At 49.2% G+C, this 72089-nt stretch overlaps 1 pseudogene; it reads right to left on the reverse strand.

The window, feature by feature from the left end:
• Window positions 1-34759: 34759 nt before the first annotated feature.
• Window positions 34760-35531, reverse strand: LOC144153277 (uncharacterized; annotated as a pseudogene).
• Between the last annotated feature and the right edge of the window lie 36558 nt (window positions 35532-72089).

Here is a 72089-nt window from a genome sequence, read left to right on the forward strand (position 1 = left end):
GGCCAAGATGCAGCACTGGGTCGAGCATTTTCAGTGCTGTTTTTGTAGCCGACCAATACACGACACTGCCGTAGTCGAGCAGAGACCCCACCAAGGCTGTGTATAGGCGCAGCAGGAGTTGTTTGTCGGCCCCATAAGATTGATGGGAGAGGACCTTAAGAATAGTCATTGTTTTTAAGCATTTGCATTTGAGCTGTCTGATATGTGGGATGAATGTAAGTTTTTCGTCGAATAAAATAGCTAAAAACTTAGGCTCCTTGTTCACAGGAATTGGCACATTCGCAAGAGTGTTGTCTGGGTCCGGGTGGACGCCACGCCTCCTGGAAAACAGAACACAAGAGCTCTTTGCGGGATTAAGATTAAAGTCATTCTTGTCAGCCCAGCCGGCAAGTTTCTTGACGCTAAGCTGGACTTGGTGTTCGCAGATGGACAGGTTACACGATTTAAAGGATATCTGCACGTCATCTACATATATGGAATAAGAGATTGTAGGTGGCAGTGCCTTTCCAAGAGAGTTCATTTTTACTATGAAGATAGTGCAGCTCAACACTCCACCTTGCGGCACGCCAGTTTCTTGCACGTGAACATTTGACAGTGCGCAACCAACTCTGACGCGAAAGGTTCTCTCTGACATATAACTACAAAGAATGTTCAACATGTTGCCCGCAACACCGTTTTCCTTTAGGTCACTGAGGATACCGTACCGCCAAGCGGTGTCATAGGCTTTCTCTATGTCGAAAAACACCGTAAGACAAAATTGTTTATGCACAAAGGCATCCTTTATATATGTTTCAAGAGCTACGAGTTGATTGTTCGTTGATCGCCAAGCCCTGAAGCCTGCCTGGCAGCTCTCGAGAAGACCGTTGTACTCAAGGAAGTAGACGAGCCTCCGATTTATCTTCTCGAGAAGCTTGCACAGGCAGCTGGTCAGGGCAATGGGACGATAGCTAGCAGGAGAGGAAGGGTACTTCCCTTCTATCAAGAATGCAACAACTATGGCCTCCCACCAAGACTTTGGAATGTGCCCCGAAAGAAATATCTTATTGTAAGCGCGAAGGAGTGTTACAAGAATGTCTGTGTGTAAGTGCTGTATCATTGTATATGTAATGTTGTCTGGGCCTGGAGCTGAGGGTTTACACGTGCTTAGAGCAGCCCTCAGCTCAAGTAGTGAAAACAGGGAGTTGCAAGAAGTCTGTGATTTGTTGTTGTCGCGTAGGGACTTCTTTTCACAGGAGGCTTTATGTTTCAGGAAAGTCTTTGTGTAGTGTGCAGAGCTTGACCCGGGTTGAAAGTGTTGTGCAAGTGTGTTAGCCTGATCTTCTAGTGTGTCCCCAGTCGGGCTGACCAAGGGCAGGCTATGTGTATGTCGTCCTTTAAGTTTAGGTATTCGTGTCCATACCTTGCGTGTGTCTGTGTATGAATTTACGGATGTTATGAAGGAGCGCCAACTATCCCGTTTTGACTCACGGCGCACGCGCTTTCCCAAGGCCTTTGCTCTTTTAAAAGAAATTAAGTTAGGCGACGTGGGGTACCTGCGAAGGACACCCCACGCCTTGTTCTGGGCCTCTCGCGCCCTCCTGCAGTCCTCGTTCCACCAGGGCCTCCTTGGGGTGCGGGACCCACTGGAGGCCTGGGGAATGGACTTTTCGGCGGCGTCGAGGATGTGCGCAGTGACGAGTTGGGCGGCTTCCTCCACGTGTAGGTGTTGTATGGATGTGTGGTGTAGTTTAGATGTTTCTGTGAATGTAATCCAGTTTGCTTTTGATTCATTAAACCTTTTATGGGAAGATGGACTGCTCGGGCCTATACCTATATACGTTAATGAAGTGGGGAAATCGTCACTACCATATGGGTCTGTGTCCAAACCCCACTCAAGACATGGAAAAAGAACTGCGGAACCAATAGCCAAGTCAAGATGCGAGTATGTATTGTGTCCTAAGTTATGGTATGTAGGCTGTTTTTTTGTTGAAAAGGCATGCTCCCGAAGATGTAAGGAATTTCTCTATCAGGCGACCTCGGGCATCCATTCTAGAGGAGCCGCAAAGAGAGTTGTGCGCATTAAGGTCGCCTGTTAGGATGTATGGTTCGGGCAGCTGGTCGACCAGCGCCTCGAAGTCAGAGCTCGAAAGTGCATGTTCAGGAGGAATGTAAATGAAGCATACCGTTATCAACCTATTAAATATTATCGTACGGATTGCCACAGCCTCAAGGACAGTGTTCAGCGTGACAGGGTGGCAGGCTAAGGATTTCTGGGCGACAATTGCCACACCTCCTGAAGAGTGTGTGCAGCCAACCCTGTCCTTTCTGAATACCGTGTACCTATTTAAGAAACTTGTTTGTTTAGAATTGAGGTGGGTTTCCTGGAGACAGATGATGCTTGGCTGATTGGAATGCAGCATCTCATACACATCGTCAAGATTTTTAAGGAGGCCTCTGCAGTTCCATTGGATGATGTTTTCTGTTCCCATTATTTAAATTTAAGAATGACTAGAGTGTGTGTGTTCGTGTGTGTTCATGTGTCGTCTTTCGGGGCTGTTACTCTTGGATTAGGCTTTTTAGGCCTTTCTACTGGCTTGGCCATCGGAGGCCGCTCCTTGCGCTGCTGTCAGGCAGGAACGGCGCGACGTCCATTTCGTCATCAGATGTCCTGGGGGTTCCCGTCGAACCGGGCCCCCCGGACTTGGTCCCCCTTCGGGAGCCCTTCGTTTGAGCCGCCACCGCCGCGGGCGTCGGGGACGCCAGAAGTGGCACGGGCGGTGCGGTGACGGTGGGAGCCGATGCGGGGCCCCCGATGTCCATCCCCTCGACACCCTCCAACGCACTGGAGGACGGGGAGACAGCGGCGGGAGAGGCACCGGTCCCAACGAAAGAGGTTGGCACCACAACCGCTGCTGTCTCAGCAGGCGGCGTGGTGGCGGGTTGGGCTGCCTGAGGCAACCCCGGGGGGGTGCGGGGGAGGGACCAGGTCAGACTCACTGAACTGGGTTCCTGTGGACACCAGACGCCGCTCCGCCCCCCGGCGAGCTGCGTCGGCGTACTTCCCCAGGGAGAAAGAGGCGAACCTCTTTCGCGCCTCTGGGAAGGTAAGGTTCTCAGTGACTTTAACCATGTGATCTCCTTCTCCTGTTTGAATTTCTCGCATGTTCTAGACTAGGCCCCGTAGGGTCCCTGGCAGTTAGCACAGATGAGGGTTTGCGATGGGCAGTTGTCAGATGGATGATCGTGTTTTGCACACGTGGTGCATGTTAGTCGACCAAGGCAGGCGGTAGTGCCGTGCCCAAATCGCTGGCATTTAAAACACCGGCGGGGGTTGGGGATGTATGGCCTGACGGGGCAATGAATGAAACCTGCATTTACTGATTCAGGAACTGTGGAATGGTCGAAAGTCAATATTACATGTTTGGTTAGGATTTCCTTGTAATCTCGACGAATCATGATCGCCTCACTGCTGTCAGACCTTGGTCCTTAAGGCCTTCCAACAGATTGGTGTCAGTTTCATTCATCAGATCTGACTCAGAGATCACACCCTGGGAGCTATTAAGGCTGCGGTGGGGTGTGACCCTGATGTCTAGATCTGCGATGCGAGTTTGAGTCAAGAGATTTGTAGCTTGTTGCTTGTCATTCACTTCTACAAGAACTTCTCCTGTTCTGAGTTTTTTGGCTTTGTAGGACTGACCAACAATGCCCTCAAGAAATTTGGAGATCAGGAAGACAGACTTTGTGGCAAGGGGGTCGACGCATCAACAGATTCAATAACCAAAAATTAGCATAGTTGTCTGGCTTTGGGAAACTTGTCGTTGGCAATGGAGGAAAGGATACTTCAGTGCAGCCCCTTTTAGGGGGCCAATGTTTGGAATTAGAAAATTTGGAAACCATACGGCATAGTATAAAAGCAGAGAGACGGGGGTACTTTCTCCTTTACCTTACCCTTGTAGTCAAGGAAGTCCCGGAGCTCCCTGCCTGGTAGACAGGCAGGCAGCCAAGCGGCCGGAGCTTGACCAAGGCTCTGACGGCCATCGTTTACGGCTTCTACCCTTCACCTTTAAACACCTCGCTACGGTTGGACATGGCTTATGTATGGGAGCTCGGGGTCCGCGGTGTCGCTGCTCACCGTCACCATGAATGCTCAAGGTGCCCCGTGCGGGGCATATACAGGAGCAACTAAACCTACTTAACACACTGACAGCCGAAGCTGGCATACCATGGGCAAAACCTTGCCTACTTTGAAAAGCATTGACGGGAATGATACTAGCGTAAACACCTCCACAAATACCAAAAAAATTATCAATTTAGCATAATACATTTCTATTCCTCGTGCTAGCAGATTCTTTTTTTCAGTATCAAAGGATGAGAAAAAAGCTCGAGGAGTCGGACTGGGGGGACAAGATGGCCAACCTGGTTCAGCAGGTTCTCAGCACACAGGTGGCAAAGTGTGGTTTACTGAACTGTCACTGCACCGGGGGAGTGCAGTAACCTTACGGCGTTCCTGCACGGGGCACCTTGAGCAACCTTGGTGACGGTGTTGCCGACACCGAGGACCCCGAGCCCCCACACTCACGCTGTCACCGACCCTGGTAACGAGTTTTAAAGTGAAGGGCACGAACCTCAAACGGTGGCCGTCGGAGCCCAGGTCAAGCTCCGGAGGATGGGCTCCCTGTCTGTTTACCAGGCAGGGAGCTCCGGGACCTCCCAGGCTATAGGGTAAGGTTTGAGAAGAAAGTACCCCCGCCCCTGCTTCTTCTACATGCCATATGGTAAATCGTAACCCCCCCCCAAACATGATCGGCCCCTGAAAAGGGGACGCACCGAAGGTTCATTTCCACCACTCCCAACCCTCAGTCTTCCAAAGCCCGATAACTACCCCCGTTTTGTGGTGTTGGAATCCAGTGAACAAGAAAAGCCTCTTGCATCACAATCCGTGTTCCTAATATCGAAATTTCTCGAGGGCATAATTGGTAACAAATATAAGGCCAAAAAACAAAGAACAGAATAAATCCTGGTTGAAGTACACAACCAAAAGCATGCCGAGATCCTCCTTGAACAAACTCACATAGCCAATCTTGAAATCAGGGTGACACCCCACCGGAGCCTGAACAGTACTCAAGGTGTCATCTCCGAACTAGACCTGATATATGAGACAGATGCTGACCTGCTGGAGGGCCTGAGAAATCAGGGCGTGACAGCTGTGAGGCGCATAACTATGAGGAGGGATGACAAAGTAGTTTCGACCAAGCACATTATCCTTACTTTTGACCGGTCCACACTCTCAGAGTACGTCAATGCAGGTTTTGTACATTGTAATGTCCGGCCCTACATTCCAAACCCGCGCCGCTGCTTTAAGTGCCAGCGGTTCGGGCACGGAACCAACTCCTGCCGTGGTCGTCTGACCTGCGCATAGTGCGCTCAGCATGATCACCCATCTGATAATTGTCCATCATCAACCCTCACCTGCGCCAACTGCCATGGACCCCATGCCGCCTACTCTCGAAAGTGCGGAAGTTTAAGCAGGAGATGGCGATCATTAATGTGAAGGTCACTGAGAACATCACCTTCCCAGAGGCGCGAAAGAGGTTCGCCTCTTTCCCCCTGGGGAGGTACGCCGACGCGGCTCGCCGGGGGGCGGAGCGGCGTCTGGTGTCCACAGGGACGCAGTTCAGCGAGTCTGACCTGGTCCCTTCCCCGCCCCTCCCCCTGGGGTGCCTCATCAACCCAATCCGTCGCCACGCCGCTTGCTGAGCAGCAGCGGTTGTGGTGACAACCTCTTCTGTAGGGACTGGTCCAAGCCGACAGAAAGGCCTAAAAATCCGAGAATAACAGCCCCGAAAGACGACACATGAACAAAAACACACACACACACACTCCAGTTATTCTTAAATTTAAATAATGCGAACTGCAAACATCATCCAATGGAACTGCAGAGGCCTCCTTAAAAATCTTGACGATGTGTATCAGATGCTGCATGCCAATCAGCCAAGTATCATGTGTCTCCAGGATACCCACTTCAATTCTAAACAAACAAATTTCTTAAATAGGTACACGGTATTCAGAAAGGACAGGGTTGGCTGCACACACTCTTCAGGAAATGTGGCAATTGTCGCCCAGAAATCCTTAGCCTGCCACCCTGTAACTCTGAACACTGTCCTTGAGGCTGTAGCAATCCGTACGATAATGTTTAATAGGTTGATAACGGTATGCTCCATTTACATTCCTCCTGATCATGCACTTTCGAGCTCTGACTTCGAGGCGCTGGTCGACCAGCTGCCCGAACCATACATCCTAACAGGCGACCTTACCTTAATGCGCACAACTCTCTTTTGGGCTCCTCTAGAATGAATGCCCGAGGACGCCTGATAGAGAAATTCCTTACATCTTCAGGAGCATGCCTTTTGAACAAAAAACAGCCTACATACCATAACGTAGGACACAATACATACGCGCATCTTGGCTTGGCTATTGGTTCTGCAATTCTCTTTCCATGTCTTGAGTGGGGCGTGGGCACGGACCCATATGGTAGTGACCACTTCCCCGCTTCCCTAACGTACATAGATAAAGGCCCATGCAGTCCATCTTCCCAGAACAGGTTTAATGAATCAAAAGCAAACTGCAGTACATTCACACAAACATCTAAACTACACCACACAACAATAAAACACCTACAAGTGGAGGAAGCAGCCCAACTCATCACGGCACACATACTCGACGCCGGCGAAAAGTCCATGCCCCAGGCCTCCAGTGCGTCCCGCAACCCAAGGAGGCCCTGGTAGAACGAGGACTGTAGGCGGGCGTGAGAGGCCCAGAACAAGGCGTGGGGTGTCCTTCGCCGGTACCCCACGCCAGATAATCTCATTTCCTTTAAACGAGCAAAGGCTGTTGGGAAGCGTGTGCGTCGTGAGGCGAAAAGGGAGAGTTCGCTCGCCTTCCTCACTTCCATCAACTCATACACCTACACTCACAAAGTCTGGACACGAATACGCAAGCTGAAAGGACAACAGACACACAGCCTGCCCCTGGTTAGCACAACAGGGGACACACTCGAATACCTGGCCAACACGCTTGCACAACACTTCGAACACGTGTCCAGCTCAACACACTACACCAACACTTTCATTAAACACAAAGCATCATGTGAGAAGAAGTCCTTGCGAGACAGTAATAAGTCGAACTCATCTTATAACACCCCCTTTTCACTTCATGAGCTGAAGGTCGCACTCGGTTCTTGTCAACCTTCAGCTCCAGGTGCAAACGCATGGAGCGTTTTTTCACGCGATTTGCGCGCGTCGGCGTTGCGCGTGCGTTTTTTCGACGCCCGCGTCGACGATTCCGCGCCCGCGCCAGCATCTGCCTTGGCTAGATTTTGATGCGCGTCGCGCGCAGCAGTGGGAGGAGCCTGTGGACTTGCCCCAATGGGGAGGCGCGCGCCTCATGGTGGCGGTTTTAAAGCACTCGAGACAGCCGGCTGGCTCCACCGGGGATCTTTAGGCTTACCACCCCGGCAGATATTGCTTGGGCGCGTTCAGTAGCGGCGCGGATGATGTCTTATAGTACCGTTTTTACCCACATTATAAGCTCCTTTACCGCTCAAGCAACTTTGTGCGTGTCTTGAGCGGCATTTTAGAGAGCGCTCAGAAGCGGTCGCTCGGGCGCCCGACGCCACTTCGCGGCCGAAGCCGCCGCCTTGTTTCCGCCCCTGCCGCGCCGCGCGCAGCGTGCGGGTGGCTCCGCGGCAGCGGCAGCGCGCCTGTGGCGTGCGCGGCACGTTTTCACGAGCAGAAAACGCTCCATGCGGTTCACGCTTTACATGCAGGCACGCTTGAAACACTTCTTCACCTCTACAATAAAATATTTCTTTCGGGGCACTTTCCACTCTCTTGGAGGGAGGCCATAGTAGTGGCTTTCCTAAACAAAGGGAAGGACCCTTCCTCTCCTGCCAGTTATCGCCCCGTTGCCCTGACAAGCTGCCTGCGTAAGCTCTTCGAGAAGATGATAAACAGGAGACTTGTGTACTTCATAGAGTACAATGGTCTTCTCGAGAGCTGCCAGGCAGGCTTCCGGTCGGGGCGATCTACCAACGATCAACTCGTTGCATTGGAGTCTTATATCAAATATGCTTTCCACCACAAGCATTACTGTATGGCAGTCTTCTTTGATCTTGAAAAGGCGTACGATACTGCTTGGCGGTACGGGATCCTTAGCGAATTGAAGACCTTTGGCATGTCTGGTAACATGATGAACACGCTTGCCAGTTACCTGTCTGAAAGAACGTTTCGCGTGCGAGTTGGAACTGCACTTTCTAGGGTTCATGTGCAGGAAAACGGCGTGCCGCAAGGTGGAGTTTTGAGTGTCACTTTGTTTATTGTAAAAATGCATTCTCTTCGGAAGGCGCTACCACCATCGATTTCCTGCTGAATCTATGTAGACGACGTACAATTATCCTTTAAGTCTTGTAACCTGTCTGTCTGCGAGCGCCAAGTCCAGCTTGGTGTTAACAAGCTAGCTGGTTGGGCAGACAGCAATGGTTTTAAATTTAATCCAGGGAAGTGCACTTGTGTCTTGTTTTTCAAGAGGCGTGGCATCCGCCCAGATCCAGACATTCATCTCAATGGTGTCTCGATTCCTGTCAAAAAGGAACACAAGTTTTTAGGTATAATCTTTGACGAAAAGCTCACTTTTATCCCACACATAAAACAACTAAAACATAGCTGCCTAAAAACAATGACTATCCTGAAGGTTCTATCGCACATTTCGTTTGGTGCTGACAAACAACTTCTTTTACGTGTTTTTACCAGGTTGATAGGTTCACGACTGGACTATGGTAGCGTTGTCTATGGATCAGCCCCTAAAACATCCCTCAGAATGCTGGACTCTCTGCTTCATCTAGGGCTCCGCTTGTCGTGTGGTGCCTTTCGGACTAGTCCAGTCGAAAGACTGTATGTAGAGTGCAACAAATGGAGCCTAGAACGTCAGCGAGCTTCCACAGACCTGCTTTATGCTTTTAAAATCTCATCAATGCCTCACCATCCTTTTACATCAGTTTTTTATGATACATCCATATCTCAACTTCTTACTAATCGTCCATCAGTCTCTGCTCCCTTCGCTTTCAGAGTAAGAGAAACAGCGTCGCAACTTGATGTCATTTTGTCAGACACCATCAAAACCTCCGCTACTGAACTTCTAGTACCGTGGCAGCTTCGCACGATATCATGTGATGTATCTGTCACAAGTGTCGAGAAAAACAGAGTGCCTAGAAGCGCGATCGTGCAACATTTCTTGTCCCTGCAGCACAAATATAAGTGTGCTGAATTTTACACGGATGCTTCAAAAACTGCCACAACTGTTTCCTGTGCTGCGCATGGTGGCACCTTTAATGTCTGTAGAACTATGAATAGAAATACAAGTATCTTTACGGCAGAGGCCTATGGCATACTTCTTGGAGTTAAACATATTGTTCTAAGTCGAATTCCGAAATCTGTAATTTATACTGATTCTTTAAGTGTTGTGCGTACATTATCCTCACAGAAGTCTAAAAATCATTTGGTCAATGCACTCATTAGTACTATTACGTCTGTGCATGCGTTAAACCTTGAGGTGACCGTTTGCTGGGTGCCAGGGCACTCTGGAATTCCCGGTAATGAGACCGCAGACCGAATGGCGGCCGCTGCTGCCCTTACAACTACAGTTGACATAACGACAATACCTACACCGACCTCAAATCACACATCAGACAACACCTTCGCACAACATGGCAAGCACACTGGAATCAACAGACTGACAACAAACTACACAATATAAAGCCACTCTTGGGAGCATACACCACTGACACACACAACAGACACAACGAAGTTACCCTGGCTCGATTACGGATAGGCCGCACGCATGCAACACATTCCAACCTGCTCACGGGATCTCCAAGACCCCTGTGTAGCAGGTGTGGGGAGGGCCTATCCGTAGTCCACATACTCATACAATGCAAGGCACTTGACACAACACGACACAAACACTTCAGAGAACTCTACAGACAACATATTCCCCTACACCCATCGTTGTTTCTGAGTGACGATGCCATGGTTTCTGTGAAACGCGTGTTTAAGTATTTGTCAGATTTTAAGTTTTTAAACCTTATCTCCTATCATGCCTAATCAAATCTGGCCCTATACACCAGCCATCACCGTTATCTTCATTGATCTTACTATGTCCAGTTTACACGTTTTATACCTACCTTTTGTGGTAATCACTTCTTTTCAATAAATAACTTCTCTGGCGCTCTTTGCCCTCGTCGGCCTTGCGCCATTAAACATAAACCATCATCATCATCAACCTTACGGCGTGCAAGCAGAAACTCCGTGCTGTCACAGTTATACACGCAACAGCAAACTAACGTATACACACATATGTGGAACGTACACAGAACCGGTAAGAATGATTTAAAAAAGAACGTTTCGACTATGATCTAGTATATTCTACGCTGCGGCCGCGTAGTCGCCACGTATATCGGCGGCTGCCAACAATGTATTTGCGTTTTACTGTATATATGGCGCTGCAATGAAACATTCACGATGTTCGGGTGTACAGCGGTTTATTTTCGGATGAAGGGGACAGGATTTACTCGTCGCCTGAAACGCTCCCTGGTGACGAAGTTTCATAGCATCCGGGTAGATCATTTGGAGCATTGCTACAGGGCAAAATCTCACGCTTGGATGCTTACTTCATTTGGTCTAGCAGTACTTGGACCATGGACGCGTTGTTGATGGTAGCACCAAGAACAGTGTAGATAGCCTCCTCAGAATCAAACCCCGATACCGTCTTGAACGCAGTCTGAAAGAAAAGATTGTTGAGTCATTTTACTTTGCAGAAGTGCATAACCACCGAAGGTTGGCACCGCAAGGCAAATGTTACACGGAGTTTAAAGAAAAGTAATGATCAAATTCTTTTCTCTTGAGCGCAGACGGCAGTCATCCCTAAGAACGACACAGGGCTTGCTCGATTATGAGTCCGGGATCGTTTGCGGACTGCCCGAGTCGCGACCCGGCGCTAGATTTTTCTATATATTCTTGTGGGACTTCCAGTCCAAACGCAGTCCTCTGATTGCCCGCGGACCGTCCAGCACTGGTAAATCAAGGATGCCCACAGTTACAAACGTTTTAAGCAGAGTGTCCACGATGGATATGGCTTTCCCGTGTGGCGTTTTTTCACACGTAGAACAAAAATGCACGGAACTCTATTCTTTGTCTATCTCGAACTCAGACCACTTCGTCCTGGGGCATAAGTAGCATCAATGAAAGAAATGCTTACTCGACACGTACAGGGCATGTGCCGCTCTTGGGCCAAAGTCCCCAGATCGTTACGTAAGAAGGGTGAACATTTCGGTGGGTTGAATAAGAATGCAGTCACCACGAACATTATAGGACGCACAAACCCAGTTTTAATTTGTTTTATTGCATGACTGCGGTTTTATCGTGTTTTATTTTCGGCCATATCTTTACTGCGTGCTTTCATGGAGATTTTAGAGTCTACTTTGTTTACCTTCTTTTTCTCCCTCTTCTTCCCTTTTTTTCGTTTCTTTACCCTCGCACGCTACCTCTGCTGTGTACGGGTGGCTGGAGAATTGTCAAGCTGCGAAAGTGATTGATTCATTGATTGATTGATTGATTGATTGATTGATTGATTGATTGATTGATTGATTGATTGATTGATTGATTGATTGATTGATTGATTGATTGATTGATTGATTGATTGATTGATTGATTGATTGACTGACTGACTTACTGACTGACTGACTGACTGACTGACTGACTGACTGACTGACTGACTGACTGACTGACTGACTGACTGACTGACTGACTGACTGACGGACTGACTGACTGATTGGGAAGGGCACACACCGTCACGTTCATTTTACACCTCGCGTTCTAAAGGCACGGGGGGCCTCGAGAGTTTTCGTTCGGAAACATCTGTCCTTCACCGCTGCACACACGGTACTAATACCGGCGCCCCCTAAACTTCACTGCGGCAACAGGCGCACTCAGTTTCTTTTGTACTATGCGGTTAGGCGAACGTGCGCAAAAAAAGGAATTCGTGTCCAATTGCAAAACGTGTTGTCTCATTCTAATGCATTTGTCTCCTGTTGCCGAACGTGTGCTGTTATTACCATCGCCATTATTTCCACTTCGCAAATTAAGTACTTCAGGTGCCCGGCTTCTCGTCGTAGCTCGTCGGCGGCCACTGTATCTAACCACCATATTCAAGCGGCGTCACGCACTTAAACAGAGGTTTCGAAAAGATACCCGCCTACGCTGATTGGAATCGACCCTGGGTCCCTCCCTCACATTGTGCAGCCGATGCCTATTCTATCCCGTTCCGCCTAAGAGACACGCGTTACTCGTATGCAATATGTTAAGATGACCTTTGCGCTGCGTCGTGGCCATGGATGCTACCGTTGCTAGGCCACAAATGAGTTCGCGATAATATAAAATAAAAAAAATTACGAAATGCTTGTTTACCCCCAAAATATGAAAACTCAATCCAGTGTCTCCTTATAGGCCTTCTCAGGGGCTGCGGCGCGCTCACTTGACTTGCGGTATCAACTCCAGGCTGATACTGCAACTAGTCATGAGAGGGCCCCACAGCCCCCTTGGGGAATCCCTTCTCCACCCTTGACTGCTTTCATGTTAAGTTTAACTGCTTGAATTTTTTGTGTTTTGTTAGTTTGGCTCCGTACATAACCGCGTTCGCATCCCCAATCAAACAGAGATTACGCGGGAAGGTGCTTAGCTACTCACCTAAGCGGTGCTCCCGTTTGAGTATGGCCAAATCACTCATGTACACCCCTGCACATGTCCCTAACAGGCGCTCGTATGTCGAAGGTTACGTGCCCTTCCGCAAGTCCACCTCCAGTCACTCCACACATTCCAGAGAAGCATACCGATATGTTTCACTGGCCCCGTCTACCTAGGATTCCCAGTTCCCCAGACTCATCCTCACAGAAAAGATTGCGCCTCCTAAACATCGCCGTCATTGAAATATTTCATTCCAAGCACTGTACGTCTTACCTTGAGAGCATACAGAGCCACATCCAAGCCTTCCTTTGTCACACTTTCCCCGTGAATGTTGATCACTGCCGTATGTCGGACGCCATACTGGTAAAAAGCGTTTATCTGGTTTTCTAGTTGGCCATCCACGATTTTGGCTAGGAGCACATTAGTCCTTGGGGAGAAAAATATGCCAACGGCTCTTTTGTTTAATAAAAAAGTAATTGCACAGCATGAAGAGTGTGCGAACACTATTTGAAGGGTCCGCGTAGGCAACATGCAGCATCGTTCCAGCCTCGTAATCACACATGCTGCTTTTAACAATACCTGTTGGATTTAGGCTTACTTAGAATGAATGAATAACGCAAACAAGGTGATAACTTTGCAGGCACTTTCTGCAGCTGCAGCAGAGGTTTGTTTTTTTTCGCCGCATCTTGATTTTCCCGTACGCCTGACGAATGGAGACGGAAATAGACAGGTAAGGAGGTAGAAAATAGGAGCTGTAAGCTCCTTCGAAGGTTCCTGCAAAAACACCATACTACGTGGTTTTTTAATACGCGTCCTACTATAGCACCACAGCTTTCTTTTTTATGCCTGTTTCATTTCCTATCCGCTTTCTCCTCTCCTTGAATTGTAACGTTGCGAAAACAATTTGCTGTGCTGGCTAATGCCGACGCAACCAACCACGATCTAAAAGAGTACTAGGAGATTACAGTGCAATCTCGTTGCTGTTTAAAATTAAAATACGAATTTTCTCATTGCATTATTGTGGTTACGTATAAGCAACAGGGCCAAAGCGCGCCGGAATGGCTAGCTAGGCGAACACTACATTCTCCCAGGAAGCTCGTCACCCCAAGGCTCACTCTCGCATTCCCGAGACTGATTTTAAAATCCCCAGACATACGCACACATCACCCCGCCCCATTTTCTTTGTGAAAAACGGCGTGCAGGTGAAGTTGGGTTAAAGGGTTCCTACAGGACGGTAAAAAAAATATCCTAACCATCCCACTATGCCTTCTTTGGCGTTGTAGACTGCCGGCATTTCTTTCTGTATTTCCTAACGAGCCCCTCATTTCCAAACCCTATTATCGTGCGAAAGCTTAGCGCGGGCCTCGGTTCTGGCAGCCTTGATGCCAAGGTAGCATAAGAGGGTTTCCCGCCAATTACCCACTTATGACAGGCTGTAGACGTTCGCGTCACGCCCCCGGGGGTTGAAAAGAAGGTCCCCTTTTCCCCGTGTAGTCCAAGTGGCGCTGGCTACCACCCTCAAGCGTCAGATACAGTTGTAGTAAATATAAATAGCCCAGAAAGTGAAGGAGGACACAGTCGCCCAGATAGCCGAACTGGTAAGGCATTCGAGTCTAATCGAAAGGCGTGGGTTCGGTCCCCACTCTGGGCGCGTGTTATTCTTTCTTTCTAACGTAATTAATAATAATAATAAAAAATGTAACGTCACTAACGGTAAAAAAAATATTCTAACCATCCCCTATGCCTTCTTTGGCGTTTAACAAGCCCCTCATTTCCAAACCCTATATATATATATATATATATATATATATATATATATATATATATATATATATATATATATATATATATATATATATATATATATATATATATATATAGTAAGGAAATAAGGGGCTCGTTGAGGAAATACAGAAACATAGGTCGGCAGTCTACAACGCCAAAGGAGGCATAGGGGTGTGGTTAGGCTCTATTTTTTACTACGGTTAATGAAGTTAAGATTTTTTTTTAAATATAAGGAAGAAAGAAAGAAAGAAAAACACGCGCCCAGAGTGGGGATCGAAAGGCGTGGGTTCGGTCCCCACTCTGGGCGCGTGTTTTTCTTTCTTTTTTTCTTCCTTATATTTAAAAAAAAATCTTAACTTCATTAACCGTAGTAAAAAATAGAGCGTAACCGCACCCCTATGCCTCTTTTGGCGTTGTAGACTGCCGACCGATGTTTCTGTATATATATATATATATATATATATATATATATATATATATATATATATATATATATATATATATAGAGTTGGCAGTCACGAAAACCTCAGAAAGCAAAGGGGAGGATGTGGTAGGTCATTCAAACAGATAAAGAATTTGGAAAGAAAGAAAGGAAGTGGAGAAAAAATTCCCGCCAGATGGGATGTTCCGAACCCATGACCTCCAGAATACCGGTCTGGTGCGATAACCACTACGCTACCGGCGGGGCGATTTTCCCCTCCACTTTCTCGGGTACTTATGCGAAGGTATTTTTGTTTCCTGTTCTTGGGGGTGGTAGCCAGCGCCACTCTGACTACTCGGGGTGAAGGGGACCTTCTTTTTAACCCCGGGCCGTGACTCGAGTGTCTACGACATGTCAAGAGTGGTCTACCACCGTTGAACCCTCTTAAGATTCCTATGGCACCATGACTGCCAGAACAGAGTCCCTCGCTATGCATGTGGCGAATCAGAATAGGAAATGAGGGGCTCATTGAAAATAAGACAGAAATAAGAGTTGGAGTAAAAAAAACCTCGGAAAGCCAAGGGGAGGATGTGGTAGGTAATTCAAACAGATAAGGAATTTGGAAAGAAAGTGGAGAAAAAATGCCCGCCAGTTGGGATCCGAACCCACGACCTCCAGAATACCGGTGTGGTGCGATAACTACTACGCCACCCGCGGGGAGATTTTACCCTCCACTTTCTGGGGTATTTATGTTAAGGTATTTTTGTTTCCTGTGCTTGGGGGTGGTAGCCAGCGCCACTCTGACTACTCGGGGTGAAGGGGACCTTCTTTTTAACCCCCGGGCCGTGACTCGAGTGTCTACGACATGTCAAAAGTGGTCGACCAGCGTTGAACCCTCTTAAGCTTCCTATGGCACCAAGATATATATATATATATATATATATATATATATATATATATATATATATATAGGTAAAAACTTGAGTGCAGACACTTGGAAAACACTGAACAAGGGTTTTATTGTTCCCAACAGTTTCGAAAGGAGAACCTTTCTTCTTCAGGGGTTATTTTAGAATAGACAGAAAAACGCTTATACACACTTTGCCTCCGAGGGCTTCTCTTTCTCCTCACCCTCGCCAATGAGAGCTCTCGGGGAGAGTAAAAGAGGGGGAAAAGAAGAATAACATGTCGTAACTATACTACAGAAGGTGGGAAAAAGCAAGAAAAGAGGAAGGGAAAGAGGAAAGTTGTACATGGGAAGGAGGCACAGTTGCGGCATTGATAGACAGAAAACAGACGCATAAAGTTCAACCAATGTGTGTCTACAAAGAAAACGGCGTGCTGCGTCTGCGTGCGGAAAGAGAGAGAGAGAGAGATACATAAAATCTGGAGAGTCGAAGCTCGAAAGCCTGAACGAAAAGTCTGTGGATGGTAGAGGAGCATGCCAACCTCTGCCTACTGGTGATCAATGGTAAAAAAGAACAAAAAAGAGGCATTTGTTAATGGCGGTTTGAGACCGTCATTAGACAGACAAGAACCACATGGCCGCAGGTGCCCGAAGGAAGCTGATCAGGAAACGAAACATTCGTGTACAGCCTTGAAAAAAAAGATCAGTGAGTCCCCAATGCGCTGAGGCTTGTACGGGTCCGTCTGAGTGAAATGGTCCGGAAAGTTTGCGTAGAAAACGATTTACGCATTGGAAAGAACCACAGGCGGAGAAGGATTTATCACCTCACCGCCGCAGGAGGGGCAGGCGCCACGCCGACCATCCCGTAGTGCCGTCTGTACACAGCACGGGGGGCCGCTGAAAAACAGCCGACTAGCGCTCACTCTGCCTTATGATATTAAAATTTTGTCTCAGGATGTTGTTTACTTGGGAAGTTTTGGACGAGTACGTAAGGACTAAGTTAGTCTCATGGTGGGTTTCTTTTAGGGTTTCAGTCAGAACGTCTTCTCTTTGTCAATTCGTGCTCGGCTAATCGCATCGTCAATAATTTCTTCTGGATATTTTTGACCAATCAGGGCGGTATTTAGTTCCTCAGCATGTTTTTCTAAATCGTCCCGTCCAGAGCATATCCTGCGGTACCGGTGGGCTTGTGAGTAGGGTACACTTGTTTTACAATGGCGGGGATGGCTGCTGTAGAAATTAAGATATCGTTCTCGGTCAGTGGGTTTCCTGTACAATGTCGTTCAGACTCTCCCTTGGTCCAATATGAGCGTGACATTAAAAAAATTTATGGTTTCAGTTGACATCTGATAGGTCAGTTTGATTGATGGGTGCAGAGAGTTGATTTCTGAGAGAAATTCCTTGAGGCTTGCCTCATCATTATTCCAAATGAAGAAGATGTCATCGAGGAATCGTTTATAAGTGATAGGTTTTGGACAGCATTTTGCAATGAACTCTGTTTCTAATGACGCCATAAAGATATTGGCGTATGAAAGGTGCCGTTTTTGTACTCATGGCTGTGCCGTTAATTTGGAGGTAGTGGCTATTGTCGAATTCAAAGTGTTTGTACTCAAGGACAAGGTGGAGGAGGGTTTTCGGTGTTCCAGGGGATACGTCCAAGCAGAAATTAGAGTCACCGTAGCATGAGACTGCGGCAAGGATGCCATCAGAGTGAGGAATGTTAGTGTACAGCGACGTAACATCCATGGTGACGAGAAAACTGCCGGTTGGGACCTCGAGGCCTGAAACCTCGCGGAGAAAGTGACCTGTATCCTTTATTTTTATTTTATTTTTATTTATTTAAGAACATACTGCAGGCCATGTAGGCCCAAGCAGGAGGGGCATAATGTGGTAACAGTATCAACCAAATACAAACAGTAAACAGCAAATAGCAGAAACAAGAACTGAAGTTCTGAGGGGAAAGTCATCGGGATGTCTTTAATTAGGTGGTCAATGAAACTGGGTATTTTTTCCGTTGTCGTTCCATTGGTGGATATAATTGGGCGACCAGGATTGTTTTCTTTGTGTATTTTAAGTAGGAGATAGAAACGTACTGGCTTAGAATTTTGGGGTATCATCGTTTCATACATCAGATCGGTGATTTTCCCATCACGCAGAAAGGACTTTAGTGTATCCACAATTGCAGCTTCAAATCGCAATGTTGGGTCGTCTGTGAGCTTGCGGTAGAATGTCTCGTCAGCTAGCTGTCGCTGTCCCTAGTTTAAATAGTCAGTCTTGTTCATAATTACCACAGCCCCCGCCCCCTTTGTCTGCAGGTTTTATTACAATGGCAGTGTCCTCACTCAGGCACTTCAGTGCTTCACGCTCGTCCCTAGCGAGGTTGCTGATGATGGGCAACCGTTTTTCGAACTCTTTGATTATATGTTTTTGCACGGCCGAAATGTATAGATCCAAGTGCTTATACCGTTGCTCATTTGGTGTCCACAATTTGTCTGAAGGGGCAGGAAGTAATTTTTTGCTTTCAGTTGGACGCCCATGAAAGGATTCCCGAAGGCGCAGGTTTCTCGCAAAGTTATCCAGGTCCTGATAAAGTTCGAATTCATTAACGTTTCCCGATGAAGGACAGAAGTTTAGGCCCTTTGACAGTAATTTGATTTCCTCTGAAGAGAGCTCCCTACTTTGGATGTTCACAATGTTAGAATGCGAGTGCTTGCGCTCAGCGGCAGAGGGCTGTTTATTTGGGAGGTTCAAAACGTTAGAGCATTTAAGGCTGTTTTTTGAGTCGCATAGGGTCTCTTGTCCTCCCCTGGCCTTCACCCCGGCAACCACAATCAGAGCGCCGTCGTCCCCGCGAATTGAAATTTTGTCCCGTTTTCATTTTTTTTGTCTTTTGGTTTTCCGCAATTTTCTGTTTTTTATCTTCGTATCTTTCCAATTCAGATTGTTCCGGATTAGGGAGAATTGCTTCCTGGCGTTTTACGAGTTCAGCTGATCTGAGTTCCTCGGCCTTCCGACTGCTGTGCTTCATAACCAATTTCGTCAGGCTCACGGACGCGTCAGTTAAGATCTTTTCTCACTCCTTTCTCTTGGTGTCACTAAACGTAGACATTGAAGGTGACAACCGGAGCTGGAGACCCTTGGGTGCCGAATTATTCTTGACGTAGGAATTTAGATAGGAGGCCTGTGAGGTAAATTGTACTTTTTTTCCACAGTTTTACGTAATGATAGGAATGATGTGGACCACTTCACGCCAGAGCGGACCTCACCTGAGCCGCCGCACTGTCAATTTCTCGCCCCCGATGGCCCCGCGCGAGCCGCCTGGGCGTAGCTGAGTCGCCCGGCCGGCAGCGCTGCAGGCCCCTCAGCCGTCGCAGCACCCGGCGTGGGGCGTCGCGGGGATTTTCGGCAAGCGCCGCCCACGATTTGGAAGCTCAATTCGTCCTTTTGGGGCTGTGGGGGCCTCTGCGGAAGCACAGGAAAGTCCAAAAGTCCGGGAACGACCGGGGTAGCTACACAATCCGAGGCGTGGTCCGCCCACTCCCGTGTGAACCGGGCGGCGTTCCTGAGGAGAAGTTGATTCAGGTGGCTGGTCATCACGGCCACTCCCTCGCAGCTCGGATGGACTCCGTCCGCCGCGAACACACGAACCAATGGCAGCCACTCCATCCCATGGTCTATGAAGTGGACGTTCCGGGTGCGGCGGCAGTACTCCCGAAGCAACTCGTTGAGCCGGCAGGCCTCGTTGTTGTAGCGTTGCACGGCTCTTCTGTTGGCGCCTCCACGGCGGCGGTTTGTGGTCTGTGGCAGGAGCAGGGTGATAAAGGTCTTCTCAATGTCCGGGCGTTCACGGCGAATAAACTCCAGTACGTCCCGGTACGAGTCAAACGTGCTCGCTGCCCATCGGTGTCGCTTCATAATGTCGTTTGCCCCGACGTGGAGTACCAACGTGTTCGCTGTCCGGGGAACGAAGTCCAGGAGGGGCCCAATGTCGCCGACGGCTGCATCAAGTTTGCAAACAAACACCGGTGTTCCGTGCCGGAGGGGGTGAAAATTTGTGAAAAAAATGCTTGACTTGGGAGTCGCCGATGATGACGGACTTGGTAGGTGTTTTAGTGTATCTCCAGGTCAGGTTCTCCATCGTGGTGCGGGCAGTAGTCGTGAGGTATATAGCAGGTAAGAAGTTCCGGACTACCGTAGCAATAGGTCAAAACTTAGGTGCAGACACTTGGAAAACACTGAACAAGGGTTTTATTGTTCCCAACAGTTTCGAAAGGAGAACCTTTCTTCTTCAGGGGTTATTTTAGAATAGACAGAAAAACGCTTATACACACTTTGCCTCCGAGGGTTTCCCTTTCTCCTCACCCTCGTCAATTAGGGCTCTCGGGGAGAGTAAAAAAGGGGCACAGTAAGAATAACATGTCGTAACTATACTACAGAAGGTGGGAAAAAGCAAGAAAAGAGGAAGGGAAAGAGGAAAGTTGTAAATTGGAAGGAGGCACAGTTGCGGCATTGATAGACAGAAAACAGACGTATAAAGTTAAACCAATGTGTGTCTACAGAGAAAACGGCGTGCTGCGTCTGCGTGCGGAAAGAGAGAGAGAAAGAGATACATAAAATTTGGAGAGTCGAAGCTCGAAAACCTGAACGAAAAGTCGGTGGATGGCAGAGAAGCATGCCAACCTCTGGCTACTGGTGATCAATGGTAAAATGGTCCGATGCGCTAGTGCGCACTTCAAGGAGACATGGATAAGCGCCCTTGTACTGTCCTGGCCAATTCATCGTATACTTCGTCTGCTTCCCAGGACAATTATCATCATCATGCCGTACCTCATTTATTCTTCATACCCATTTTCATCATCATTCCTGGGGCTGGAGTTCTGCGTTGCCGCTCAGAATAATAAACGCGCTGTTTCCACTGCCTCAGCGACGTGTCTTCTGGGTGACGGCTGCGCTTTACGTCTCCCTCAATATATATATATATATATATATATATATATATATATATATATATATATATCCCCTTCAACCCGAGCAGTCAGAGTTGCGCTGCTACTACCACGAAGCACAGGAAAAAAATTACCTTGGTATAAATACCCAAGAAAGTGACCACTACGCAGTAGCGTAGTGTTCATCGCACCAGACGCACGTTCTGGAGGTCGTGGGGTCCGATCCTACCCACCGGGCATTTTTTCTCCACTTTCTTTCTTTGCAAAAGATGTATGTTCCCTACCACATTTGCCGTAATTGGTTTCCTTTTCTTTCTTCATGCCCTGCACTTATTTTCTGTCTTCATTTCAACGATCCCCTCATTTCCTTTTCTAATTCGCTATATGCATACCAGGGTCTGGGTTCTGGCAGTCTTGGTGCCATAGGTAGCTTAATAACGTTGAATGCTTTTGGAACGCTCCCGAAGTGTCGTAGACGCTCGAGACACGGCTTGGGGTTAAAAAGAAGGTCCCCTTCACCACGAGCAGTCGGAGTGGCTAACTACCACCCCCAAGCACATAAAAAATCACCTTGAGATAAATACACACGGAAGTGGAGCGGGAAATAGCCCCGCTGGTAGAGTAGTATGACCAAAGCAACAGACGCGTATTCTGGAGGTCGCGGTGGCGTAGAGGTAGAGCATCCGCCTCGCGTGCAGAAGGACGGTGGCTCGAATCCCGGTGCCAGACAATTCCCACCGGAAAAAAAAACCGCGCATTCATTAAATTGCAGATTCAGGCTTGGGGTGCCGCCTGACCCTGGCGACCATTCCCGGCAACGCACTCCCTCACAGGAGCAAGATTGGCCACCCTGGTGTAGTAATAGCCACAACCCCACAAGAATACGCCAATTAACCCACGGCCCTCAGTCTCCAGTGGATGCGAAGCAAGTGACCACGACGGTGGTCAGACCTGTGATGCAGCAGAGGGTGCTAAGAATACCTGGACCCGGAGAGGCCGCCATTGGAATCTGAACCTGGCAACGTTTAGCACGAGAACCTTATCTAGTGAAGTGAGTCTAGACGTGCTGTTCGAGAAATTAAAGGGCATTAAATGGGAAGTCACAGGGCCTAGTGAGGTTATGCGGACAGGTGAAAGCCTTTACGGTGCTGAAAAATGGACACGCGCTATGTTAGCGTGCTATGTTAGCGCTATGTTAGTGGACAGAAGGGAACTAGGAGTGGAACTTCTAGTCAATAAAAGCATAGCTGGCAACATACAAGAACATTATAGCATTATAAAAGGGGAAGATGTAGAATCGGCAATGGCTAAAGTAAAATTACAGTATACCGTAGATATGGAAGACTTCAATGCTAAAGTAGGCAAGGATCAGGCTGGGGACAAGGCAGTTGGGAACTATGGTCTGGACTGTAGAAATAGCAGGGGGGACCTACTAGTTGAGTCTGCAGAACGGAATAACCTCCCTATAATGAATAGCTTCAAACGGGAGAGCCGGAAGTGTACGTGGAGGACCCCGAATAGGGAGCATAAAAATGAAAAAGCCCTCATACTATGCGATTACCCTGGCGTAGTGCAGAATGTGGAAGTGCTCGGAAGGGTAAGATGCAGTGACCACCGCATGGGAAGATCTCTAATTAGGCTAGATTTGAGCAGGGACCCCAACAAGCTAGTACGAAAGAAACCGATTAATGAGGTAACCGTAGGGCGTGAAGTAGAGAAAGTCAGGATCACGCTGCAAAACCGATATTCAGCTCTTACCGAGGAAGCCGAGCTTACGACATAGGAAGCCAATGACAACCTTACACGCATTATCACGGAGTGTGCAGAAGAAGTCGGGGGCACGATGGCTAGACAGAATACTGGTAAACCTTCCCAGGAGACGAAATATCTAATTAGGAAACGGCAAACTATGACAATCTCCACCCCAGCTGACAGAATAGAACTAGCGGAGCTTTTGAAGTTAATAAGCGTAAGACAGCTGACATACGGAAGTATAATATGGACAGGATCGAATACGCTGTAAAGAAGGGAGGTAGCCTGAAAGCAGTGAAGAGATGTCTTGATGTGGGGAAAAATCAGATGTATGCACTCAAAGATAAGCAAGGCAATGCCATCACAAATAGGAATAAAATAGCCACAGTGGCCGAGGAGCTCCATAGGGATCTGTACAGTAGCCGGGACATCCAGGAAAATGCCGAACGAGAAAGTAGTTCAGAGGAGATAGGCATCCCACCACTAACGACCGAAGAAGTAAGGAATGCTTTGAAAGAAATAAAATGTGGCAAAACACCTGGTGAGGATCAGATAATAGTAGACCTCTCGAAGGATGCGGAGAAATTGTACTTGAAAAACTGGCAAACCTGTATACGCAATGCCTAATGACCGCAAGTGTACCGGAATCCTGGAAGAATGGGAACATCATCCTAATTCATCAGAAAGGTGACATAAAGGACTTGAAAAATTACAGGCCGATCAGCTTACTGTCAGTCGTCTACAAGGTACTTACCAAGGTGAATGAAGGCCAACAGAATTTCTGCAACCTTAGATTTCAGTCAACCTATAGAACAACAGGGTTTTGTAATGGTTATTCAACAATGGACTATATTCACACGATCAATCAGGTGATAGAAACGTGCGCTGAGTATATTGAACCCCTATGTATAGCCTTCACAGATTATGAGAAAGCATTTGACTCGGTCGAAACCCTAGCAGTCATTCAGGCATTACAGAACCGGGGGGTAGATGAGCATTATGTAAAAATACTAGAGAATATCTACAATGGGTCCACAGCTACCATCATCCTCTGTAAGGAGAGCAGTAAAATACCTATAAAGAAGGGCGTCAGCAAGGAGACACAATCTCTCCCATGTTATTCACAGCATGTTTAGGAGAAGTATTCAGAGCGTTTGACAGGGAACCGGTGGGAGTAAGGGCTAACGGAGAATACCTTCGTAACCTCAGATTTGCTGATGACGTTGCCTTGCTAAGTAACTCGGGGGACGAATTGCAATGCATGCTTTACACACTGGACGAACAGAGTAGGATGAACAGAGTGATGCGTATGCCGCCATAAGGGCCTTAAAAACAAGATTGATTACATAATTTTTTAGCGGTTTCTGGACAAAAGTGCGCGTACAACACTAAGAGAATCTGTAAAAACTATGGACTTTGGAATTTGATGTTGGGCAATGTGGTGTAAAATAAGTAAAATGCCGTGTGCTTCACCTGTAAAAATGCTGTGGTGGGAGTTCATTCTTTTTTCCACGTTAACGTTCAGTCCATGCGCAGCACAAGACACAGCATCAGCTGTCTTTGATGCGTGGGAGTAAAACTCTGCACACTGGTACTTATCCTGTAGGAAGAGGAAATGCTGCATAATAGCTGCCCTTGGTGCCATTTTTTTGTCGAATTGTACAAAGGACAGGTCACAGGAAACATCCCTGGCTTGCCATGGTGCAATAAAATCAATGATCGGTGTCTTGTGGATATATGAAAATGACACTGCTAGCTCAGAAGCTTCTACTCTCACTCTGAGAGGAAACGGCACGGGAATAGATGGACGGTTTAAAAAGAGCTGCTGTGAGGATGCATCATAAATGGTCGAGTTAAGAGGATGATTTTCCAGAGACATGATCTTAGAGGCATACAATAAATCAGTGTATATCCTCTGGTGATACAGGGACCATTTGTTGCACTCTGCATAGAGGCTTTCAACAGGGCTCGTGCGAAAGGCGCCACAAGCAAGGCGAAGCCCCAAATGCAGGACTGGGTCAAGCATTTTAAGTGCCGTTTTCGTTGCAGACCCATATACGACGCTGCCGTATTCCAAGCGAGATCCTACCAGCGCAGTATAAAGACACAGGAGTCGCTGCTTGTCTGCACCGTACGATTGGTGAGAGAAGACTTTAAGGATATTCATAGTTTTTAGGCATTTTTGCTTAAGCATTTTCAGATGAGGAATAAATGTTAGTTTGTTGTCGAACATTAGGCCTAAAAACTTGTGACCCTTTTTTACAGGAATCAACGCGCCATTTAGAGTAATGTCAGGGTCCACATGGATACCGCGAACACGGGTGAACACAACGCAAGTACTTTTTACGGGGTTCAGCTTAAAGCCGTTTGTGTCCGCCCAGCCAGCAAGTTTTTTCACTCCGAGCTGGACTTGACGTTCACAGATTGACATATTACATGATTTAAAAGATATTTGGACCTCATGTACATAAGCCGAACAAGAAATGGTCGGTGGCAATGCCTTACGGAGTGAGTTGACCTTCACTATGAAGAGTGCAGCTCAAAACACCTCCTTGAGGCACGCCATTTTCCGGAACATGAACATTAGAAAGTGCACTACCAATTCTTGCACGGAAAGTTCGTTCAGACATGTAGCTATAAAGAGTGATAAGCATGTTGCCCGAAACATCGAATGACTTAAAGTCACTCAAAGATGCCGTATCGCCATACCGTGCCGTAGGCCTTTTCAATATCAAAGAAGACTGTAATGCAGAACTGTTTGTGAATGAAGGCATCTTTTATGTAGGATTCCAACGCAACAAGCCGATCATTGGTGGATCGCCCCCCCCCCCCCCCCCCTGAAGCCTGCCTGGCAGCTCTCGAGAAGACCGTTGTACTCAATGAAGTACACCAGCCTGCAATTCATCATCTTCTCGAAGAGCTTGCATAGGCAGCTCGTCAGGGCTATACGACGGTAACTTGAGGGGGACGACGGGTCTTTTCCCTCCTTCAAAAAAGCCACTACTATGGCCTCCTTCCAAGACTTTGGAATGTGCCCCAAAAGCCATATTTTATTATATAGATGTAGAAGTGTTTCGAGTGTGTCTGCGTGTAAGTGTTGTAACATTGTGTATGTGGTGTTGTCTGGGCCGGGAGCTGAGGGTTTACACGTGCTTAGAGCAACCCTCAGCTCATGTAGTGAAAACAGGGAGTTGTAAGAAGTCTGTGATTTGTTGTTGTCGCGTAGGGACTTCTTTTCATAAGAGGCTTTATGTTTCAGGAAAGTGTTTGTGTAGTGTGCAGAGCTGGACACGTGTTGAAAGTGTTGTGCGAGTGTGTTAGCCTGATCTTCTAGTGTATACCCAGTGGTGCTGACCTATGGCAGGCTGTGTGTTTCTTGTCCTTGGAGTTTGCGTATTCGTGTCCATAGTTTTTGTGCGTCCGTGTAGGAGTTAATTGATGTTATTAAATTACGCCAACTATCTCGTTTTGCCTCACGGTGCACAGGTTTTCCCATCGCCTTTGCCCGTTTGAACAGGAGGAGGTTTCCCGGCGTGGGGTACCGACGAAGGATACCCCACGCCTTATTCTGGGCCTCCCGCGCCCGCCTACAGTCCTCATTCCACCACGGCCTCCGCTGGATGCGCGGGGAACCAGAGGCGTGGGGAATGAACTTTTCGGCGGCGTCGAGGATGTGCGCCGTGAGGAGTTGAACGGCTTCATCTACGTGTAGGTGTTTTATGGTTGTGTGGTGTAGTTTCGATGTCTCTATAAATGTGTTACAGTTAGCTCGTGCTTCACTGAACCTACTATGGGAAGATGGCCTGTGTGGGCAATTACCTATATATGTTAGTGAGGTGGGGAAGTGGTCACTGGCATATGGGTCAGTGCCCACACCCCACTCGAGAAGGGGAAAGAGAACTGCGGAGCCAACAGCCAAGTCAAGGTATGAGTATGTGTTGTGTCCTATGCTATGGTATGTAGGCTGTTTATTGTTGAAAAGGCATGCTCCTGAAGACGTAAAGAATTTCTCTATCAGGCGACCTCGGGCATCCGTACGAGTAGAGCCCCGAAGACAATTGTGTGCATTAAGCTCGCCTCTTAAGATGTATGGTTCGGGCAGCTGGTCGACCAACGCCTCGAAGTCAGAACTCGAAAGTTCAAGGTCAGGTGGAATGTATATGGCGCATACCATTATCAACCTATTAATATTATTGTTATAATTGCTACAGCCTCAAGGACAGTGTTCAAAGTGAGAGGGTGGCATGCTAAGGACTTCCGGGCGATTATGGCCACACCCCCAGAAGAGTGTGTGCAGCCATCCCTGTCCTTTCTGTATACGAGGTAACTATTCAACAAATTTGTGTGTTTAGAATTCAAATGTGTTTCCTGAACACACATTACACTTGGCTGATAAGCATGCAGTATTTAGTTTACATCATCAAGATTTTTAAAGAGGCCTCTACAGTTCCATTGTACTATGTTTTCTCTTCTCATTATGAAGTGTTCGGAGCTACTCGACTGTGTTTTTATGTGTCGTCTTTCAAGGCTGTGACTCTCGTCTTTTTTGGCTTGTCGGGAGGCTTTGGCGTCGGGACGCGTTTCTTGCGGTGCACCGCAGACAAGAACGGACGGACGTCCATTTCATCCTCGGATGTCCTCGGAGCGTCTGAGGGATCAGGCTCCTTGGACCGCGAACCCTTTGGGGCGCGCTTTTCCTTGTCCGCAACCACCGAGGGTTTCGGGAACGCCTCGGATGGCGCAGGCGGTGCGGTGGGGGTGGGAGCTGCCGCTGGTTTCCCCGTCTCCGTTTTCTCTGCGCCCTCGCCTGTGGTTTGGGATGCTGGAGCGGACGTGGGGGATGCAGCATCACTCCCACCAGACGTGGTTGCCACCACAGCCGCTGCTGGCTCCGCGAGCGGTGGGGAGGCGGGTTGGGCCGCCAGAGGCAACCCAGGGGGGCGGGGTGGCGGCGGGACCAAGTCCGACTTGCGGTACTGGGTCGCCGCCGAAACGAGACGCCGCGCCGCCCCCCGGCGAGCTGCGTCGGCGAACCTCCCCAGAGGGAAAGACGCAAACCTCTTCCGCACCTCTGGGAAGAGGATGCTTTCTGTTACCTTGAGATTGATTATTTTCTTTTCTATTTGGAACTTTTCGCATTTCCTGGAGTAGGCCGCATGTGGGCCCCTGCAGTTTGCACAAGTAAGGATGTCAGAATTACAGTTGTCGGTGGAGTGGTCCTGCGCGGCGCATTTCGCACATGTTGTTTTGCCGCGGCAAGAGGTTGTACTGTGCGCGAATCGCTGGCACTTGAAGCAACGGCGCGGGTTCGGAATGTAAGGACGAATGGACCATCGAATGAAGCCTGCGTTGATATGTTCAGGAAGTCAGGACCGGTTAAAGGTCAGGGTAATATGTTTCGTGGGGATTATGTTATCCTCCCTGCGCATCGTGATGCGGCGCACAGGTGTGACGCCCTGATCCTTTAAACCTTCAAGCAGGTCGGCATCTGTTTCCGTAAAAAGATCTGCCTCAGAAATCACACCCTGGGAGCTGTTGTGGCTTCGGTGGGGTGTGACCCTGATGTCCAGATCATGGATGCGGGTTTGTTCAAGAAGAGTGCGGGCTTGTTGTTCGGCATGGAGTTCTATAAGGATTTCTCCCGTCCTAAGCTTTTTAGCTTGATACTTTCCACCTACTGTGTTTTGCAGGAATTTCGAAACCAGGAATACAGACAGGGAAGCGACAGGTCTTGCTGAGTCAGCTGACTCTATCACAAGGAAACGAGCATAGTTATTCACAGTTGTTGAAAAGACAGTTGTTGGACGAGGTGGGAATGAAACTTCGGTGCGGCCCCTTTTCAGGGAGCGATCACGTTTAAGGGGGGGGGGGGGGTTTGAAAATGCCATATACCATAGTATAAAAGCAGGGAGACGGGGGTAGTTTCTTCTTTCACATTACCCTGGTAGTCAAAGAGGTCCCGGAAATCCCTGCCTGGTAGACAGGCAGGGAGCCCATCGGCCGGAGCTTGACCAAGGCTCCGACGGCCACCTTTTACGGCTTCAAACACCTCGCCACGGTTGGACACGGCTTATGTATGGGAGCTCGAAGTCCGCGGTGTCGCTGCTCACCGTCACCATGATTACTCAAGGTGGCCCGTGCGGGGAGCAGTTTGGGATAGGCGGCGAGGTAGTGGAAGTGGTAAAAGAATATATCTACTTAGGCCAAGTTGTGACCCCGGATACAAACCATGAGACAGAGATAGAAGGTTTAGAATGGGGTAGAGTGAATACCGCAGACATTCTCAGATGATGAATAGCAGCCTACCATTGTCCCCGAAGAAGAAAGTGTATGACAGCTGCATCTTACCGCTACTGACCTACGTGGCAGAAACTTGAAGGCTCACTAAGAGGGTTCAACTGAAATTGAAAACGACTCAGTGGGCAATGGAGCGGAAAATGATAGGTGTAACATTAAGGGACAAGAAGAGAGCGGAGTGGGTAAGAGAACAAATGCGTGTTAAGGACATACTAGTAGAAATTAAAAAGAAGAAATGGACGTGGGCAGGGCATGTAAAAAATGCGAATGCAAGATAACCGCTGGTCATTAGGGGAACAGAGTGGATCCCTAGAGAAGGCAAGTGTTGCAGGGGGCGGAAGAAAGTTAGGTGGGCAGGTGAGATCAAGAAGTTCGCAGGGATAAATTGGTGACAGTTGGCACAGGACTGGGGTAGTTGGAGAAGAATGGGAGAGGTCTTTGCCCTGCAGTGGGCGTAGATAAGCTGGTGATAATATATATATATATATATATATATATATATACAGAAATAAGGGTTGGCAGTCGAGAAAACCTCGGAAAGCAAAGGGGAGGATGTGGTAGATCATTGAAACAGATTAAGAATTTGGAAAGAAAGAAAGAAAGTGAAGAAAAAATGCCCGCCAGGTGGGATCCGAACCCACGACCTCATTTACTATTCTGATTCGCTATATATATATATATATATATATACAGTCAAACCCGACTATATCGAACCCGTTTACATCGAATTATCCTCTATATCGAACTATTTCTGCGCACGGAATGTATTCTATGAGAATGTATAGCAAAAATTACGCCGCTTACATCGAACAGAAATAGCAGCAACTACCGATATATCGAACGCCAGCGGCGCAAAAGTGCCCCCCCAAGTTGGCTTTCCCTCGGGGCAGAGGAGAAACCCGCCAACACACCCTCGAAAAGTGGTTTAGCCCGGCGGTTTCTGTGCAGCTCGTTCACCTCGCTCTTTCTCCCTCTCTCTCTTTCGGGCTGTTTCCGGGTCGGGAAGCCGCCGTCGACGCCCAACATAAAAATGATCCTGGCCCTCCCGCCCCGTTTGCTCAGACAGCCAATCACAGGCTGTTGCCACTCCAGTTCTCGCGTCGCTGGAGAGGCGCGCGTTGTTCTTTTTGCTGTTTTTGCGTTCGGAGTGTTCGAATTGTCGGCGTCTGTTGGACTAGTACTGTGTAGCCGTGATGGCTAGCGCGAAGCGGCAGAACCTGCCTTTCGCCGTGAAGCTGGAAATTCAGGACTACTTCGTGCGGAAGTGAGTTTGTTTCATTAATAAAGTGCTTTCATAAACGGTAGGTGCTTTTATGCTGTCCAATTCTTCAGCATGCATGTATCGAATTATGCCATATATCGAACTCGCGGGCGTTTTTTGCGAGTTCGATATAACCGGGTTCGACTATATATATATATATATATATATTTATATATATATATATATATATATATATATATATATATATATATATATATATATATATATATATATATATATATATATATATATATATATATATATATATATATATATTGTCAAGAAGACAGCCGACACGCCGGTAGCCGGTTGAGGTTGTTTAATTGCAACAGAGAAGCCGATATTTAACGCAGGTCTGGGCGTTGCGATCACCAAGCTCGTTTCTGGCGCATGCACGTCCTGGGGTTCATCGTCTTCCCTGACACCTCTTTGAAACATATCCCCGTCTGGGGATTTGGCAAAATCCTATGTGGAATTATGCCAAATCCCCACACATACCCACATGTCTGGATGGCATGTTGCGTCTATTGCATTTGTTCATTACCCTCGTTACAATCGCCCCCGGTGAAAAAGGAGCCAACCTGGCGACTTAGGGTGATGTCGACAAGAGCGGGTCGTAGTAAGGCTTGAGCCTATCAACGTGGACTGTTTCACGGCCACGGCGGCGAACATCCGAGGACGGAGTAACGGGCTCAACAAGGTAGTTCACTGGCGAAGTGCGGGCAATGACCTTGTAAGGACCGTGATATTTGGCCACAAATTTTTGGGAGAGACCGGGTGTTGGGCAGGGCACCCAAAGCCACACATGCGCACCAGGATCAAACGTCTTAGGACCGGTAGAGTCGTCACGACGATGCTTCTGGCGGTGTTGGTCAGCAGTTGTAAAAGAACGGGCTAGTTGTCGACATTCTTCGGCGTGCTGCGCCATTTGTGAAACCGGTGTGTATTCTGTGGCATCGCGGTTATAAGGGAGTATGGTATCCGGGGCGCATGTCGGCTCTCGTCCGTAAAGCAAGAAAAACGGGGAAAATCCCGTCGTCGCCTGTGTGGCCGTGTTGTAGGTGGACGTTATAAATGGGAGCACGAGGTCCCAATTGGAGTGGTCAGATGACAAATACATTGAAAGCATATCGCCCAGGGTGCGGTTGAATCGTTCCGTGAGCCCATTCGTCTGTGGGTGGTATGATGAGCTTGTCCGATGAACCATGTGACATTGGATGAGTAGCGCTTTCACAATTTCCGATAACAAGACCCGTCCTCGATCGCTCAGCAGCTCCTGAGGCGCCCCGTGCCGAAGTATAAAATGATGTAGTAGAAAAGTGGCGACGTCACGAGCCGTCGATGCGGGCAGTGCAGCAGTTTCAGCATACCTTGTCAGGTGGTCAACGGCAACAATTATCCATCTGTTACCGGAAGCTGTAGGAGGCAGTGGCCCGATTAGATCGATCCCAACGCGGTCAAAGGGTTTTTCCGGGCAGGGTAGTGGTTGCAGTGGCGCGGTCGAGCGAGCAGGTGGCGACTTGCGGCGTTGGCATTCCGGGTACGAGCGAACGTACTTCTGTACGAAGTTGTACATTCCACGCCAATAATAACGGAGGCGGAGTCGCTCGTATGTCTTGATGACGCCAGCATGGGCGCAGCTCGGGTCGTCATGAAATGAAGCGCATATATCTGCGCGCAAATGGCGTGGAAGAACCAGAAGCCACTTGCGAAAGTCCGAGAAATAATTTCGGGGGTAAAGCAGCTCGTCGTGCAGTTGAAAGTGAGAAGCTTGCCGTCGCAGGACCCTTGATACACGGGCAGTTGACGCACCGGAGAGGAAGCTGATCATGGAAGCTATCCATGGGTCCTTCCGCTGCTCAGCGCACATGTCAGTAGCACTGAGAAACGACATGCTGCAGTCGGTAGTGGCGGAGTGAGACACGTCAGCCGGCAGCGGAGAGCGCGAGAGGGCATCCGCGTCTGAGTGCTTCCGGCCTGAACAGTAGACGACGTTGATATCGTACTCTTGGAGCTGAAGAGCCCATCGACCAAGGCGACCACAAGGATCTCTGATGGAGGCTAGCCAGCACAGTGCGTGATGGTCGGTGACGACATCAAATCGGCGGCCATACAAGTATGGACGAAACATTTCGAATGCCCATATTATGGCCAAGCACTCTTTTTCAGCAACTGAGTAGTTGGACTCAGCCTTTGTCAGCGTCCGGCTCGCGTATGCAACGACGTGCTCCGCAAAGCCAGATTTTCGCTGCGCGAGCACGGCACCAAGGCCAATACCACTAGCATCTGTGTAGACTTCTGTTGGAGCAGACGGGTCAAAATGTCGAAGTATAGGCGGCGATGTGAGCAGACGACGGAGTGTCGCAAACACCTCGTCACAGGACGCTGACCAAGCCGAAATGCCGTTGTCGCTGCTGAGACGCTTTGTTAATGGTGAAATGATGGACGCAAAGTTGCGAATAAACCGCCGAAAATACGAACACAACCCGATAAAGCTCCTAAGTGCCTTTAGGGTGGTCGGTTTCGGGAACTCCGCGACGGCACGAAGCTTGGTCTCCGTCCGGACGAACGCCCTCCTTGCAAACAATATGACCCAGGATGGTCAGTTTGCGCGCGCAAAGTAACACTTCTTCAGATTGAGCTGCAGTCCAGCCGCGGCGATGCAGGTCAAAACTTGCTCTAGGCAAACCAGGTGCGTCTCAAAATCTGGAGCGAAAACGACTACATCGTCCAAGTAAGAAAGGCACGCCTTTCATTTGAGACCGCGCAAAAGACTGTCCATCATTCTTTCGAACGTGGCTGGGGCATTGCATTGCCCGAATGGCATAACGTTAAATTCGTAGAGGCCATCAGAGGTGACGAATGCCGTCATTGCGCGATCAGCCTCCGCCATTGGGACCTGCCAGTACCCGGATCGTAAGTCGAGGGATGAGAAAAATTCGGCTCCGTGCAAACAATCAAGCGCATCATCGATGCGAGGGAGCGGGTTGTTCAAGCGTCCAACATCTACGCAGAACCTAATGGAGCCGTCTTTCTTCCGAACAAGTACCACAGGCGAAGCCCATGGGCTCTTGGAAGGGCGAATGACACTTCGCTTAAGCATATCCGTCACGTTGTCTTCAATGGTTTGGCACTCAGTCGGTGGCACACGATATGGGCGCTGTCGAAGCGGGGCGTGCAAACCAGTATCAATGGAGTGCGTGACAACGGACATGCGACCCAGGGAGCTTTGCGCGTGATCAAACGACGAACAGAACTTCCGAAGCAATGCAGCAAGTCGTGCTCGTTGGGTTGCGTCCAGGTCTGCGTCCACGCACTGGTGGAAAGCAGCAGATGGCAATTGTCCTGGTACGCCGGAACTAACGCTCAGTCCGTCAATCTGAAGATGGTGCAAATGGTCAGGTACGTCGACGACTTGCCGGGCATGAACAATCTCGATAAACCCAAGGGTTTTCTGCTAAAAAGGGAACATGGAGTCGCCGACGGATTTGTGACTAACATAGTGCTTGCGCCATCACGAGTTGTTAAAATGGCACAGGGCAAAGGAAGACATTTCCGACGTAGGAAAATGGCTGAGGGCGTAAAGAGAACAGTTGCGTCTGGGACAGTGGTGCAACACAATGGAACGACGACAGAGGAGCCTGGCGGAACGTCAGTGTCTTAAGCAATTAGTAGCTTGGTAGTATGGGCATCATCGGAATCCTCTGAGACATCAGTGGAAAATTCAACTTCAGCCCGAGCACAGTCAATAATAGCGTCGTGGCGGGAAAGAAAATCCCAACCCAGGATGACGTCACGGGAGCAGGATGGCAGGACGATGAACTCAATGATGTACGAGATGTTCTTGATGATGACCCGGGCAGTGCAGGCAGCAAGCGGCTTAATGGGTTGCGAATTGGCGGCTCGTAATGAAAGTCCAGAAAGGGGCGTCCTCACTTTTCGTACAGAGCGGCAGAGACGGGCATGGATAACAGAAACAGCGGCTCCTGTATCGATTAGAGCAACGGTAGGGGCACCATCTACAATTACGTCAATAACATTTTTTGGTGAAAGTTGAGGGCTTGTACAGTTCGACGGTGGCGCAGCTCTTGCCTCAGGAACTGCGGCTGTTAGTTTTCCTCCCCGTCACTGGTCGGGCGGCGACGCATGGGGGAAACTGAGCGGCGACGTGGGGAGGACGATCGGCGGCTGGTGAACGGCGGCTGTTCAGAAGACTCGGTGGGCAAACTCTGTGGAGTTTGCGGCGGAACATAAGACGGGATGTGGGGGCTAGCGTAAAAAGGTGCTTGAAAAATGTTGGCGGCCGGCACCACACGACGACGACAGTAGCGGGCGACATGTCCGGGTGTCCGACACGCGAAACAGATGGGTCGATTGTCCGGTGTGCGCCACGCGTTGGCATCGTAAGGACTGGTGATAGGGCTTGGAAGTGGTCGGGATGGTACGTGAGTCGGCGCAATGCGCACCGCAGGCTGGAACGACACAGCTGGTTGCGGCGCTGGGGACTGGAAGAATGGAGCAGGCGGTGGTGGCGGCCTGGCTGTCGCTCCAGCGTAGGTGAGAGGGGCGTAGGTGAGAGGGGAGAGGGGCATAGGGGCAGCTACTGGTGCGGTGTGTTCAGCTGGTGGCAATGCTTTCAGGTGGCAATGCTTTAGCTACCTGGTCCCGTATCATATTCCGGAGTGTAGGCGCCAGTGGAGAAGGCGGCTCTGCAGTGCAGGGGAGCAGGGAAACTTGGCGAGCCACCTCTTCTCGGATAAAATCTGATGCGGGAAAACAGAGCGGAACCTTTGTCATACGTAGCCGCCACGCTCGCCACGGACTCCCCGCAAGCACAGGCTTGTCGAGTCAGAGCTCGCTGCTTGCGTAGGTCGTCAAAACTCTGACACAAGCGGACGACATCCGCAACAGTTTTGGGGTCTCTAGCCAAGAGCATCTGGAAGGCGTCATCGTCAACGCCTTTTAAGATGTTCCGGACCTTGTCAGCTTCCGTCATGGAGGGGTCGACGCGTTTGCATAGGTCAATGACGTCTTCGATATAACTGGTGAACGTCTCGCCAGCCTTCTGTCCGTGTGCACGTAATCACTGTTCGGCACGAAGTTTTCGTACAGCAGGGCGGCCGAAAATTCTAATAAATTCACTACAGAAATGAGACCAAGGCCGGAGATCGGATTCATTATTGTTGTACCATGTTTCCGCGACTTTCGTTAGAGAGAAGGCGACGTTGTTAAGCTTGGCATTGTCGTCCCACTTATTATACGCACTCACGCGTTCGAAGGAAGCAAGCCAGTCCTCCGCGTCGCTGTCGTCTGTACCGCTGAACTTGGCCGGGTCCCGCTCGCGCATGGAGCCGCGGCACATCACAGGCTGACTGGTTTCTCTGGACATTGGGGGTGTTGGCGTCCGGGAACGAAGCTCCAGGGCAGGATCGAAACTCCTGTCCTCCACCACTTGTCAAGAAGACAGCCGACACGCCGGTAGCCGGTTGAGGTTGTTTTATTGCAAGAGAGAAGCCGATGGATAACGCAGGTCTGAGCGTTGCGATCACCAAGCTCGTTTCTGGCGCATGCATGTCCTGGGGTTCATCGTCTTCCCTGACACCTCTTCGGAGCATATCCCCTTGTGGGGATTTGGCATAATCCTATATGGGCTATGCGGGTGAGGAACATACCCACATGTCTGGATGTCTGGAACATACCCACATGTTGCGTCTATTGCATTTGTTCATTACTCTCGTTACAATATATATATATATAAGACAGAAATAAGAATCGGCACTCAAGAAGACCTTGGAAAGCAAAGGGGAGGATGTAGTAGGTCAAGATAAAGAATTTGGAAATCAAGAAAGTAGAGAAAAAATGCCCGCCAGGTGGGATCCGAACCCACGACCTCCAGAATTCCGGTCTGGTGCGATCATTGCCTGGCAGGCATTTTCTGTCCACTTTCTTTCCAAATTCGTTATCTGTTTCAATGACCTACCATATCCTCCCCTTTGCTTTCCGAGGTTTTTCTTGGCTGCCAACTCTTATTTCTGTGTTATTTTCAACGAGCCCCTCATTACCTATTCTGATTCGCTACATGCATAGCGAGGGCCTCTGTTCTGGCAGTCTTGGTGCCAAAGGAGCTTAAGAGGGTTCAACGCTGGTCGACCACTCTCGACATGTCGTAGGCACTCGAGTCACGGCCCGGGGGTTAAGAAGAAGGTCACCTTCACCCCGAAAAGTCGGAGTGGCGCTGGCTACCACCCCCAAGCACAGGAAAACAAAAAATACCTTAACATAAATACCCGAGAAAGTGGAGGGGAAAATACCAGACCGGTATTCTGGAGGTCGTGGGTTCGGATCCCACCTGGCGGGCATTTTCTGTCCACTTTCTTTCCAAATTCGTTATCTGTTTCAATGACCTACCATATCCTCCCCTTTGCTTTCCGAGGTTTTTCTTGGCTGCCAACTCTTATTTCTGTGTTATTTTCAACGAGCCCCTCATTACCTATTCTGATTCGCTATATATATATATATATATATATATATATATATATATATATATATATATATATATATATATATATATATATATATATATATATATATATATATATATATAAACTTATTGAACACAATATTGCGTGTTAAACATGAGCAGTGAAACATATTACAGCAACGCGCTAGAGACGAGACAAAGAAGAGGGCTGAAAAGTACCGCGCTGTTTCAACATGTTTTAGTGCTACAGCAAAAAACACGCCCTCGTTAATGCATTGCAAAATAAGACCTCCGTGCATCCTTGCCAAAATAGGTTTGCAGACTACCGAAAGCTTTCGCAGCAGAGGCTGCAAATATAATGTGATTAATTCCCCGACTGCTGGATGTAAGTTCCAGCGAGTTTAATCGTCCGAATAAAGTATGAAATTTATTGTTACCTCTTGGTACGGCCAATAGTTATTACGCGGAAAAAGGCTTGGAATGCTCTGCCGTGTTTCTTCAGTGTTTCCTTGCTTCCGGTTTGTACTTGACGAGGGGTATATTAGCCTCAACACGTAAACTGACTCGCCAACGTTTATGCTGCTTGAGGAAGCTGATTTCTATGTTCGTGAATTCACATCCAGACAAAAAAAGACGGGAAGAAAGACACGCAGCGCCTGCACGTCTCATGGGATGGTGTCTTCTTTGAAAGCGTCCGGTCGTTTTCGCGCATTTCATCCCACCAAAAATTGTCTTGTCACAAACGGGTACTCATGCAACTATTGCTAACGCCGCCAGGTTAGGAACTGTTCAAAACATGCGCAAACGTAACATCACGCCCGCCGCCAGGATAGCTACGGCAGCGACAAATCGTTGTATAATAGGTCTTCGAACACTTTTCCTACACCGAAACAACTATGTCAACCACAAACGTCCTGTCATAAACATTATGCTCGAAACTGTGTACGCTGGCGTCGCTTTTGCCTGGATAGTGCAGGAGAGAGGTTCGAGTTTTGCGAAGTCCCAAAAAAACGCAATACAAAGGGCTGATCCCCAAATCCTGACTTACGCAACTCAATTTTTAGGGACTTTCTAGATAGTATGGCCCCAGGCTCGCCTGCCCAAGCAATCCTTCTCCTCTCAGTGATCCATAAAGAGCGCGATGTCAGTGGCGTTTGCGAAGGCCTTTAAACGAGTAATTGAAAGCAGTGAGACCCTGAGCACGTGGCTAGGGGAATGAGCGTACCGACTATAAAACAGCAAACAGCCCCAGACAATGTGATAGAGCACCGCAAGATCAATTGTATTATGTACAATGCTCGGCCCGGTGCGCACGCCTTGCTCTTGCTTCACAGGCCCGAAACGCGGCGTTTCCCTCACGTCCCTCGCACCCGAGGCCAAACATGTATTGCACTGTAACAATCTGCGTGGTCACGTTTGCTGCTTTAGCCATCCCAGACGCTGCCCGTCGTGCCTTTTCTTGTGCATGAGTATGGGCCTCTCACCACCGTCATTGCCATTCCTTTCCCTCTAGCCGCAAAGGCGGTGCAGTGTAAAATGATTGATACCCTTTTTGTCTACGTATAACTAGTACCCTTAAACCCTATCAAAGACAAAGAAAACCGCCATTTGAAGGCAGCAATCAACAACGAAACACCCTTGCATTTGTATTAGAGTGCAAGGGTACTGTAAACCACAAAACAATTTTGGGTGTTTTGTTTTATTTTTTTGCTATGGTGTCAGGGTGTTAGTTGTAGACAGTGATTTGCACCCTTAAGGGTGTAAATTATCTTACAGTGTACACTCCATTTCCCAACCCCTACAAGTGGTGGCGGGGGTTACGTGACTCGTCGAGATAGTGTGCCACGGGCGCGTCAGCAGGGGCGCTTGGCGAGCCGCGCTCCGACTTGACGTTTCCTCGGCAACGCCGGGAACGGTACGAAGGCAGCGCCACCTAAGCCCCGCACTCTCACATGCTCTGTTCTCTCGCTCTGCTGACGAATCAACAGCGATATATTTTGCCGGTACGGTCACTGTATCAGTCACGCAATAAAGCTGTGTGGTGTTTCATTCCTAATTTTTAATTTACATGGGAAGCCACCCCTGAATCAGTCGAGAAGCTTTCCCAACTTCCTGGGCGAAGGAGGACACTCACAACTGCACAGCACTGCAATACGACCTCCTTGTAATGAAGCCACCTTGATTTTCTACCTGCAGTGTGCTTGGCTACGCGCCACACATCACGAATGACATTTTCTTGCGTTCAATGTGCACGTTCTCCCGCAGCACCTCCTTGAAGACACTAACAAATCACAGCAATGTCATTCAACATCATGATACTCACTCCACAGAGTAGGAGAAACCCAACTGGCTCTTGTAGTGAGCTGGCCTACTTAAGAACCATTGTAAGCTGTTATTGAAGGTTGCTTCCACCTCCTCGCCAACCTTTTTGAGTATAGAATCGAAGAAAATGATGTCGCACAGTATCCCTGGAGAAGTGAGCTCCTCAAGCGGCGGTCCTTCGCCGTTGACTGTGCAAATCATGAAGTGCTCCGGTATCGTAGATGGCGCTGCGATCAAGAACGTATGGTCAATCTCCCTTGTCGACACACTGTAAAATAATTTATACCCTTTGTCTTCAACTAAATTCCCTACGTTATGTTGAAAAACAGAAAAAAACATTTTAAATGATAAAATTAACGATGAAACGATCTTTACACGGGCTTTCCTGTGATTCTAAGAGGTTGTAAGGCTGTTACAAACGATAAAACACCCTTAAAGGCAGTTTTCCTTACCTTTTATTTTTTGATAGCGCGTACAGGTGCTATTATGTACAGGAATTTACACCCTTAAGTATGTCCGTCGTTCTACATTGCCTGTCTTCGATCCGGCTGTAGCATAGGCCCGGTTCTGCATTTTATTAAGGACGGGCTCACAGCCCACCGTCAGTCTCGGCTCATTTCTAAAGGGTAGCGCTATTCCCACATACACACGTAAATTTGCCCCCTTTGAGAATAGGAGTGCAAGTGCACTCGTGGCGCATGCGCAAAGATATCGGATGCTCCGGACAGCGGAGCCCGCGATCTCGCGTTGTTTGTGGGTGAATCACTCGTAATGAGGGCCACCTCAGGCGGCGAACTGTCTCCCAAGTGTAGGCCGTCAATAACCTGTTCGTAGGGACATCCTCAATCCGGCATGCACTGAAGTTCCATTGAAGAGCGACGGGCTCAGCTGGAGTGGACGGCCGTAATCGCTGATGTGTTTTGCGGATTTGTTTGGCTGTTCTGGAGTACATTTTCCTCGCGGACTGTAGTGTATCACTGATTGAGAGTCAAACGCCTGGTCTTTCCACAAGTGACGGCTCGTCGTTCCCGTTATAGCTTTTATGACTGAGCATTTATTTTTCCCTAGACGTCGTGCATGAAGGAACACGTTCAAAGAATACTAGTCCTTGCTGACACATTCAGAGGGGCGAGTGCCTCCGTGACTTTACACAATCTAAGTAGTCAAACGTGACACCTTGAATCAATCTGGGTGACTTTACACCTGCGCAAGCAAGCAACTGCGACCTAAGTGTTGCTTGAGCCTGCTGCGTTTACAAAGCACTCTATGGCGAGTGTCTGCACAAAATCTGGCCTTGAGGCATTCAACCAACAAAATGGATGCATAATTTTGTAGCGTGAGCTACACTGGCCGAGGTTGAGCAGTTTCGCGTGGTTCCTGGAGAGCCGTACTACGCATGCGCGAGGAGCAGTGATGTCACACGGCGCACAGAACGTTGCTCGCTGCCCGGCGTCTCTCACGCAACCCACGCGACCAGCGTCTTCGCCGACCTCCGTTCCGCACGTGGTTGCCCGGTCCACTTGATCATGCGAGAGGTGACCGGATGATGATTATGGTTGGTGTTTAATGGCGCAAGGCCAACGAGGGCAAAGAGCGCCAAAACAGTGGTTAGGTATGAAGGATGTAACCGTAAACGCTAAAATCGTTCAACAAAAACAAAAGTGAATTTAGTAAAAGACAATGAGGATGGCTGGTGTAAAAGGCCAGGTTGTGATGGTGCGTGGCATGAAATCAGGTTTAAAAACAACTACGTGTGATAGGAAATGAGGTGTAAAAACTTGATGTCACTAAGAAACTTAAAGGTGCGTTGTACAGGAATCATTCGTTAAACACAAGGCTGGGTGTAGTGGAATGTGTTGTCAGTAGAGGTCGGCGAAGTGTTTCTGTCGTGTTGTGTGGAGTGCTTTGCATTGAAGCAGCACATGGATCACGGATAGGCCGTCTCCACACCTGCTACACAGGGGTCTTGGAGATCCCGTGAGCAGGTAGGAGTGTGTTGCATGCGTGTGGCCTATCCGTAATCGAGCCAGGGTAACTTCATTGTGCCTGTTGTGTGTGTCAGTGGTGTATGCTCCCAAGATTGTCTTTATAACATGTAGTTTGTTGTCTGCCTGTTCATTCCAGTGTGCTTGCCATGTATTGCGAAGGTGTTGTCTGATGTGTGACTTAAGGTCAGTGTACGATATTGTTGTTAAGGCCACTGTGTTTGCAAGTGCAGCAGCAGGGGCCATTTGATCTGCTGTCTCGTTTCCGGCGATCCCCGAGTGACCTGGCACCCAGCATACGGTCACTTCAAGACTTAATGCATATGCTGACATAATGGTTTTGTAAATTAAATGAATAACATGGTTTTTACAAAACTGCTTAGATGACAATGCACGTACTACACTCAAGGAATCTGTGGAGATTATGGACTTGGGAATTTTGTGATGAACTATGTGCTTTAAAACCAGAAATATGCCATAGGCTTCAGCCGTAAAAATGCTGCTTTTCGAGTTTAAGGTGTTAGATACCCTAAAATCAACTCCGTGCGCAGCACATGACACGATACGGGCTGTTTTTGACGCGTCGCTAGAACTTCTGCACACTTGTATCTATCTTAAAGGAAAGAGAAGTCCTGAAGAATTGCAGAAGTGGGTAATCGTTTTTTTTATCAATCGCTACAAACGACAAGTCGCACGACACGGGGCGAAGCTGCCATGGTGGTAAAAAGTCAGAAAGGGTTGATATGTAGGTGTCTTAAAAAGCAACAGATAATTCTGACACTTCATGTCTCACCCTATGTGAGAACGGAGCTGAGGTAGATGGACGATTAAGAAGAAGTTGGGACATGAGAGTATCACAAATAAATGGTTTGAAAGGATGGTGGGTTATTGACGAAATTTTAAACGCGTACAGAAGATCTATGTATGTTCGCTGATGGTCAAGAGACCATTTATCGCACTCGACGTATAGGCTTTGTACGGGGCTTGTACGGCAAGCGCACGACGCGAGGCGAAGCCCCGAGTAAAGCACTGGGTCTAACATTTTCAGCGCTGTTTTTGTTGCCGACCCATAAACCACGCTCCCCTAATCCAAGCGGGACCCCACCAAGCTTGTGAAGACACGTAAGAGGAGTTGCTTGTCGGCGGCATAGGAGTGGTGTGAAAGGACCTTAAGTATGTTTATTGCTTTGAGGCATTTATGTTTTAGTTGTCTGATGTGAGGGATGAATGTTAGTTTCTCGTCTAATACGACGCCTAAAAATTTGTGTTCCTTTTTTACAGGAATCAAGTCACCATTCAATTTAATTTTAGGGCCGGGTTGGATACAGCGCATCCTTAAGAAGATGACGCAGGTACTCTTTCCAGGATTAATCGTAAAGCCATTTTGATCTGCCCAGCGAGGAAGCTTGTTTGCCCCAAGCTGGACCTGTCGTGCACATATGGACATATTACACAATTTAAATGATATTTGTACGTCGTCCACATACATCGAACAAGAGATTGTTGGTGGCAATGCCTTCCGAACTGAATTCATTTTGACTATAAACAAAGTACAGCTCAAAACGCCACCTTGAGGCACGCCATTCTCCTTCACGTGAACGTTTGAAAGTGCCGATCCAACTCTGACACGAAATGTCCGTAAAGATAGGTAAGTGGACAGAGTGTTCAGCTAGTTACCAGATATACCAAAGGATTTGAGGTCTCTAAGGATGCCATAGCGCCATGTAGTATCATATGCCTTTTCAATATCAAAGAACACGGTCATGCAATATTGCTTATGTAGGTAGGCATCTTTAATGTAAGATCCTAGCGCTACTAGTTGGTCATTTGTAGACCGCCCCGCCCTGAAGCCTGCCTGGCAGCTCTCGCGAAGACCGTTGTTCTCAAGAAAGTACACGAGTCTCCTGTGTATCATCTTCTCGAGAAGCTTGCCCAGGCAGCTTGTGAGGGCGATAGGTCTATAACTGGCGGGAAAGAAGGGTCCTTACCCTCCTTCAGGAACGCCACTACAATAGCCTCCCTCCAAGATTTTGGGCTGTGCCCCGAAAGCCATATGTTATTGTATAGGTGTAGGAGTGTTTCAGGAGTGTCTGGGTGTAGGTGTTGTATCATGGTGTATGTAATCTTATTTGCACCTGGAGCTGAAGGTTTACATGTGCTCAGGGCAGCACTCAACTCATAGAGTGTAAATTCAAATTGTAACCAGATTTTGACCTGTTATTGTCATGTAGGGACTTCTTTTCACAAGTATTTTTATGTTTCAGGAAAGTGCTTGTGTAGTGTGCAGAGCTGGAAACGTGTTGGAAGTGTCGTGCAAGTGTGTTTGCTTGGTCTTAGAGTGTGTCCCCTGTTGTACTGACCAGGGGCAGGCTATGCGTATGTTGTCCTTTAAGTTTGCGTATTCTTGTCTATACCTTGTGTGCGTCTGTGTAGGAGTTAATCGATGTAAGGAAGGTGCGCCAACTCCCTCGTTTTGCCTCACGGCGCACACGTTTTCCTAACGCCTTGGCCCATTTGAACAACAAAAAATTACCCGACGTTGGGTACCGACGGAGGATACCCCACGCCTTGTTCTGGGCCTCTCGCTCCCGCCTACAGTCCTCATTCTACCACGGCCTCCTCTGATTGCGCGGGGCACCAGAGGCGCGGGGAATGGACTTTTCGGCGGCGTCGAGGATGTGCGCCGTGAGGAGTTGGGTAGCTGCTTCAACGTGTAGGTAATCAATGGATGTGTGGTGTAGTTTAGATGTTTCTGTAAATGTACTCCAGTTCGTTCTATCTTGATTGAACCTGTTATGGGAAGGTGAACTGTTCGGGCCTTTACGTATGTATATTAATGTGGTTGGGAAGTGGTCACTACCATATGGGTTAGGGCCAACGTCCCATTCAAGAGATGGAAAGAGTACTGCCGAGCCAATCGCCAAATCGAGGTGTGAATAAGTGTTGTGTCCTGTATTATGGTATGTAGGCTTGTTTTTATTGAATAGGCATGCTCCCGAGGATGTTAGATATTTTTCGATAAGGCGACCTCGGGCATCTGTGCGAGAAAAGCCCCAAAGAGAGTTATGTGCATTTAGGTTGCCTAAAAGGATGAAAGGTGTGTGTAGCTGATCTACAAGGCCCTCGAAATCCGAGCTCGAGAGCTGGAAATTAGCAGGGATGTAAACTGAGCATAGAGTTATTAGCCTATTGAAAATTATGGTACGAATGGCAACAGCATCAAGACCGGTCTGTAACTGGATAGAATGACAAGCCAAGGACTTTCGGGCAATGATGGCCACACCCCCGGAAGATGTACCACCACCATCCCTGCCCTTCCTAAATACCCGGTAACTATTCAAAAAGTTTGTATGTTTGGAATTTAAATGTGTTTCTTGTATACACATGACACTTGACTGATTGGAATGCAGTAACTCATAAACATCATCAAGATTTTTTTAAAAGCCCTCTGCAGTTCCATTGCATGATATTTTCTCTTCCCATTATTGAAGTTCAGATCTACTGGAGTATGTGTGTGTTAATGTGTCGGCTTTCGGGGCTTCTACAAGGAGATTTTTTTATTTTTTTCTACAGACCTGGACGCCGGAGCCCGTTCCTTATGCTGTGGTGCATGCCGGAAAGAACTGCTCGACGTCTAGGCCGTCATCTAAGGGCAAGGGGGTGCCCAGTGGACTGGGCCCTCTAGACTTGGACTGGGCACCCTTTGCGGTGCCCTTCGTTTTGGCCGCGACCGTCGAGCGCGTCAGGAGCAGCCCGGGTGGCACAGGCGGTGGGGCGGAGGTGGGAACTGCTGCGGTTTCCTCCAGCTCCATCTCCTCCGGGCCCTCGCATGTACTTCAGGCCGGTGGAGAGAAGGAAACAGTGGCTGCAGCAGCATCCCCACAAGACGTGGTTGCCACCACAGCCGCTGCTGGCTCAGCGAGCGGTGCGGCGGCGGGTCTGGCTGCCTGAGGCAACCCAGAGGGGGTCGGGGGTGGGACCAAGTCCGACTCGCGGCACTGGGTCCCCGCCGAAACAAGACGCCGCTTCTCCCCCCGGCGAGCTGCGTCGGCGTACCTTCCCAGGGGGAAAGAGGCGAACCTCTTTCACGCCTCGGGGAAGGAGATGTTCTAGGTTACTCTCACGTGGATTATCTTCTTTTCCTGGTGAAACTTTTCACATCTGCGGGACCATGCCGCGTGCGGCCCCTGACAGTTTGCGCAGGTGAAGGTGGTAGAGTCACACTTTTCTGTGGTGTGGTCGTGTGCGACAGATTTTACGCAGGTCGGTTTGCCGCGGCAAGAAGTTGTAGCGTGCCCGAACCGCTGGCACTTGTAGCAGCGGCGCGGGTTAGGTATGTACGGACGTACACCACACCTAATGCAACCAGCATTGATGTGCTCAGGAAGTTTTGAACTGCTGAATGTTAAGATTATGTGCTTTGTTGGTATTTCTACATTGTCGCGACGGATGGTTATTCTCCTGACAGCTGTTGCGTCCTGATCCTTCAGGCCTTCCAGAAGGTCGGCGTCTGTTCCACTTAGCAGATCTGGCTGAGATATCACCCCCTGCGAGGTGTTGAGGCTGCGCTGGGGTGTGACAGTGATGTCCAGATTTGCCATGCGGGTTTGAATCAGGATATTTGTGGCTTGCTGCTGCGTCTTGACTTCAACCAACACTTCTCCTGTTCGTAGTTGTTTTGCCTCGAAAGATTTGCCAATGATTCCTTCAAGGAACTTGGAGACGAGGAATACAGACTGGGAGGAGACGGGTTTGGATTTCTCTATTGATTCAAGGACCAAAAAACGGGGATCGTTGTCATGTTTCAGAATGTTGATAGTTGGTAGGGATGAAAAGAAAACTTCGGTGCGGTCCCTTTTTGGGGGCCGATCACGTTTGCGGGGGGGGGGGGTTGAAAATGCCATATGATACATTGGAAAGCAGGGAGACGGGGGTACTTTCTCCTTTGACGTTATCGTGGTAGTCAAAGAGGTCCCGTAGCTCCCTGCCTGGTAGACAGGCAGGAAGACCATCGGCCGGAGCTTGACCAAGGCTCGACGACCACCGTTTACGGCTTCTACCCTTCACCTTTAAACACCTCGCCACGGTTGGACACAGCTTATGTATGGGAGCTCGGGGTCCGCGGTGTCGCTGCTCACCGTCACCATGAATACTCAAGGTGCCCCGTGCGGGGGAGGGGTGGCCGGGTGTGGAACCGATGGCTAGTGCGTGGAAGCAACACCAGCGTGCGCCGGTAGAACCAGCTTAGCTCTGGGGCGATTGGTGACGCTCCACAAGAGCCGATTTATAAATATACGTGTCAAATAATGCGTATATCTTGTGTGTGCCATTGAACCAGCAGTAAGCATGATATTCGAGCTAATTCTACAGAACCAGGAAATCTAAGTATAACCAGCTGAACCCTAGCTCATGCTACATATATCATGGCACATCCGAGCTAAGCCACTGCTAATTTTTTTCTACTGCCGTAGATATTTGTAATCGGTGGCTTCGGAATTGATAATGAAGAACTAAAAACCCAAAGGCATTAAAGGCGATAGACGACTCGCGCGAAAATGTTTAATAATGGGCCTTGGTCCTTCATACTCCTAGATAAAGTGGTCTTACTGTCCCTAGAACACTGTCCTTTCAGCATTGCCTAAGTGCGTAGCAGAGAAGCAAATTTATAAAATCCCGGAGTATTTTATTTCATAGGAACACACAGAATCCTTTGGAGGTATTTCTAACAAGGCCCAGGGGCCTCTGTATTTCCCCAGAAAAATCCTTACATTTCCCCCTGTACAGCCTTTCCACAGTACCTTTGTTTATAGCAGAAAAACGTACTTCAGAGGATCTCGGTGTATAGTAATTGATCGACATACGGTAGTCTCCTAGGTGGTTTATAGATATGGTGCATAGACAACGGTGTATATAACTTCAGAGACATCAGACATATGGTTTAATAGAGGCAAAGCGTCCTTCCAGGAATGCACAATAGTAAAGCGGGCATTGTAGTGGCTCACTCTATACCTCAGCCACTGGAAGCCATGATGTACCAGTGACGAGATGGCAACTTGGGCGAGTTGGTACGTATTCATACTGAAAAAACAACCAGCCCAAGAAAGACGAGGAAGAGGAAGGCTACAAACACCGCGCTGTACTCACAACTGAATTTTTTTTATGAACAAGTAAACAATTTGCAGCATTCCAGTACGAACTTCTCTTTTAGGGCTTCGCGTCATTTTATTTTTATGATAGTCATTTTGTAGTCATTTGTGGCTTGTCCCTTGATAGTCATTTTGTGGCTTGTCCCTTGGCGTCCATGTGCACAGTGTTGCGCATGCGCGAGGGGCATTGGATTGGATTGGATTTCATTGGATTAAATTGAATTGTATCGGATTGGATCGGATTGGAATTGTATATACTGTACACATGCGTTGCCACTCATTTACATGCGGGAGTGGGCAATGCCACGGGTGATTTACGGTAAGAACGATCCCCAGTGCTTTGCGCAGTCACCAAGATTCACTTCGCTGATATACTTGAATTTTTTTCGCACAGCCCACCGTCCATGCAGAAAACCCAAACCCATAAAAGGCTCAAAACATTGCTAGCGCTGAGTGGGACAGGGACGAAAAAGTGCACAAATGAGGGCAGAGCACCACTGGTTTGTGCAATTATTTGGCCTTGTCCAGCTCAGCGCCAGCAATGTTGCGCATCAAATACCAACTAGCCTTATTCCAAGCTCTGGTTACAAGGCTGGACATCGGACGGCGACTTTTAGCTGCAAGAGTAAACTGCTTGACAATATCATAATCATCAGCACCAAAGGCGGCCTTCCAATAAGTATGTGGGCGACTTTAGTGAACTTGAACATTGTCGCACATTTGAACACAAATCAACGTCGTTTATCATAGATTCTCTATCACATATCATGGGTTCCCCAATTACTTTTTCAACTCTTAAAGTGATCCTTGGCATACCCTTTTATTGAGAAATACTGCAGTAGAGAATGAACTCAACAACGTACCCTCGTAGGTCGTATCCCCATTTGCACCAGCTACTGTCGAATTGTCCTCTGTCAGTGGGACCTGAGTCAATGCAACAAGCACCAAGTCGCCCCCAAGACCTTGCAGACGGCCTGTGTTGTCCCAAGCAAATTGCAGCTTGGCTGTATGGGGGGCGAAAAGCTATCGAGCAGCTGCCGGGGTAAGGGGTGGCTTTAAAATACGTTAGACGGTGATTGACGTTCTTCATACCACTCAAGGCCTCCTTCTGCTCCTTCTGCTCTGCTCAGAGGCTAACGAATGTTATCACAGTTAAAATCTTGTAGAATACTTCTATAGCTTGTTCTATATCATACTTCAACAGCTTCTTCTATGTAATTGTTCTATAGCTGAATTGATTAGCGTTCAGGGCTGCTACGGCCTGCCTTCATCGAATAGGTGAAGGGCAGGGCTAACACTGAGGATTAACCTTTTGTTATTTACTGTTTACAAAAACTGCACACCAAAACTTGACCGAAGTGGCTATATCTAATTACAAAGAACCCTGAGTCCATGAATCCTTCCTAAGCAACAAATGAAATCCGAACAACAAACACGATCCAGCCCACGAGAACTCGGGAACTTCAATAGTTCGATGTCATGTTGAGGCATGGTGACCAAAGAAATAAAGTGGTAGAAAAATGTTTGAATGCAACGACCTTCAAGGGAAGGGCCTATACAATTGTTGCCGTGTGGCTGGAAGGTTGACAATTTTTTCAAAGAAAAAATTTTGTTTCTTAGGTCTTGAACTTGTCGCCTTTAAATTTACACCATCGGGACAGAGTCCACCACCTGACTGTCATCTGCCGTACCAAATTTCACTACACTTCTTTTTCTTTATAATCAGCATTCTTTGCCGAGTACCCCCACAGAGAGGTACGTGTAAAGTCTTGCATTTGCGCAACATTGCCCAATCGGCGGTGGTGACACACTTAATCGTTATTTAGTGTTAAATAAATATTTGGTCGAACAGAACTTCTAAAAACCAAACCCCAGAAAAATAAAAATAATTAAATTAAAATACCAAAACCAAAACATTCCCTTGATACATCTCCCCGAAAAAACACATACTAAAATATAAAAGACTGGAAAGAATATTTAAACACTACTGAAAAACGAAAACGGGCCAACCATGCATTTTCACAGGAATGCATAACTGGTGGTAGTAAAAAATCTATCGGTATAATGACAAGGAGGAAGATAATTGATAGAATAGAATTTCGAAAAACCAAGAATGTAGGAAAAAAAACAAATTTAAATTTTGCCATCCATGCCCCGTAAATTCCAGTGTTCTGTTACCCCATTCATCTGTGGCGTCCTTTCCCTGCCGTTTCGCTCTTCACACGATAAGCCCGGATTTATTCTAATCCTTAAAAATTCCCGCATTCCACTGCTCGCGCCATCTAGTGAAACCTTCCGTTACTGTTTAAGTTGGAATGCCACTACGAGGTATAGGCTCATCGCGTGGTATGTTTGCATTTTTTAATCCAAAATTTTTTTCAGGCGCGCTTTTTATTTGCTGTCAGAAGAATCTAGAAACAATGTATTTTTAATCAAAAGAGCAGTGCAAATAAAACCTATATATCGATATCTGGCAGCAAATATTCCTGATGTTTTCTTTTTCCTTAGCAATGTTGACAGGCATGACATCTGTTCCCAGGTAGACTGGTTCGAAATAGTTTTGCCTATATAAACGTTGTGGTCGAACTATTAACTTCAGACGGCTGTATCGAGCAACAGACCGACATAAATACATACAGACCGAAATTTTCGGGTTAAGATAGCCCAAGAAAGGCCGTAGTTCCTAAAATATGCATCTTACACATCTCTTCTAGTAAACGGAGGCTAAAAGAATAAATCCCAGAAAGTACCGCAGAAAACACGATTAAAAAAACGATAATGGGCAAACCGTGTCATGCACTGCACTTGCACAAAAATGCATAATTGGCATAAGCAGCACATTCATATTTACAGCATGAATTGAAAAATTCATGCAACTAAATTTGTGAAAACTAAAAAAATACAAACGACAGCAAAACTAACAACTTTAGAAATATAAAATAACCACATTAACAATATGTATCTCATAGATCTCCTCTAAAAAACGAAGGCTAACAAAAAGCCCGGGAAACAACTTCTGATAGACGTGTAAAAATGGCGAAGACAAGGCAGTGTTCTGACACCTTTCATTTGTACAAGAAGGCATAATTGTGGCAAGTGACGCATTCAATCCTTGTAATGGTGTAAGCAGAAAAAAATGGTATAACTGGTCGAACAGAAGCTTGAAGCGCAACGGTCATGAATGCCACAGCAGACCTTGCGTCAATTCTTGCGCGTCTCCCGTACACGAAGGCGCTGGCATCGAGACGCCAACTGTCGGCGCTCATGTGCGTCGTGATGCGCTACTACGCTTTGCCTCTCCTAGATGGCAGTACCATCCTAATGAGTCATAGGGGAGGACATAAAGCACGTTCGTAAAGCTGCTCACGTCCTTGCTGATAGCGCAGTGGCAAGAGCGCCACGTACCTCCCGGAGCACCCAGACAGCTCGAGAGGGCATGGGCAAGAATCCGGACGCTGCAGCGCCAATGGCACTTTTTCTGGTGACGTCACTTCCGTGACGGATATGACATGAGAACGATCTTGGTGCACCCGGGCATAAAACACTTTCGTGTTAAAAGAATAACACATAATTAGCCGTTATTACTGCTGCTCTAGGTAACACAGTGGCGATATACATCCTTATTCGTGGCTACCTTTGAGTTCTAATCAGCTTGTTTCCTTTTAACCACTGAGCTGCTTTAGCGGCGGTTTTGACGAAAGTCTCAGCTGATATCGTGTCACGCTGCCTGTGGAGTAGGTTTCTCAGCCGCCCAAGAACGGGCTCCCAATATACAACGAAAATGGCTGCGTATCTGCTCCTTGCATTGCAAATGTCGCCGAAAGACGATAGCCGGCTGGCACCCGGTCCAAGTAAAGGCCTCCCTTCTCTTCCCTGCTCACCTCTCATATTGTTACTCCCCCGTCTTGTTCCTGCCAAGATAACATGCTAGAGGTTTGCTAAAGTCAATTTAAATTTACCGCATTCCACCGCTACAAGTAGGGTCCCTCGATGCCAGCGTTGCAGTACGGCGGCGACGCGCGTGAATCGAGGCGTCCTACTTGAACGTTTATAGAAACACGTTGCCCTACTCAACGAGCGTTCCAAGCGGAACGTGGATCCCACCTAGTGTAACCTTTAGTTGCCATTGCCGTTTTATTTCTTAAATACTGCCAGGAGGTAGCGCTTGCAACAGCATGCGGCGGTTTTCTGAAGTTGATGTAGTATTTACTTCGCTATCGCAAAACGATGGATTTATGAGTTTTTTAATAAAGAAACACTGAAAACATCACTTATGTACGGATTTGATGCCTTACATTTGCATAATGTCTTGTTCTTCTTCAACAATGTTGACAAGTATGAACACTGACACCGGACGGAGATGTTTAGATTTGGCTGTGAGCATATAAGGCTATTGTAGAGCTTATATTTCACTTTGGCCGGGTGGCTGAATCAAGTCACAGACGGACAGAGATACAGACAGACCAAAATTTCTGCCTTTATGTAGCCCAAGAAAGACTTTTAAAGGTGTGCAAAAAAGTCCGTAATTTTCACATTTCAATATAAGACGGCTTTTATGGCCCTGGAAAATAGCTTCCCTGTAATGTATTATTTTTAGAGGTTAAGCCGACTGTAAGGAGATCATTGTAACCTTGATCTTTGAAGGTTAGCTTTTCAACGTTTTCTGTTGCACAGTGAAGCAAGCCTATATTTAGAGATAATAGGATTAGAGAAAACGGCTCTGACTCTTGTATTATCGAAAATATCCCGAAATAAATTACATCACAATTAGCCGCCAAGACAACTCTACCGTTGCGCCGAGTTTCATTTACTTGTGATATTTAATTCACAGTGAAGTTGTAAACGCTATAGAATTACTGTCTGCTTGCAATACAGGGACTTCTAAGCACGGAGTATGATTGCAAAAGACGCTTGCACTATTGACTTACCGGACCTATCTGGAAACAAATCCTGTGACAATTAGCCGCTAAGACGACTGTAACATTACGATAACGAAAGAATCCGAAGCTCAGAAGAATCTTCGTACAGGCTATCCACAGCTTCGCTGTTTCGGCAGATTTCACACTAGGTGTAGGTAGGTTGACATTTTATTTTTTCAACACGAAAGTGTTTTATTCTAGGAGAACAGGAAGACCCCACCAACGTCGTATCTGTGACGGAAATGACGTCGCCGGAAAACGTTCCACGGACGCGGCGGGGCTAAGTTTCGAGAACACCATCAATCTGGCCCCAACGGGATGTGTCAGAAGCTTTGCCGACTGGGCGGTTACTCACGCCTGTGTAACTTTATGTTCGCGCCTTATACCCTTTCTTATGAGATTCTCTATTAAGATGGTGCTGTCGCCTAGGAGAGGTGAATCGAAGTACTGCGTTGTGATCGACGCTAATGACCGCCGATAGTTGGCGGTACTCCTGCGGGCCGCGAACTCTGTTCTCGCGTTCCACAGGCTGAGCTCTTCGCAACTCAACCGCCAGCCGTCCTGCCGAAGCGACCCGCCGGCAGGACTTCGGTCTCCAAGCACACCCACCGTACAATTGCCTACCCGCAAATCACGCTCTTTTCGCAGCAGCGGACCGTGAATTCACCAAACGATTCTCTGATACCCACTTCGGTTATTTCGCACGGTTTGTGGCAGCGGTTATATATATATATATATATATTGTAAGGCCGATGGTAGGCGAGGCAGACCAGTACTCACAAACCGCTTTATTCGCAGGCAGAGCCTCAAGGCGGCAAGATGGCGACCGAACCAGGTTACCGATGATGATCGTTCGAGAAGGTAGAAGAATCGGTGATGATGAGTATATACAGAGATGAAGAAGCCGTGGCCGCAACCGAGCGCCAGTGAAGATGGCATTCCACTGGGACATTGCATTCAGCGTTCCGACCTTCCACAAACGAGGCTACCACTGGTCTCACAATATTTTCCCCCCCGGGGCGAGAGCGGCCGCCTGGTCGCGTTTTACTGCGAATTACGCCGGTGGAACGCCTTGAGGCGGGAAACGTGGACAATCTCCGTGCCACGATGACGGCGGTCCGAACTTCCGCAAACGGGGGTGACGCGATAGTTCACCGGTGAGGTAGCCTCAAGAACCTTGTAAGGACCAAGGAACCGGTGTAGGAATTTTTCGCAGAGGCCTGGAGAGCGAACCGGTGTCCAGACCAAGACTTCGTCACCAGGTCGGAAAGAAACGGACCGGCGAACAGCGTCGTAGCGTTCTTTTCGGTCTTGTTGGCTTGCTTCTGTGCGCATGCGGGCCAGGCGCCGACAGTGGTCGATCCGAGACACGAATTGTTCCGGAAACGATGCAGAAGTGGACACACGAGCGGTAAAGAAACAGGTATCAAGCACGTGCGATGGATGACGGCCGTAGACAAGGTAGAAAGGCGCGTACCCTGTAGTGCTTTGAACTGCCGTGTTATAGGCAAAGGTGACTGAAGGTAATATAGCGTCCCAATTTCTGTGGTCAGGTCGTATGTACATTGATATCATGTCAGAAAGCGTGCGGTGAAAGCGTTCGGTGAGCCCATTCGTTTGTGGATGGTAGCTTGATGTCATTTTGTGGGAGGTATTAGAGGCACGAAGGACTTCGGCAAGGATCTCGGATAGAAACATCTTGCCGCGGTCACTTAACAGTACGCGAGGGGCTCCATGTCGTAGCAGGATGTGTCGCAAAAAGAAGGCAGCGACGTCGCCAGCGCTAGCCGAGGGAAGTGGCGCTGTCTCCGCGTAACAAGTCAAGTGATCAACGGCCGTGACGATCCAGCGGTGACCAGTGGACGTCGTCGGTAAGGGCCCATACAAATCAATACCGACCACTTCAAACGGCGTAGTTGGACACGGAACAGGCTGGAGGAGACCGACAGGGGGTGCCGTAGAGCGCTTGCGGTGCTGACAGGGTGAACAGGATGCGACGTATTTCACCACGCTGGTCGAGAGTCCTGGCCAAAAGAAGCGACCTCGAATGCGGTCGTACGTCTTTTGAAAGCCAAGGTGGCCGGCGGTGGCGTCGTCATGAAAAGCTTGCAAGACGCGACTCTGGAGAGAACGAGGCACAACTGGGACCCATGTGGCGCCATTTGGGTGGTGGTTTCTGCGATACAGTGCACCGTCTATGAGCTGGAACTGCCGCAGTTGGCGACGTAGGCGGCTATTCGGTGAACGTGTCGAACCAGCGAGCCGATCCATTATTTTCTGGCAGTAACTGTCTGCTCGTTGATGATCGACCAAGTCGCGGCGGTCGTCAGCCGGTGCATAGTCGACAGGTGCAACTGATAATGGCGGTGTGTGAGGAAGCGACGCCATGTCGTTTGAAGATGGCATCAGTGGGCACCGCGAGAGTGCGTCTGCGTCTACATGCTTGAGTCCGGACTTGTAGGTAACTGTAAAGTCGTACTCTTGCAATCGCAGAATCCAGCGTCCCAGGCGTCCCGACAAGTTTTTCAATGAAGACAGCCAGCACAGAGCGTGATGGTCTGTGACGACGGTGAAATGTCGGCCGTAGAGATATGGCCGAAACTTTTGCACAGACCACACAACGGCCAGACACTCCTGTTCCGTTATTGTATAATTCGTCTCCGCTCGTGTTAGAGAGCGGCTGGCATAAGCAACAACCCTCTCGCGGTGGTGAGCATCGCGCTGCAACAGAACGGCGCCAATGCCATGCCCACTAGCGTCGGTGTGGAGGATCGCCGGTCTCGATTCATCAAAGTGGCATAATACAGGTGCGGAAGTAAGCGCATGCTTGAGGTCTTGGAAGGCCTTTTCGCAGCCATCACTCCAGTCGAAGGGGGTATCAGAATTTAATAGCTGGTTCAGAGGTGCAGCGAGAGTAGCAAAATTGCGGACAAAACGGCGAAAATAGGACGCCAGGCCGAGAAAACTACGCAGCGCTTTTTGTTGCTGAGGTCGAGGAAAATTGGCTACAGCAGAAATTTTGTCTGGGTCGGGGCGTATGCCATCTTTACTGACGACGTGACCAAGAACCTTTATCGATTTGCTAGCAAAACGACATTTCTTGGTGTTCAGAGTCAGACCAGCCTTTGCCAGGCAAGTCAACACCTCGTCCAGACGCTGCAGATGTTCCGCAAAACTTGACGAAAAGATGACGATGTCGTCAAGGTAACACAGGCATATTTTCCATTTAAGCCCGCGAAGGACCGTATCTATCATGCGCTCAAATGTGGCTGGGGCGTTGCATAAGCCAAAAGGCATTACGTTAAATTAGTACAAGCCGTCTGGAGTCGCAAACGCCGTTTTCTCTTTGTCAGACTCGCGCATGGGGATCTGCCAGTAGCCAGATCGCAGGTCCAGACTAGAGAAATATTCAGCCCCTTGTAGACGGTCCAGCGCGTCATCTATGCGCGGCATCGGATACACATCCTTCCGGGTAATCCTATTCAAAGCCCGATAGTCCACGCAAAAGCGTACGGAACCATCTTTTTTCCTCACCAGAACAACAGGAGAAGACCACGGGCTCGAGGAAGGTCGAATAACGTTTCGTTGAAGCATGTCCGCGACGTTTTCTTCTATGACTTTCCGTTCCGACGACGACACACGGTACGGGCGGCGGCGAACAATGTGAGTCCCATCTGTCTCAATACGATGTTCTGCAACAGACGTCTGTCCAAGGTTGGTAGAGATGCAGTCAAATGAGTTTTTGTGTTTTTCCAACAGCTCAAGTAGGAGTCTCGTTTCGAACACCGTGAGGTCTTCGCTAATCGTGGTTGCCAGGGTGGGACGTGAGGACCCGGAATCTGAAGACAGGGGAACGGAAGACACAGAGCAGAGGGGAACCAGAGACAGATTGTCATCAGCCACAACGGAAGCGAGCGTGGTGCCTTCAGGGAGGAGTATCGTCTCAGAAGTGGTATTTGTAACAATGAGCGGCGCAGACCCACGTGCAAAACGGACAAAGCAGGTCGCGATAATGATTCCTTGGGGAATAAAACGCGCAGAAGGAACGATTAACGCATCACCGTCACGAATTTGGGTTGAGTGAACTGAAAGGACTGTATCGTGGCCCGGGTATAAAACGTAATCGGCACTTGCTGTCAAATTCAGTTGTGGCTTTTCTTCCAGAATGTTGGTGTCCTCCGTATCTGCGAGTTCAATTTGCGGTTGCTGGCACGAAATGACGGCGGATGCGGATGACAAGAAGTCCCAGCCCAAGATGAGGTGATGCGCACACGGTGACAACACTGCACACTGAACGTGATGACGAAGTTGACCGACTGAAATTCGTACCGTGCACTGTCCGGATGGCCTGATCGTGCTGCTATTGGCGCCATGCAAAGAAGGTCCACTGTAGGGTGTTCGAACCTTGCGTAGTCGGGCACACAATTCCATACTTATCACCGAAATACTGGCACCAGTGTCAATAAGGGCATCTACACAAACACCTTCAACCAAAACTGACAACATGTTCGATGGACGCTCCGGAGGCATTGTAAGTTTCCCACGTGATGCAGTTTCCCCTCCCAAAACTGCATTAACTAGTTTTCCGAGTGCTGGTCGGTGACGTAGGTCGCAGGCCGAAGGGGTGACAGCGCCCGACGGCCTGGCGATGGTGAGCGGCGTCGCGTATCGCGCGGCCTACGAGAAAAGTCGGTTGGTGGCTCAGGTGGCGATGGTGAACGGCGTGAGAAAGACGGGTGCGTACGATGCACGTAGTCGAAGTAATTCGGACGTACATAATCGCGTTCGTAGGCTGCGTAGCCGCGTCGTTCGTCACGTTGGCGCCTTCGACAAAATCGGGAGATGTGGCCCCGGATGCCACAATAATAGCAGACTGGCCGGCCAACGTTGGGGTCTTGGTGTGGCGGGAAATAAGTCGGCGTGGTATCCAATCGAGGCATGGCGGCCACGTAGCCGGGCGAGGCCCGTGTCGTAATGGGGCTGAGCGGTAGAGGATGCCGACCAGCCACATCCGAGTAGGATGGCGTTGCCACAGAAACAGGTTGGGTGGGAGGCGGAAGTACGGGCATAGCCGCGAGCTCCTCCTTAACAATATCCCGTAGGCCAGGCACAAAAGGAGCTTCGCGGACACAGTGTGCGCACTGGGAAATATTGGCGTGCATCTCCTCGCGAATTATAGAGCGTATCAACGCACGCAGGTCTTCATTTCCCAGATGGTGGGTAGGAGCCGTGTCTTGACGAAGGCGGATGGACTGTAGTTCGTCGAGACGCTTACAAGTGGAGATCACGTCCGACACGGTTGTGGGGTTCTGCGTTGCCAGTGTGGTGAACGCGAACTCACCGATTCCTTTTAGAACGTGGCGTACACGGTCAGCTTCCGGCATGTTATTGTCGGCGTGACGACACAGCGCCAGAACGTCCTCGATATATGAGGTGTACGTTTCATGCGCCTGTTGCACACGGGTCTCGAGTTTCTTTTTCGCGCTGTCGCTCCGAGCTTTAGAAGAGCCGAAAATCCGGCGGAACTGAGCAACGAAATCGGTCCAGTCGGTGATGGTATGCCGGTTATTTAGATACCACGTCTCGGCAACCTTGGTCAGGGAGAACGAAACGTTTTGCCGCTTGAGGTTATCGTCCCAGCGGTTGAATGCGCTCACCCTTTCGTAGTTGTCCAGCCACTCGTCGGCATCATCGTCACGAAGGCCAGCGAAGAAAGGAGGTTCACGCTGGGGGCTGGTTATGATGCACTGGGGGGTTGGTGGGGCCGTGGCGTTCGCCGATTCCAGCGTCATCGCTGTAGTTTCCGGCATTAGGCGGCGACCCGAACGGAGCTCCAGTGGGGCAGCTTGAGAGGTGGATTACGGGACCGAAACGCACCTTCCACCACTTGTAAGGCCGATGGTAGGCGAGGCAGACCAGTACGCACAAACCGCTTTATTCGCAGGCCGAGCCTCAAGGCGGCAAGATGGCGACCGAACCAGGTTACCGATGATGATCGTTCGAGAAGGTAGAAGAATCGGTGATGATGAGTATATACAGAGATGAAGAAGCCGTGGCCGCAACCGAGCGCCAGTGAAGATGGCATTCCACTGGGACATTGCATTCAGCGTTCCGACCTTCCACAAACGAGGCTACCACTGGTCTCACAATATATATATATATATATATATATATATATATATATATATATATATATATATATACATACATATATATATATATATATATATATATATATATATATATATATATATATAGCAGTGTGCAAGTTTTCAACTGCTTCTGGCAGGCAAATTTCACTTTCGTGGTGTACATATTCCTATGAAAGTGAGATCAACCACATTTTTTTTATTCTAGTGCGATCAGTTGATTTTTTTGCTGAAACGAGGCACAACGAGGGCTCACCTCTCTCGAGCTTTGGGCCGAGGCTCGGAAGTGGCGGGAGAGTTAACTCGTCCTCTAGAAGAAAAAGAAAGCATGATCAGAATGCTTATGTTAATGCTATAAGGCAAACAACACCTACACTCCGTTATCTCTCAAGGATTTCCTGTGTTTTATCTCATGTATTTCTGCCGATTCTTTTTCGCTCGTATTCGGCCAGATTTACAGATTCACGAAGAAACATTTTATGATAAGAAATTAGTTGGCTTTCTTGGTCACAAATAGGTGTCAGCAATGATTCGTAATGGCGAATGACTAGATGAAAATAAGCATTTGTGAACACCTCATTCCGCATGGAAATGTTAGAAAGGGACATGTTTTTTATGTTGGCGAACCTGACATTGGCAAACGTTATTGTGAGACCGTGTGCTCAACGTCCAAGCGGATTTCAGCAGCACTGCATTCCCGCCACCCACAAAAAAACACTGCGGCGTAGCTGAGCTAACCTCGGATATGCAAAACAAAAGCTTGGTTTAGTCGGGTTGAGTACTGGTTTCGCGTGGGTAAGCATTGATGTAGCTGCATTGCCGTCCACGTCTCAGAGCCGTTCTGGCTGTGCAACGCTCACAGAAGGAGGCCCAGCGAATGTGGCGTTCATTCACTACGAACGCACCATTCCTATTCGCCGGGCGCGAGATGAGTCACGTAGCCCGAAATGACGCAGCGGCGCATGCGTGAACGGCTGCGGGGGTGGTCGGCTGCCGATCATCTGATCGGCCGCAGCGGCGGCGATGGCCGCTGCTCGAGCTAAAAACAGGGCTTTGTGCGCAGCGCCGAAAGCTGGCCCGGCGTATCACGCGATGCGCTTCGAGGGGCGTGTCACCGGGGTGTGTCTCCGGTAAAAAGGGGAAATTGCACATCCGCCGCGTAATCGCTGGACAAAAGTAGTGAAGCTTTGCAATAAAAAATTCCCGCGCCTTCCCGCGAGGGGAACACGAGTAAATGCAGAGCATTGGGGGTCGTTAACGCCGCGTAAAGTCACGTTATGGTGGGTAGTTGGGTCGTAGTTGCGATGGTGTTGGTTTGGGGTAGAGAGAGGAGAGTAAAGTCGCGTTTGGGTGGAGCGAGCGTCAACCAAGGAAGGAAGGAGCAACGCAGTGACTGAAGCACGAGCGACCGCTAGCCGCTTTATTTTTGCAGCGCGCGCAGTAGAGGGAGAGCAGTACGGGGGGGGGAGAGCGCGCATGCGCAAGCAGCGCGCGCCCTTTCACGCCCAACCGCGCTGCTATCACGCACCTGTTACGCCGAGACCGCGACGGAGCGAATGGGCTGACTACGACGTATGCGCGCGCCAGCTGCTGTTGAGAGAGAGGAGGGAATGAGGAGACGCGCACCTGCTGCCGACGCGGAGCTGTTGACACCGTCCGACGCAGGAAGAGGCGAGGCTAAGAAATGCTCTGCATTTAAAATCATGAACCCTTCCGTTTAACGATGGCAATGGTTGAACACGAAGCTTCTTCATAATGAATTCTTTCCTTTGCCAGTCCCAAACTGCGCATATTTGCTACTCTGGAGGTACGCCCCCCTTTTCTAGGATATTCACAGTAGCTCTCAGGTGTGCACTCCGTAGGCCTAACGTTTGGGTTTGGGATGTCATCTGCCCCTAGAGACATGTCTGTGTGATTGTAGTAGGCCTCAGGTTCCGTTTAAACGTATAACTAAAATGCCATCGTGTGGTTAACACACTGAAAAGTGCGTTTCAAACCTTGGCCTCTGTCGTGTCACCCCTGCATATCTCGCCCTGTGATAGCGCGAAATTTGAAAGTTTTGGAATAATTTTTGCCTTGTTTTCGTGGCAGGAATGGAGCTGCCTGGGTCAGCAAAGGCTGGTCCTTGCAATCTGAACAAGTATTTTGTCTGCATGGTTCGTTTAAACATTTCCTTCTGCATACCGACATAAGCCTCACGCGCAGCTGTTCAGTAGTTTTTTTAGTGTTTAGATTGTCGTTGAAAGATTCCCGCTAGGTTTGAAATTAAGTTCGGCGAAATTCTTTTTGGTTGACATGAACACCCTTGAGGTAAGTACGTCTTCACTTGCGGAAATGGGCACAGGCAAATCCGCGCGATTAAAAACGCTTTTGGCGTTATGAACCACACCACTGCGCGCTTGTGGTTGCAGGGAACGTCGGGCAACCGACAGTCTCGCCGTTTGTCGATATGTCTCGGGAGCACGCGAGAATTCCCCGCTTTCCACTCGTTCCCAGCAATTTGCTATAGGAGCACGTTCGCCTCGCAATCGACTGTACGTCACGTGCTTGATCCCTTCTTCCAAAATGACAGACGATTTGCTTTCCACATTGAGCCAGACAGTGCTCTTCTCGCTGGTATTGGGAAGCTGGAATTTAGAAAAAAAATAACCTGCGCTTGCCGTCGAAGCGGCAAGTTAGCGAAATTGCCGACCTAATTTAATAAAAAGTGAGCTGTCGTGGTGACAAGTGACTAAATGGACGAAAAGAAAGCGCCCCCGCCCGCATCTCCGCCCGATACCCGATTTGGCTGCCGGATGACCCGCCGCACCGGTTGCTCTCGCGCGCATCCAACCTGTGAAAGATATGTTGAAGCGCCAAGTCAGAAACCGGATCTCTAGGGCGTTTATTTGTCTCCCGCTTAAGGCGTTGGACTGCTGAGCCCTAGAACGCGAGTTCAATCCCAGCCGCAGTGGCCGCTTTTCAGATGGAGGTGAAAAGCGAAAACGCCCACGTCTCCATAAAATGTCGTCGCAAGTTAACCGTACCCAGGTGGTCAAAATTAATCCGGAGACCTGCACTACAGCTCGCCTCATACCCTGGGTGTAGCCTCGGCCCTTTAAAGCCTATAATCAATCAACCTAAACATTGAGCAGCATGACCCATCCTCGGCTGCCAGATGCGGCACAATAGCGTCTGTGCAAGAAGTAAGCCACGTCACACACTTGCAGCTGAAGATGGTTACAACATATTGTGACGTGGCAATGAAGGCACTGCTCGTAATATGTATTGACAGGCAAATACGAGCTGGTAGCAAAAGCAGCAACAGTGTTCCAGGTACAGCGCGCACGTCCGCAAGACTCTCAGCGTCGTCGTCGTCTCTCTCTCAAGGCTGTGTACCAGCTTGGCAGTGGCGCATATCCCTGGAGGAGAGGTTGGCCATAACTCAACACCTGGATTGCCAATGTGCAAGAGCCCGTGACATAACCCCCGGCGGCGAGAGCACCGACCCGGTGCAAACGACAGAACAAGGTTAGAGGCAGCTTGGATCGCGGGAATGGTACAGCTTCAGACGGGAGACGTGGACAAGTTGCGACGTTGAAGTGGATGACGACGAAGGCGTGAGGGGTCCAATTTCGTAGGTCACGGGAGTTACCATACGTAGGATGCGGTAAGGGCCCGTGAAACAACAGAGCAGTTTTTCAGAGAGGCCGACGTGGCGCGATGGGGTCCATAGGAGGACTAAAGTGCCAGGGGCGAAGTACACATCGCGGTGGTGCTGGTCATAGCGCCCTTTCTGGGCTGCTTGTGCTGTCGATATCCTGGCGCGGGCAACCTGTCGGGCCAAGTCAGCGTGCGCTATCGCGTCTCGTGCATATTCGCTTCTCATGGTCCCCGAGTTAGGCAATACGGTGTCCAATGGCAAGGCAGGGTCACGCCCAAAAAGAAAGAAAGAAAGGGGAGTAGCCAGCAGTGTCGAGGCGAGAAGAATTGTAAGCAAAAGTAACGTAGGGTAGTGGTACGTCCCAGTCACAGTGGTCGGCGGACACGTACATGGCCAGCATATCCGTGAGCGTCTTGTTGAAGCGTTCAGTAAGTCCGTTTGTCTGGGGGTGATAGGCGGTGGTAAGGTTGTGCTTGGTACGGCAGGAACGAAGGAGGTCATCAATAACTTGAGACAAGAAGTAGCGCCCACGGTCCGTAAGCAGTTGACGAGGAGCGCCGTGGTGCAAGATTACATCATGCAGGAGGAAGTCGGCTACGTCTGTGGCACAGCTGGTGGGGAGGGCACGTGTGATAGCGTAACGGGTTGCATAATCGGTGGCGACAGCAATCCACTTGTTTCCCGACCGGGACAAGGGGAAAGGGCCAAGCAGGTCCAATCCTACACGAAAGAATGGTTCTGCGGGAACAGCGATTGGTTGAAGGGTGCCCGCTGGAAGCAAACGAGGCGTTTTTCGGCGTTCGCAGAGGTCACAAGCCGTAACGTATCGCCTCACGGACCGGTAAAGGCCCGGCCAGTAAAAGCGCCGACGCACGCGGTCGTAAGTCCGAGCCACGCCAAGGTGACCAGCTGTAGGCGCGTCGTGAAGCTCGCGGAGGACGTCAGAGCGGAGATGCTGAGGCAGAGCAAGTAGCTCGTCAGGCCCGTCCTCGCGAAAGTTTCGGCGGAACAAGACGCCATCACGAAGCATAAATGCACGCGTAGAAGGGTCGGCCGGCTCGGAGCTGAGAAGTTCGATGATCTTGCTAAGAGTCGGATCACGGCGCTGATGGTCTGCAGTGTTGAGCAAGTCCGACAGAGCGAATACGCCGGGGTTGTCGTCATTGTCTCGAGGGTCAGGGGGGTCAACAGGGTGACGAGACAGGCAGTCCGCGTCCCTGTGCATGCGACCAGACTTGTAGACGACCGAGTAGTCGTATTCCTGTAGCCGTAATGCCCAACGACCAAGTCGTCCGGTGGGGTCCTTTAGAGTGGAAAGCCAGCATAACGCATGCTGATCCGTAACTACGGCGAATGATTTACCGTACAAGTACGGACGGAACTTACTTACAGCCCATACAAGTGCGAGGCATTCACGCTCAGTGATAGAATAGTTGCGTTCGGCCGGGCTCAAAAGGCGACTGGCATACGCTATCACTCTGGTGCGACCGGCCTGTTGCTGGACCAATACAGCTCCTATGCCATGCCCACTCGCGTCAGTACGAACTTCTGTCGGAGCCGTAGCATCGAAATGGGCCAAAATCGGACAACGGGTCAGACGGTCAATGAGAGTGGAAAAAGCCGTGGCTTGCGCGGAGCCCCACGAGAACAAAGTATCGGTCTTTAGAAGATCCGTGAGCGGGCGGGCTATGTCAGCGAAGTGCTCGATGAAGCGGCGGAAGTAAGAACATAGGCCAACAAAGCTGCGAACGTCCTTCGCAGATCGAGGGACCGGAAACTCTTTGACGGCGCGCACCTTGTCAGGGTCAGGTCGCACGCCATCAGCGTCTACTACATGTCCCAGGATCTTAAGTTGTTGGCCGCCGAAATGGCATTTGGACGCGTTGAGCTGGAGGCCGGCTCGGCGGAAGACCGCAAGGATGTCCGAAAGACGTTGGAGGTGTGACTCGAATGTTGGGGCAAACACGATGACGTCATCCAAGTAGCAGATGCACGTCGACCGCTTGAAACCACGCAACAGCGAGTCGATCATCCTTTTGAATGTCGCAGGCGGATTACAAAGACCGAACGGCATGACCTTAAATTGGTACAAGCCGTCCGGCGTCACGAAAGCGGTCTTTTCGCGGTCCATGGCGTCAACAGCAATCTGCCAATACCCAGATCGTAGGTCTATAGACGAGAAATATGACGCACCGTGAAGGCAATCGAGGGCATCATCTATACGAGGGAGCGGGTAAACGTCCTTCTTAGTGATTTTATTCAAATGCCGGTAGTCAACGCAGAAGCGCCGCGAACCATCTTTCTTTTGCACCAAGACGACTGGTGATGCCCACGGACTCGAAGAACGTTCAGTGACGTCCTTGTTCAGCATTTTCTCTACCTCGTTTTGGATGATTGCTCGTTCCGTATGAGACACCCGATATGGTCGCCGGTGTATAGGGCCCGCATCGCCGGTGTTGATGCGATGCGTGACCTCCGAAGTCTGGCCTAAAGGGCGGTCGTCCAAGTCAAAGATGTCCCGGTAGGATGCCAGTAGCTCGTGCAGTTGGCGAGATTATGAGGCGGAAAGGTCTGACGACATCATCTTTGTGAAGTCATCGGAGGTCGGCGGATGACCTTTCGGACCGTCGGGCGCACTTGATGAGACACCAGTGGACACAGAAGAGAGCTGGCATCCATCGAGGGGACAAACAGTGGCCAGTGACATTCCCTGTGGAAGCACTTGGCAGGAAGGACCAATATTCAAGAACGGCAAGCTTATTTGATTTTGTGTGACCGTGACGACTGTATGAGGAAGCGCCACGTCGTGTCGTAGGAGAACATCAGTCAGAGGGGAAACAATGTACTCGCCGTCCGGTACAGGTGGGCACGGGGACAAAGGGACGTACGTTATGGCTTTTGGAGCTAATCGGAGGTGTTCGGCAGGGCATAGACGGTGATGAGGTTCAGTGTCTGTAACAGGACCGATCGGCAGATCCAGACGAAGGATACGTGAAGCGCAGTCTATAAGGGCGGCGTGGTCAGTAAGAAAATCAAGACCAAGAATGATGTCATGAGGGCATGCGTCCAGGATGGTGAATAGGACCGGAATTTTGTGTCCTGCGATGCCAACTCTAGCTGTGCAGAGATCTGCTACGGTGGGCGTCCGACCGTCGGCGACTCGTACTACGTTGGAATGAGCAGGCTTCATAACTTTGTGCAGGCGGCGGCGAAGGTGCGAGCTCATGACCGAAATGTTTGCACCTGTGTCGATTAAGGCGTCCACACGAATACCGTCAATATCAATTTCCAAAAGATTGTGTTCCGTCGTATTAGTGAAGAGAGGATTTTCGGGCCAGGTCGGAAATGCAGCATCACCTCCGGGAGCTGCACGAGCTAGTTTCCTGGAGAGGTAGCGGCGTAAGAAGCAGACGGAGAAGGGCGGCGGGGTTGGGGCGAACGAGACTGGCGACGTTGTGGGGACGGGGAGCGGCCAAAACGGGTGCGTTGTGGACTGCCGGAAACGTCACGCTGCTGGTAACCAGGCATGAATTGGTGGTTCCTGTCGCTGGAGTAGCTTGTACCAGGAAACCTTGGCGGCGGCGGCGACGACCAGCGGTAACGGCAGTAGCGAGACACGTGCCCAATGCGAGAACAAGTAAAGCAGATTGGCCGGTTGTCAGCGGTGCGCCATTCTGTAGGGCTGCGGCGGCGGTAACGGGGTGGGCGTCGTAGCGGCTGGGCATTCCGCTCCGTGGAAAGGGAGTGGAGGAGCTAGCGGGTGTGTGTGAGCACGTCAGAGCACACACAGGATGAATGCCCAGGTTGGCAACTTCTTCACGCACGACTGCCTGGATGAGTGCTACAGTCGGGGCATTTCGGGCATGGTCGTATTGAGGCGCGAGAGCCGGAGCCATGGCCTCTATTTCGCGGCGCACTATCGTCGTCAGACGGTCGGTATGAGTAGCCAGGTCATCGGTTGGCGGTGGGCGGGGTGGCGTTGCCGCATCCGCACACGACGATGTTGCCGCGGTGTGAGGGAGGCGGGTGAACGATTGCGCTACGCGACGACACTTTGCTTCTTCAAACCGCCGGCATTCCTTCAAGACGCACTCAACGGTGGTGCAGTCTTTGCAAATCAGCCAATTAAAAGCATCGTCCGCAATGCCCTTAAGGATGTGCCCAACCTTGTCGGATTCAGACATGCTGGGGTCTACTTTTGAGAAGAGCGCCAAAACGTCCAGAATATAAGCCACGTACGACTCGGTAGATGACTGGACGCGAGAAGAGAGGTCTTTCTTTGCGGCAAGCTGGCGCGCCACGGAGTTACCGAACAAATCGCGCAGTTCCTGCTTGCATTGATCCCAACTGGTCAGCCTGGCTTCGTTGGTTTGGAACCAAACCAGAGCGGGTTTTTTCAGATTTAGGGGTAGATTGGCCAACATGAAAGTGTCATCCCACTGGTTGTGGGTGCTGACGCGCTCGTACATGCTAAGCCATTGATCAATGTCCTCATTGTCAGCGCCAGAGAAAAAGCCGGGGTCGCGAGGTGGCGAGACAATGACTATCGGGTTGGTGGATGCCGGCTCACGGGTTGGTGGCATCGTCCCGCGATGGATGATACGTCCTCGCCGAAGCTCCGTGTTGTGCCAAGACTGGCGGGACAGAGGTAGGGAACTTGCACCTCCACCACAAGATGTGACGTGGCAATGAAGGCACTGCTCGTAATATGTATTGACAGGCAAATACGAGCTGGTAGCAAAAGCAGCAACAGTGTTCCAGGTACAGCGCGCACGTCCGCAAGACTCTCAGCGTCGTCGTCGTCTCTCTCTCAAGGCTGTGTACCAGCTTGGCAGTGGCGCATATCCCTGGAGGAGAGGTTGGCCATAACTCAACACCTGGATTGCCAATGTGCAAGAGCCCGTGACAATATGAATAACATCAATGAATTATCTCAGTTTTCTTCGATACATCTTCCTCAGCGCGACGCCAAACTGGCACTTTCAAGATGGCCAGGGCGTCTCACTGCCTGCAGCGAGGATGAAGCCGACAATGGCGATCACGACAACAATCATAACGACTCCCGCACCGAGGTAGATAACCGGCTGCCGTTTCCACAGCGGCCTGAAATCCAACAGAAGAAGACCTCGTTGTCGCACCAGTTTATGTACGAGCATTTGCCAAAAGGTCGTGTAGCAGCGGCACGAAGGAAAACACGCTTTAAAGAATGCTGACACAAAATTTTCGTGTTACATTTTAAAGATGATAGCTTTTCTTGGGCTACTTACACCCAGATATTTTGGTCTGACTGTATGCCTGTCTGTCTATCCGTCTGTCTGTTTGTGCCTCGATTCAGCCACCCGGCCAAAGTGAAACAAGATCTTCGTAGTAGTCTTATGTACTCACCGCCAAATCTAAACGTCTAAGTCCGGTGTCAATGTTCAAACTTGTCAACATTGTTGAACAAGAACAAGACAGTGCGCAAACCTAAGGCAGAACATCAATACATAAGTGATATTTGCAGCGTTCTCTTAATAAAGAATTCGTGGATGCTCGGTTTTGCTATAGCAAATGATATTCTACATCTACTGAAGAAAACCGTCGCCGGCTGCTGCCCTCGCTCCTGGTGGCATACGAGAAATCACACGGCAACAGCAACGACAGCTTTCACTAGATAGGTTCCACGTTCTGCTTGCAACGCACGTGGAGTAGAGCAACGTGGTTCTTTAAACGTTCATGTCGGACACCTTGATTCACGAGCGTCTCCGCCGTACTGCAGCGCTGGCATTGTGGAACCCCGCCTGTAGCAGTAGAACGCGGTAAATTAGAGTGTTTACCTTGGGAGGAGCGCGAGGGTAGAGGACCAGCATGAGAGGTGAGCAGTAAAGCAAGGGGAGGCGTGTATTTGGCAAATCTGGACTAAGACAATCGTCTTTTGTCGACATTTGCAACGAAAGGAGCAGACACGCGGCAAACTGTTTGGGCTGTTCATAGAATTGCACATTAGACGGTCGATCGCAGCGCAAATATATATTGCAGCCTTGTTTATTCGTGTCTGTTTTGGTTGAGAAAAAACCAACACCATGCGGCCGTCATCAGACGAGGGTGCTAGTGACGTCATCGTTTTGGTCGCAACACTGCCGGTATGGACGCGCGTGCGCCCTTACTAGCCGTGGTCTCCACCATCTCCACGCGCCCGGGCAGCATTACGTGAGCCCGAAATCCTTGGCGTAATACATACGCCGGAGTACCGTGCGCCAACCGCAGCCAGTGCATTGGCCACGTCACGGGGGCCCTCACGTCGTCCGTTCGGGGCCAGGAGGAGTAGATGGCGTCATGCTCATGCCGATGGAGAAAGGGCATTCGTTATGAGCTTTCTCGTGCGGGCAAATAATAAAATGAATATGTTATACTGGACGGTTACTGTTGACACTTTCTGGGAGATATCTCGATATACAAAAGAAGCCTTTTACATAATTATCTCAGCTTTGAAATTTTGTGTCAGTACTCCTATATCTGGCAAGCGCGACGCTTCCTCGATGGCTCGGGCCGTACTCGTACAGAACCGAACATAACCACCCTTTCCGTCTTCCGAAACTTTTTTCATTCCTTACTGTAGCCCCTTACATCCTTCCCCCGGATGCGTATAGGCGTTTCCTAGTCAGAACAGTGAAGCGACGCATGGCGCCATCTAGGGGCATGTTTGAACGTATGTCCATGTGCATCTGGCCCTCAATTTAATCACTCAGGAGCCCTAGGTCACGTGGTGTAGTAGTTCCACTGCTATGAAGGGAACATCCTAGCCCGGGTTCAAATCCCGTTACTCAATGTTTCGTTTTGAAGGGTTTGTCATATTTGCTATAACGCATATAATCTATTAAGGACATCTTTATGCATTATAAATGGGTATTTTCATTGCCTTTTGGTGATTTTCAGCTACTGATTCTTGTACAGTCTTGAGGGTTTTTCCCGTTTAGGTTGGTTGCGAATATGCCGGCGTCAGTATCTGTCGTAGCTTCTTTTCTTCGTCCACGTCTAGTTTGCACCGCGTTTTCTTCATTTATAAGTATGTACCAACTAGCTCAGCAACAAGTATTGTTATGTTTATTAGTGCGCCGAGGAACAGCCGGACGATATTTGTACTGTCACACGAGAAAAAAACCGAAACAAAAAGAAACAGGCCACGCAAAACTTCCACAGGTCACACACACAAAAAAAGGAAATACCATTCGTCACACTGAACGACAGTTACTCGCTTTGACAAGCACCCCAACACCCCTTCTTTACACACACACACACACACACACACACACACGCACGCACACGCACACGCACGCACACGCACACGCACACACACACGCGCACACGCACACGCACACACACACGCACGCACGCACGCACGCACACGCACACGCACACGCACGCACGCACGCATGCACACATCGGGACGGTGGATTTCTGTCGACTTTGATTTCATTACTCCTGAATCATACAAAAATGACAAACACCTCATTGGGAGTATTAAAGCACCTTCAAGTAGCCGCATAGCACTGGCAATAAGGACTGCATTTTTGCAATATATATATATATATATATGTCAGTGTGTCGAACCGACAAAAATACGAATTCGGTTACGGTTCGGGTTCAGGTAAATTTATTTTGTTCCGGTTCAGTTCCAGTTCGACTAATTCGCTCCGCGAACCGGTTCGCGAACCGGTTCTGGAAGTTGAACCGATTCGCAAACCGGTTCGGTAATTATAAATGACAAACTGCTACAACAATATCAAAATAAATTACGCATAAAACATCTGAAATCAGCACATACGAAACGAGATACATCGTAGAGGAAGGCTCTGGGATTTCTACCAGGAATGGTTCCTTAATGGGCACTCAAAGGTTACCTCACCGACGTTTTCACATTCGGACTTCATCTAATTGCGTCCGACGCAGTCGGTGTAAAACCCGCGACCTCCTTACAAACCCGCTTGCATGTAAAACTCGCTAACTATCCCGCCACCTCGGCGTGTGAGCTTACTTAAGTAATTGAAGGAACCATGGGGAGAAAATACAGCTTTCTTAATTTGAAAGAACTCACAGAACACACAGGAGAATTTAGTATTTACGATATTGTAGGAAAATGACATCCCGTGATGCTATTTTTTTTTGCACAGCCGAATTCAAATTCTCTTTCTTCCGTGCAAGCCGCGATCAGCGCAATACAGGCCTCCAACACTGGTTCCCATGCCATGATTCATGGATACAGCGTTTACATCCCTAAGACTAACTGGAGAAGAAAACTATGTGAGCGAGGTGCGTGTAAGCCCTCATTCACACAGCCGTCACCTTCTCCGTCACGGCACCGTCACGTCAAGAAACCGCGACGGAGACGTAAACGAGTAGCGTTCGTACTGGAGCTCTCCGTCAGATTACAGGGTCGTGTGCCTAGTGATCAGTTTAGCCTAGAATTAAGCGTTTTTAATCTGAAAAGTAAATAAAATGGTTTGTGCTAATTTTTCGCTAAATTAAGCCGTAAAAATTTGTTTTCTGATTAGCTGGTTTGGCGCGGGGCATAGTCCCGTCACGTTGACGTGACGGAAACGTAGAGCTCGGCCTCCCGTCACCATCGCACCGTTTTCGGCGAGAAATCGGCCGAAAAACGGCGCCCATGACGGAGGACGGTGACGTGACGGGGTGAAAAACGGCTGTGGGAATGAGGGCTAAGTTGATGGCACTTAAAAAACAAAGAAACAAATTGCATTGGTAGCACATTGTCAACAGCGCGTGGCCGAACCGTTTTGGCATGAACTGGTAACCGTTATTTTTTTTCCGGTTCAGTTCCGGTTCGGGTTCGTCGCGATAACAATATAACGGTTCGGGTTCGGGTTCAGTTCCGGCAAAAATACCGGTTCGGTTCCGCTTCCGGCGAACCATGTACGGGTTCTTTTGCTTATTGTTTTTAATGCCCGGCCGCGCCCGGCCCTGTTCGCTGTGTCCCAAGCAAAGCGCATGTTCCATTCTTCATTTTTATGCCGCACGGGCTATCTCATTCAAATACGGAGACCGTTTCGCCCTAACGTCACAAGTGTAGAATAATCTTCCTTGATCTACAAAGTTCTGGATGTGAATCGACGGTTCCAGAACCGCGCGCGCCGAAAGATAAAAAGCCTGCAGAGCAGACGCCGCGGTATTGCTATCGCCTACGCTCGTTAGCGCACGTCACTTTGTTGACTGCTGCTTCGCCGCCTGTATTGTTTGAGTTGTTAAGGGAGCACAAGTTCGCTCCAATAAACTTGTTTTCCTTGAAGACAACCGTGTCATCTCTGACTGCGTGACAGCTCGGGGAGGTGCGGGGTAAAAGCACCCTACGGCCTCGTCAAGCCGACAAGCAAGTCCCACTCGTGCCAGCCGCCCACAGCAAGGTCTTAAGCCGTAGTTTGGACTGCTTCCGGATAAAGTGAAGAAAGAAGACGTCGTGACCACCACCAGGATCAAGGCAGGCACCATGACCAGCACTACCAATCGTGTCCTCGTTCTTCAACAGCGCCGGGAACCACCATCGTTCCGCATATCCCCGGAGAAGAACCCGAGGACTGGTTGGAGAAACTGGAGCGCGTCCGCATCTTTAACAGGTGGGATGACGAAGAAACTTTCCGCCATGTGTTCTTCTATTTAGAATACACGGCTCGAACGTCATTTGAAAACCATGAAAGCTCCCTTAAAACATTCGCCACCGTCGTGCGGAAAGAACGAGCCGCAATTTTGTTGGAAACGCGCACGCAACACCCCGACAAACGGGTCGTGATCTTCGTTGCGGAGATGAAGCAACTATTTTGCCGCGGTGACCCCGAAATGACGGAAGAATAGAGCTTCTTGATGCGCGGTGTGAAGGAGGAACTGTTTGCTGGACTTGTCGGCAACCTGCCCAAAAGCATCGTCGAATTCGTGACCGAAGCCAGCTAGATTGAGAAGGCTCTCGAAATGCGTCCTATGTAGTATGACCGCAACTTTGTTGGCGCGGCCAATGCGAACTACGTCGACAACATGCGGATTCCAGCTGATAGCCTACCCGAGAGCATCCTCACGTCACTTCCCTTACCGACGTGATTAGGGAAGAAGTACAACAAGCGTTGGGAACTTCTACGCCATCCGATGTACCCCACGAGCCACAAGCTATGTCCTACCCCACGGCAGTTCACCGACCCCACCCTGCTCCAACACACCGTCCACAGGACCCGCCGTACCGCCGCCCACTGTCGCTCGCCCGACCCCCAGTAGCTCGAAACAAGACGCAAGGAAGACGGACGTACGGCCAACTCCCTAAAA

The sequence above is a fragment of the Haemaphysalis longicornis genome, unplaced genomic scaffold, assembly GCF_048455015.1.
Source record: "Haemaphysalis longicornis isolate Haplotype H1 unplaced genomic scaffold, Haemaphysalis longicornis Haplotype H1 scaffold_9, whole genome shotgun sequence".
NCBI lineage: Eukaryota > Metazoa > Arthropoda > Arachnida > Ixodida > Ixodidae > Haemaphysalis > Haemaphysalis longicornis.